Here is a 60,682-nt window from a genome sequence, read left to right as displayed (position 1 = left end):
GAATAAACGGATCTACGAAAAAAGAGAAAACTCCCAGGTTGCGACAAGTGACGCGCTGCATGTGCGCCACTTGTCGTGACCTGGAAAAGTGGGATGTCCTTTGCAAGGAGTACTCCTTAATTAATGATTTCGAGCTTCTCCTGAAGAAGACACATCTAAACCTGAGCGGGGCGTCGGGTCTCTGCTGGACGGCGCCAGAAGCCACGGCAAGAACTGGGCCCTCGACACCGGCGTCTGAGACCGTGACTCGCGCCATGATCTGCAGACAGCGTAGAGGCGGATGAAGTCGGCGGCATCGTGAACGCGGCCAGCAATGTCATGGAGCAGGTCCGGCGCGAGGTCAGGCCAGCGAGACGAGGCCGAGATCGCCGCGTCCTCGTCCATAGCAACCGGCGGTATCGATCTGATGTGTTGCGGATCAGGCAGGTGTTAAACGATCCGCGTGCCATATACTCATTAGGAGTACATAACCAAACCAGGTTTGGCCATCGGACTCGGTCGGACATCCGATATTTTGAAACATTGCTATGATGGCGTTTTTGTTTTCGCATCGAATATCATGGGGTTGATAATTACTCCATAACCTCCACGGCCCATCTAACGCGATCCTATGCCACACGTATACAGTTCAAACTTCAAACGGGTACCTTCTTTGTTGAAAGCCTTCAAACGGGTACTTGATATGATGCAGTATGTCACACAATTATACTACTACCACCATTACGACGTTTGAGCAGTTTAATTAAACTGGCAAAATGTCTTATATTTAGGAATTGAGATAGTAGTTTGTACGGAGAAGCGATCGCACTTGAAGAAGGTTTTACTTCGGTTCTCGACTTCATTGCAAGTGCGGCCCTGAACTTGGACACAGGAGATGCCATAGAGAAGGATTGCACCATCGTCGTACATGATGCCGCGGGGACTCTGTCCTTCCCAGTGCTGCCACGTGAAGGGAGGCATGCTTTCTGTGGCAGCGGCGCCGGTCAGGGGGTCGCGTAAGCTAGGGCAGCGGCGTTCATCTACGGTCAGGTACCGGACGGTGGTGCCGTCAGGGGTGGACACCCAGTTCCTGCAGGGCGGCGTCGACGACGGAGGCGATGCGTCGTAGCTTCTCCGGAAGCAACTAGTTAGCGAGAGCGCTTCTTCAGGAGACTCGCAACGATCAGCGCCACTTGGCGCGCCCTCAGCCATTCGCCACGTGTCGCGCTCTGGACACTTCCTTCGAATTTTGTTTTTTTATTTTTCCGCACGCGTTTTCGGCTTTTTAAACGGTTTTTTCTGGTTTTTTCAACGTTTTGGTTTTTCCCCGGTCTTTCTTAGCATTTCGATAAAAAAATCGCGAAAAACGCATTTTTTTCCTTTCGCGGAAGTCACGGTTTTTCTTCCACGAAAGGAACGGTTGTGCTTTAGCGAGAGTCACGGCCGTGCCTTTCGGAAACGAAAAAAACGCGTTTTTTGTGTTTTTTTTCTTTCGTGAGAGTTACGGTTTTGCTTCCGCGAGAGGCATGGTTGTGCTTACGCTCAAGTCACGGCCGTGCCTCTCGGAAAGGGAAAAAATACGCGTTTTCTATTTTTTTTTCTTTCGCGAGAGTCACGGTTTTGCTTTCGCGAGAGGCACTGTTGTGCTTTCGCGAGAGTCACGCCCGTGCCACTCGAAAACGGAAAAATACGCGTTTTCTGTTTTTTTTCCTTCCACGAGAATCACGATTTTGCTTCCGCGAGAGGCACGGTTGTGATTTCGAAAGAGGCACGGGCGCCTCTTTCGGAAAAGGAAAAAAACTGTGCTCCCGGTTTGTTTTTTCGCCCGGCTTTTTTCGTCCGGTTTTTTCATGAAAAAAAAGTTCGTCAAAATCTATCAACATGGGATCTAATTTTGAAGATCTCGACGCGAGGAATCTAATGGTGAAAACGGTTCGAGATTTGAACGCATGGTTTAAGAGATAAAATGTTTTGAATAAACGGATCTACGAGAAAAGAGAAAACTCCCAGGTTGCGACAAGTGACGCGCTGCATGTGCGCCACTTGTCGTGACCTGGAAAAGTGGGATGTCCTTTGCAAGGAGTACTCCTGAATTAATGATTTCGAGCTTCTCCTGAAGAAGACACATCTAAACCTGAGCGGGGCGTCGGGTCTCTGCTGGACGGCGCCAGAAGCCACGGCAAGAACTGGGCCCTCGACACCGGCGTCTGAGACCGTGACTCGCGCCATGATCTGCAGACAGCGTAGAGGCGGATGAAGTCGGCGGCATCGTGAACGCGGCCAGCAATGTCATGGAGCAGGTCCGGCGCGAGGTCAGGCCAGCGAGACGAGGCCGAGATCGCCGCGTCCTCGTCCATAGCAACCGGCGGTATCGATCTGATGTGTTGCGGATCAGGCAGGTGTTAAACGATCCGCGTGCCATATACTCATTAGGAGTACATAACCAAACCAGGTTTGGCCATCGGACTCGGTCGGACATCCGATATTTTGAAACATTGCTATCATGGCGTTTTTGTTTTCGCATCGAATATCATGGGGTTGATAATTACTCCATAACATCCACGGCCCATCTAACGCGATCCTATGCCACACGTATACAGTTCAAACTTCAAACGGGTAACTTCTTTGTTGAAAGCCTTCAAGCGGGTACTTGATATGATGCAGTATGTCACACAATTATACTACTACCACCATTACGACGTTTGAGCAGTTTAATTAAACTGGCAAAACATCTTATATTTAGGAATTGAGATAGTAGTTTGTACGGAGAAGCGGTCGCACTTGAAGAAAGTTTTACTTCGGTTCTCGACTTCATTGCAAGTGCGGCCCTGAACTTGGACACAGGAGATGCCATAGAGAAGGATTGCACCATCGTCGTACATGATGCCGCGGGGACTCTGTCCTTCCCAGTGCTGCCACGTGAAGGGAGGCATGCTTTCTGTGGCAGCGGCGCCGGTCAGGGGGTCGCGTAGGCTAGGGCAGCGGCGTTCATCTACGGTCAGGTACCGGACGGTGGTGCCGTCAGGGGTGGACACCCAATTCCTGCAGGGCGGCGTCGACGACGGAGGCGATGCGTCGTAGCTTCTCCGGAAGCAACTAGTTAGCGAGAGCGCTTCTTCAGGAGACTCGCAACGATCAGCGCCACTTGGCGCGCCCTCAGCCATTCGCCACGTGTCGCGCTCTGGACGCTTTCTTCGGATTTTGTTTTTTTATTTTTCCGCACGCGTTTTCGGCTTTTTAAACGGTTTTTTCTGGTTTTTTCGACGTTTTGGTTTTTCCCCGGTCTTTCTTAGCTTTTCGATAAAAAAAATCGCAAAAAACGCATTTTTTTCCTTTCGCGGAAGTCACGGTTTTTCTTCCGCGAAAGGAACGGTTGTGCTTTAGCGAGAGTCACGGCCGTGCCTTTCGGAAACGAAAAAAACACGTTTTTTGTGTTTTTTTTCTTTCGTGAGAGTTACGGTTTTGCTTCCGCGAGAGGCATGGTTGTGCTTACGCTCAAGTCACGGCCGTGCCTCTCGGAAAGGGAAAAAATACGCGTTTTCTATTTTTTTTTTCTTTCGCGAGAGTCACGGTTTTGCTTTCGCGAGAGGCACTGTTGTGCTTTCGCGAGAGTCACGGCCGTGCCACTCGAAAACGGAAAAATATGCGTTTTCTGTTTTTTTCCTTCCACGAGAATCACGGTTTTACTTCCGCGAGAGGCACGGTTGTGATTTCGAAAGAGGCACGGGCGCCTCTTTCGGAAAAGGAAAAAAACCGTGCTCCCGGTTCGTTTTTTCGCTCGGCTTTTTTCGTCCGGTTTTTTTCATGAAAAAAAAGTTCGTCAAAATCTATCAACATGGGATCTAATTTTGAAGATCTCGACGCGAGGAAACTAATGGTGAAAACGGTTCGAGATTTGAATGCATGGTTTAAGAGATAAAATCTTTTGAATAAACGGATCTACGAAAAAAGAGAAAACTCCCAGGTTGCGACAAGTGACGCGCTGCATGTGCGCCACTTGTCGTGACCTGAAAAAGTGGGATGTCCTTTGCAAGGAGTACTCCTTAATTAATGATTTCGAGCTTCTCCTGAAGAAGACACATCTAAACCTGAGCGGGGCGTCGGGTCTCTGCTGGACGGCGCCAGAAGCCACGGCAAGAACTGGGCCCTCGACACCGGCGTCTGAGACCGTGACTCGCGCCATGATCTGCAGACAGCGTAGAGGCGGATGAAGTCGGCGGCATCGTGAACGCGGCCAGCAATGTCATGGAGCAGGTCCGGCGCGAGGTCAGGCCAGCGAGACGAGGCCGAGATCGCCGCGTCCTCGTCCATAGCAACCGGCGGTATCGATCTGATGTGTTGCGGATCAGGCAGGTGTTAAACGATCCGTGTGCCATATACTCATTAGGAGTACATAACCAAACCAGGTTTGGCCATCGGACTCGGTCGGACATCCGATATTTTGAAACATTGCTATCATGGCGTTTTTGTTTTCGCATCGAATATCATGGGGTTGATAATTACTCCATAACCTCCACGGCCCATCTAACGCGATCCTATGCCACACGTATACAGTTCAAACTTCAAACGGGTAACTTCTTTGTTGAAAGCCTTCAAACGGGTACTTGATATGATGCAGTATGTCACACAATTATACTACTACCACCATTACGACGTTTGAGCAGTTTAATTAAACTGGCAAAACGTCTTATATTTAGGAATTGAGATAGTAGTTTGTACGGAGAAGCGATCGCACTTGAAGAAAGTTTTACTTCGGTTCTCGACTTCATTGCAAGTGCGGCCCTGAACCTGGACACAGGAGATGCCATAGAGAAGGATTGCACCATCGTCGTACATGATGCCGCGGGGACTCTGTCCTTCCCAGTGCTGCCACGTGAAGGGAGGCATGCTTTCTGTGGCAGCGGCGCCGGTCAGGGGGTCGCGTAGGCTAGGGCAGCGGCGTTCATCTACGGTCAGGTACCAGACGGTGGTGCCGTCAGGGGTGGACACCCAGTTCCTGCAGGGCGGCGTCGACGACGGAGGCGATGCGTCGTAGCTTCTCCGGAAGCAACTAGTTAGCGAGAGCGCTTCTTCAGGAGACTCGCAACGATCAGCGCCACTTGGCGCGCCCTCAGCCATTCGCCACGTGTCGCGCTCTGGACGCTTCCTTAGAATTTTGTTTTTTTATTTTTCCGCACGCGTTTTTGGCTTTTTAAACGGTTTTTTCTGGTTTTTTCGACGTTTTGGTTTTTCCCCGGTCTTTCTTAGCTTTTCGATAAAAAAAATCGCGAAAAACGCATTTTTTTTCCTTTCGCGGAAGTCACGGTTTTTCTTCCGCGAAAGGAACGGTTGTGCTTTAGCGAGAGTCACGGCCGTGCCTTTCGGAAACGAAAAAAACACGTTTTTTGTGTTTTTTTCTTTCGTGAGAGTTACGGTTTTGCTTCCGCGAGAGGCATGGTTGTGCTTATGCTCAAGTCACGGCCGTGCCTCTCGGAAAGGGAAAAAAATACGCGTTTTCTATTTTTTTCTTTCGCGAGAGTCACGGTTTTGCTTTCGCGAGAGGCACTGTTGTGCTTTCGCGAGAGTCACGACCGTGCCACTCGAAAACGGAAAAATACGCGTTTTCTGTTTTTTTTCCTTCCACGAGAATCATGGTTTTGCTTCCGCGAGAGGCACGGTTGTGATTTCGAAAGAGGCACGGGCGCCTCTTTCGGAAAAGGAAAAAAACCGTGCTCCCGGTTCGTTTTTTCGCTCGGCTTTTTTCGTCCGGTTTTTTTCATGAAAAAAAAGTTCGTCAAAATCTATCAACATGGGATCTAATTTTGAATATCTCGACACGAGGAATCTAATGGTGAAAACGGTTCAAGATTTGAATGCATGGTTTAAGAGATAAAATCTTTTGAATAAACGGATCTACGAAAAAAGAGAAAACTCCCAGGTTGCGACAAGTGACGCGCTGCATGTGCGCCACTTGTCGTGACCTGGAAAAGTGGGATGTCCTTTGCAAGGAGTACTCCTTAATTAATGATTTCGAGCTTCTCCTGAAGAAGACACATCTAAACCTGAGCGGGGCGTCGGGTCTCTGCTGGACGGCGCCAGAAGCCACGGCAAGAACTGGGCCCTCGACACCGGCGTCTGAGACCGTGACTCGCGCCATGATCTGCAGACAGCGTAGAGGCGGATGAAGTCGGCCGCATCGTGAACGCGGCCAGCAATGTCATGGAGCAGGTCCGGCGCGAGGTCAGGCCAGCGAGACGAGGCCGAGATCGCCGCGTCCTCGTCCATAGCAACCGGCGGTATCGATCTGATGTGTTGCGGATCAGGCAGGTGTTAAACGATCCGCGTGCCATATACTCATTAGGAGTACATAACCAAACCAGGTTTGGCCATCGGACTCGGTCGGACATCCGATATTTTGAAACATTGCTATCATGGCGTTTTTGTTTTCGCATCGAATATCATGGGGTTGATAATTACTCCATAACCTCCACGGCCCATCTAACGCGATCCTATGCCACACGTATACAGTTCAAACTTCAAACGGGTAACTTCTTTGTTGAAAGCCTTCAAACGGGTACTTGATATGATGCAGTATGTCACACAATTATACTACTACCACCATTACGACGTTTGAGCAGTTTAATTAAACTGGCAAAACGTCTTATATTTAGGAATTGAGATAGTAGTTTGTACGGAGAAGTGATCGCACTTGAAGAAAGTTTTACTTCGGTTCTCGACTTCATTACAAGTGCGGCCCTGAACTTGGACACAGGAGATGCCATAGAGAAGGATTGCACCATCGTCGTACATGATGCCGCGGGGACTCTGTCCTTCCCAGTGCTGCCACGTGAAGGGAGGCATGCTTTCTGTGGCAGCGGCGCCGGTCAGGGGGTCGCGTAGGCTAGGGCAGCGGCGTTCATCTACGGTCAGGTACCGGACGGTGGTGCCGTCAGGGGTGGACACCCAGTTCCTGCAGGGCGGCGTCGACGACGGAGGCGATGCGTCGTAGCTTCTCCGGAAGCAACTAGTTAGCGAGAGCGCTTCTTCAGGAGACTCGCAATGATCAGCGCCACTTGGCGCGCCCTCAGCCATTCGCCACGTGTCGCGCTCTGGACGCTTCCTTCGAATTTTGTTTTTTTATTTTTCCGCACGCGTTTTCGGCTTTTTAAACGGTTTTTTCTGGTTTTTTCGACCTTTTGGTTTTTCCCCGGTCTTTCTTAGCTTTTCGATAAAAAAAATCGCGAAAAACGCATTTTTTTTCCTTTCGCGGAAGTCACGGTTTTTCTTCCGCGAAAGGAACGGTTGTGCTTTAGCGAGAGTCACGGCCGTGCCTTTCGGAAACGAAAAAAACACGTTTTTTGTGTTTTTTTCTTTCGTGAGAGTTACGGTTTTGCTTCCGCGAGAGGCCTGGTTGTGCTTATGCTCAAGTCACGGCCGTGCCTCTCAGAAAGGGAAAAAAATACGCGTTTTCTATTTTTTTTCTTTCGCGAGAGTCACGGTTTTGCTTTCGCGAGAGGCACTGTTGTGCTTTCGCGAGAGTCACGGCCGTGCCACTCTAAAACGGAAAAATACGCGTTTTCTGTTTTTTTTCCTTCCACGAGAATCACGGTTTTGCTTCCGCGAGAGGCACGGTTGTGATTTCGAAAGAGGCACGGGCGCCTCTTTTGGAAAAGGAAAAAAAACCGTGCTCCCGGTTCGTTTTTTCGCCCGGCTTTTTTCGTCCGGTTTTTTTCATGAAAAAAAAGTTCGTCAAAATCTATCAACATGGGATCTAATTTTGAAGATCTCGACGCGAGGAATCTAATGGTGAAAACGGTTCGAGATTTGAACGCATGGTTTAAGAGATAAAATGTTTTGAATAAACGGATCTACGAAAAAAGAGAAAACTCCCAGGTTGCGACAAGTGACGCGCTGCATGTGCGCCACTTGTCGTGACCTGGAAAAGTGGGATGTCCTTTGCAAAGAGTACTCCTTAATTAATGATTTCAAGCTTCTCCTGAAGAAGACACATCTAAACCTGAGCGGGACGTCGGGTCTCTGCTGGACGGCGCCAGAAGCCACGGCAAGAACTGGGCCCTCGACACCGGCGTCTGAGACCGTGACTCGCGCCATGATCTGCAGACAGCGTAGAGGCGGATGAAGTCGGCGGCATCGTGAACGCGGCCAGCAATGTCATGGAGCAGGTCCGGCGCGAGGTCAGGCCAGCGAGACGAGGCCGAGATCGCCGCGTCCTCGTCCATAGCAACCGTCGGTATCGATCTGATGTGTTGCCGATCAGGCAGGTGTTAAACGATCCGCGTGCCATATACTCATTAGGAGTACATAACCAAACCAGGTTTGGCCATCGGACTCGGTCGGACATCCGATATTTTGAAACATTGCTATCATGGAGTTTTTGTTTTCGCATCGAATATCATGGGGTTGATAATTACTCCATAACCTCCACGGCCCATCTAACGCGATCCTATGCCACACGTATACAGTTCAAACTTCAAACGGGTACCTTCTTTGTTGAAAGCCTTCAAACGGGTACTTGATATGATGCAGTATGTCACACAATTATACTACTACCACCATTACGACGTTTGAGCAGTTTAATTAAACTGGCAAAACGTCTTATATTTAGGAATTGAGATAGTAGTTTGTACGGAGAAGCGATCGCACTTGAAGAAAGTTTTACTTCGGTTCTCGACTTCATTGCAAGTGCGGCCCTGAACTTGGACACAGGAGATGCCATAGAGAAGGATTGCACCATCGTCGTACATGATGCCGCGGGGACTCTGTCCTTCCCAGTGCTGCCACGTGAAGGGAGGCATGCTTTCTGTGGCAGCGGCGCCGGTCAGGGGGTCGCGTAGGCTAGGGCAGCGGCGTTCATCTACGGTCAGGTACCGGACGGTGGTGCCGTCAGGGCTGGACACCCAGTTCCTGCAGGGCGGCGTCGACGACGGAGGCGATGCGTCGTAGCTCTCCGGAAGCAACTAGTTAGCGAGAGCGCTTCTTCAGGAGACTCGCAACGATCAGCGCCACTTGGCGCGCCCTCAGCCATTCGCCACGTGTCGCGCTCTGGACGCTTCCTTCGAATTTTGTTTTTTTATTTTTCCGCACGCGTTTTCGGCTTTTTAAACGGTTTTTTCTGGTTTTTTCGACGTTTTGGTTTTTCCCCGGTCTTTCTTAGCTTTTCGATAAAAAAAATCACGAAAAACGCATTTTTTTTCCTTTCGCGGAAGTCACGGTTTTTCTTCCGCGAAAGGAACGGTTGTGCTTCAGCGAGAGTCACGGCCGTGCCTTTCGGAAAAGAAAAAAACACGTTTTTTGTGTTTTTTTCTTTCGTGAGAGTTACGGTTTTGCTTCCGCGAGAGGCATAGTTGTGCTTACGCTCAAGTCACGGCCGTGCCTCTCGGAAAGGGAAAAAAATACGCGTTTTCTATTTTTTTTTCTTTCGCGAGAGTCACGGTTTTGCTTTCGCGAGAGGCACTGTTGTGCTTTCGCGAGAGTCACGGCCGTGCCACTCGAAAACGGAAAAATACGCGTTTTCTGTTTTTTTCCTTCCACGAGAATCACGGTTTTGCTTCCGCGAGAGGCACGGTTGTGATTTCGAAAGAGGCACGGGCGCCTCTTTCGGAATAGGAAAAAAACCGTGCTCCCGGTTCGTTTTTTCGCCCGGCTTTTTTCGTCCGGTTTTTTTCATGAAAAAAAAGTTCGTCAAAATCTATCAACATGGGATCTAATTTTGAAGATCTCGACGCGAGGAATCTAATGGTGAAAACGGTTCGAGATTTGAATGCATGGTTTAAGAGATAAAATGTTTTGAATAAACGGATCTACGAAAAAAGAGAAAACTCCCAGGTTGCGACAAGTGACGCGCTGCATGTGCGCCACTTGTCGTGACCTGGAAAAGTGGGATGTCCTTTGCAAGGAGTACTCCTTAATTAATGATTTCGAGCTTCTCCTGAAGAAGACACATCTAAACCTGAGCGGGGCGTCGGGTCTCTGCTGGACGGCGCCAGAAGCCACGGCAAGAACTGGGCCCTCGACACCGGCGTCTGAGACCGTGACTCGCGCCATGATCTGCAGACAGCGTAGAGGCGGATGAAGTCGGCGGCATCGTGAACGCGTCCAGCAATGTCATGGAGCAGGTCCGGCGCGAGGTCAGGCCAGTGAGACGAGGCCGAGATCGCCGCGTCCTCGTCCATAGCAACCGGCGGTATCGATCTGATGTGTTGCGGATCAGGCAGGTGTTAAACGATCCGCGTGCCATATACTCATTAGGAGTACATAACCAAACCAGGTTTGGCCATCGGACTCGGTCGGACATCCGATATTTTGAAACATTGCTATCATGGCGTTTTTGTTTTCGCATCGAATATCATGGGGTTGATAATTACTCCATAACCTCCACAGCCCATCTAACGCGATCCTATGCCACACGTATACAGTTCAAACTTCAAACGGGTAACTTCTTTGTTGAAAGCCTTCAAACGGGTACTTGATATGATGCAGTATGTCACACAATTATACTACTACCACCATTACGACGTTTGAGCAGTTTAATTAAACTGGCAAAACGTCTTATATTTAGGAATTGAGATAGTAGTTTGTACGGAGAAGCGATCGCACTTGAAGAAAGTTTTACTTCGGTTCTCGACTTCATTGCAAGTGCGGCCCTGAACTTGGACACAGGAGATGCCATAGAGAAGGATCGCACCATCGTCGTACATGATGCCGCGGGGACTCTGTCCTTCCCAGTGCTGCCACGTGAAGGGAGGCATGCTTTCTGTGGCAGCGGCGCCGGTCAGGGGGTCGCGTAGGCTAGGGCAGCGGCGTTCATCTACGGTCAGGTACCGGACGGTGGTGCCGTCAGGGGTGGACACCCAGTTCCTGCAGGGCGGCGTCAACGACGGAGGCGATGCGTCGTAGCTTCTCCGGAAGCAACTAGTTAGCGAGAGCGCTTCTTCAGGAGACTCGCAACGATCAGCGCCACTTGGCGCGCCCTCAGCCATTCGCCACGTGTCGCGCTCTGGACGCTTCCTTCGAATTTTGTTTTTTATTTTTCCGCACGCGTTTTCGGCTTTTTAAACGGTTTTTTCTGGTTTTTTCGACGTTTTGGTTTTTCCCCGGTCTTTCTTAGCTTTTCGATAAAAAAAATCACGAAAAACGCATTTTTTTTCCTTTCGCGGAAGTCACGGTTTTTCTTCCGCGAAAGGAACGGTTGTGCTTCAGCGAGAGTCACGGCCGTGCCTTTCGGAAAAGAAAAAAACACGTTTTTTGTGTTTTTTTCTTTCGTGAGAGTTACGGTTTTGCTTCCGCGAGAGGCATAGTTGTGCTTACGCTCAAGTCACGGCCGTGCCTCTCGGAAAGGGAAAAAAATACGCGTTTTCTATTTTTTTTTCTTTCGCGAGAGTCACGGTTTTGCTTTCGCGAGAGGCACTGTTGTGCTTTCGCGAGAGTCACGGCCGTGCCACTCGAAAACGGAAAAATACGCGTTTTCTGTTTTTTTCCTTCCACGAGAATCACGGTTTTTCTTCCGCGAGAGGCACGGTTGTGATTTCGAAAGAGGCACGGGCGCCTCTTTCGGAATAGGAAAAAAACCGTGCTCCCGGTTCGTTTTTTCGCCCGGCTTTTTTCGTCCGGTTTTTTTCATGAAAAAAAAGTTCGTCAAAATCTATCAACATGGGATCTAATTTTGAAGATCTCGACGCGAGAAATCTAATGGTGAAAACGGTTCGAGATTTGAATGCATGGTTTAAGAGATAAAATGTTTTGAATAAACGGATCTACGAAAAAAGAGAAAACTCCCAGGTTGCGACAAGTGACGCGCTGCATGTGCGCCACTTGTCGTGACCTGGAAAAGTGGGATGTCCTTTGCAAGGAGTACTCCTTAATTAATGATTTCGAGCTTCTCCTGAAGAAGACACATCTAAACCTGAGCGGGGCGTCGGGTCTCTGCTGGACGGCGCCAGAAGCCACGTCAAGAACTGGGCCCTCGACACCGGCGTCTGAGACCGTGACTCGCGCCATGATCTGCAGACAGCGTAGAGGCGGATGAAGTCGGCGGCATCGTGAACGCGGCCAGCAATGTCATGGAGCAGGTCCGGCGCGAGGTCAGGCCAGCGAGACGAGGCCGAGATCGCCGCGTCCTCGTCCATAGCAACCGGCGGTATCGATCTGATGTGTTGCGGATCAGGCAGGTGTTAAACGATCCGCGTGCCATATACTCATTAGGAGTACATAACCAAACCAGGTTTGGCCATCGGACTCGGTCGGACATCCGATATTTTGAAACATTGCTATCATGGCGTTTTTGTTTTCGCATCGAATATCATGGGGTTGATAATTACTCCATAACCTCCACAGCCCATCTAACGCGATCCTATGCCACACGTATACAGTTCAAACTTCAAACGGGTAACTTCTTTGTTGAAAGCCTTCAAACGGGTACTTGATATGATGCAGTATGTCACACAATTATACTACTACCACCATTACGACGTTTGAGCAGTTTAATTAAACTGGCAAAACGTCTTATATTTAGGAATTGAGATAGTAGTTTGTACGGAGAAGCGATCGCACTTGAAGAAAGTTTTACTTCGGTTCTCGACTTCATTGCAAGTGCGGCCCTGAACTTGGACACAGGAGATGCCATAGAGAAGGATCGCACCATCGTCGTACATGATGCCGCGGGGACTCTGTCCTTCCCAGTGCTGCCACGTGAAGGGAGGCATGCTTTCTGTGGCAGCGGCGCCGGTCAGGGGGTCGCGTAGGCTAGGGCAGCTCCGTTCATCTACGGTCAGGTACCGGACGGTGGTGCCGTCAGGGGTGGACATCCAGTTCCTGCAGGGCGGCGTCAACGATGGAGGCGATGCGTCGTAGCTTCTCCGGAAGCAACTAGTTAGCGAGAGCGCTTCTTCAGGAGACTCGCAATGATCAGCGCCACTTGGCGCGCCCTCAGCCATTCGCCACGTGTCGCGCTCTGGACGCTTCCTTCGAATTTTGTTTTTTATTTTTCCGCACGCGTTTTCGGCTTTTTAAACGGTTTTTTCTGGTTTTCTCGACGTTTTGGTTTTTCCCCGGTCTTTCTTAGCTTTTCGATAAAAAAATCGCGAAAAACGCATTTTTTTCCTTTCGCAGAAGTCACGGTTTTTCTTCCGCGAAAGGAACGGTTGTGCTTTAGCGAGAGTCACGGCCGTGCCTTTCGGAAACGAAAAAAACACATTTTTTGTGTTTTTTTTCTTTCGTGAGAGTTACGGTTTTGCTTCCGCGAGAGGCATGGTTGTGCTTACGCTCAAGTCACGGCCGTGCCTCTCGGAAAGGGAAAAAAATACGCGTTTTCTATTTTTTTTTCTTTCGCGAGAGTCACGGTTTTGCTTTCGCGAGAGGCAGTGTTGTGCTTTCGCGAGAGTCACGGCCGTGCCACTCGAAAACGGAAAAATACGCGTTTTCTGTTTTTTTCCTTCCACGAGAATCACGGTTTTACTTCCGCGAGAGGCATGGTTGTGATTTCGAAAGAGGCACGGGCGCCTCTTTCGGAAAAGGAAAAAAACCGTGCTCCCGGTTCGTTTTTTCGCTCGGCTTTTTTCGTCCGGTTTTTTTCATGAAAAAAAAGTTCGTCAAAATCTATCAACATGGGATCTAATTTTGAAGATCTCGACGCGAGGAATCTAATGGTGAAAACGGTTCGAGATTTGAATGCATGGTTTAAGAGATAAAATGTTTTGAATAAACGGATCTACGAAAAAAGAGAAAACTCCCAGGTTGCGACAAGTGACGCGCTGCATGTGCGCCACTTGTCGTGACCTGGAAAAGTGGGATGTCCTTTGCAAGGAGTACTCCTTAATTAATGATTTCGAGCTTCTCCTGAAGAAGACACATCTAAACCTGAGCGGGGCGTCGGGTCTCTGCTGGACGGCGCCAGAAGCCACGGCAAGAACTGGGCCCTCGACACCGGCGTCTGAGACCGTGACTCGCGCCATGATCTGCAGACAGCGTAGAGGCGGATGAAGTCGGCGGCATCGTGAACGCGTCCAGCAATGTCATGGAGCAGGTCCGGCGCGAGGTCAGGCCAGCGAGACGAGGCCGAGATCGCCGCGTCCTCGTCCATAGCAACCGGCGGTATCGATCTGATGTGTTGCGGATCAGGCAGGTGTTAAACGATCCGCGTGCCATATACTCATTAGGAGTACATAACCAAACCAGGTTTGGCCATCGGACTCGGTCGGACATCCGATATTTTGAAACATTGCTATCATGGCGTTTTTGTTTTCGCATCGAATATCATGGGGTTGATAATTACTCCATAACCTCCACGGCCCATCTAACGCGATCCTATGCCACACGTATACAGTTCAAACTTCAAACGGGTAACTTCTTTGTTGAAAGCCTTCAAACGGGTACTTGATATGATGCAGTATGTCACACAATTATACTACTACCACCATTACGACGTTTGAGCAGTTTAATTAAACTGGCAAAACGTCTTATATTTAGGAATTGAGATAGTAGTTTGTACGGAGAAGCGATCGCACTTGAAGAAAGTTTTACTTCGGTTCTCGACTTCATTGCAAGTGCGGCCCTGAACCTGGACACAGGAGATGCCATAGAGAAGGATCGCACCATCGTCGTACATGATGCCGCGGGGACTCTGTCCTTCCCAGTGCTGCCACGTGAAGGGAGGCATGCTTTCTGTGGTAGCGGCGCCAGTCAGGGGGTCGCGTAGGCTAGGGCAGCGGCGTTCATCTACGGTCAGGTACCGGACGGTGGTGCCATCAGGGGTGGACACCCAGTTCCTGCAGGGCGGCGTCGACGACGGAGGCGATGCGTCGTAACTTCTCCGGAAGCAACTAGTTAGCGAGAGCGCTTCTTCAGGAGACTCGCAACGATCAGCGCAACTTGGCGCGCCCTCAGCCATTCGCCACGTGTCGCGCTCTGGACGCTTCCTTCGAATTTTGTTTTTTTATTTTTCCGCACGCGTTTTCGGCTTTTTAAACGGTTTTTTCTGGTTTTTTCGACGTTTTGGTTTTTCCCCGGTCTTTCTTAGCTTTTCGATAAAAAAAATCGCGAAAAACACATTTTTTTTCCTTTCGCGGAAGTCACGGTTTTTCTTCCGCGAAAGGAACGGTTGTGCTTTAGCGAGAGTCAGGGCCGTGCCTTTCGGAAACGAAAAAAACACGTTTTTTGTGTTTTTTTTCTTTCGTGAGAGTTACGGTTTTGCTTCCGCGAGAGGCATGGTTGTGCTTACGCTCAAGTCACGGCCGTGCCTCTCGGAAAGGGAAAAAAATACGCGTTTTCTATTTTTTTTCTTTCGCGAGAGTCACGGTTTTGCTTTCGCGAGAGGCACTGTTGTGCTTTCGCGAGAGTCACGGCCGTGCCACTCGAAAACAGAAAAATACGCGTTTTCTGTTTTTTTTTCCTTCCACGAGAATCACGGTTTTGCTTCCGCGAGAGGCACGGTTGTGATTTCGAAAGAGGCACGGGCGCCTCTTTCGGAAAAGGAAAAAAACCGTGCTCCCGGTTCGTTTTTCCGCCCGGCTTTTTTCGTCCGGTTTTTTTCATGAAAAAAAAGTTCGTCAAAATCTATCAACATGGGATCTAATTTTGAAGATATCTACACGAGGAATCTAATGGTGAAAACGGTTCGAGATTTGAACGCATGGTTTAAGAGATAAAATGTTTTGAATAAACGAATCTACGAAAAAAGAGAAAACTCCCAGGTTGCGACAAGTGACACGCTGCATGTGCGCCACTTGTCGTGACCTGGAAAAGTGGGATGTCCTTTGCAAGGAGTACTCCTTAATTAATGATTTCGAGCTTCTCCTGAAGAAGACACATCTAAACCTGAGCGGGGCGTCGGGTCTCTACTGGACGGCGCCAGAAGCCACGGCAAGAACTGGGCCCTCGACACCGGCGTCTGAGACCGTGACTCGCGCCATGATCTGCAGACAGCGTAGAGGCGGATGAAGTCGGCGGCATCGTGAACGCGGCCAGCAATGTCATGGAGCAGGTCCGGCGCGAGGTCAGGCCAGCGAGACGAGGCCGAGATCGCCGCGTCCTCGTCCATAGCAACCGGCGGTATCGATCTGATGTGTTGCGGATCAGGCAGGTGTTAAACGATCCGCGTGCCATATACTCATTAGGAGTACATAACCAAACCAGGTTTGGCCATCGGACTCGGTCGGACATCCGATATTTTGAAACATTGCTATCATGGCGTTTTTGTTTTCGCATCGAATATCATGGGGTTGATAATTACTCCATAACCTCCACGGCCCATCTAACGCGATCCTATGCCACACGTATACAGTTCAAACTTCAAACGGGTAACTTCTTTGTTGAAAGCCTTCAAACGGGTACTTGATATGATGCAGTATGTCACACAATTATACTACTACCACCATTACGACGTTTGAGCAGTTTAATTAAACTGGCAAAACGTCTTATATTTAGGAATTGAGATAGTAGTTTGTACGGAGAAGCGATCGCACTTGAAGAAAGTTTTACTTCGGTTCTCGACTTCATTGCAAGTGCGGCCCTGAACCTGGACACAGGAGATGCCATAGAGAAGGATCGCACCATCGTCGTACATGATGCCGCGGGGACTCTGTCCTTCCCAGTGCTGCCACGTGAAGGGAGGCATGCTTTCTGTGGTAGCGGCGCCAGTCAGGGGGTCGCGTAGGCTAGGGCAGCGGCGTTCATCTACGGTCAGGTACCGGACGGTGGTGCCATCAGGGGTGGACACCCAGTTCCTGCAGGGCGGCGTCGACGACGGAGGCGATGCGTCGTAACTTCTCCGGAAGCAACTAGTTAGCGAGAGCGCTTCTTCAGGAGACTCGCAACGATCAGCGCAACTTGGCGCGCCCTCAGCCATTCGCCACGTGTCGCGCTCTGGACGCTTCCTTCGAATTTTGTTTTTTTATTTTTCCGCACGCGTTTTCGGCTTTTTAAACGGTTTTTTCTGGTTTTTTCGACGTTTTGGTTTTTCCCCGGTCTTTCTTAGCTTTTCGATAAAAAAAATCGCGAAAAACACATTTTTTTTCCTTTCGCGGAAGTCACGGTTTTTCTTCCGCGAAAGGAACGGTTGTGCTTTAGCGAGAGTCAGGGCCGTGCCTTTCGGAAACGAAAAAAACACGTTTTTTGTGTTTTTTTTCTTTCGTGAGAGTTACGGTTTTGCTTCCGCGAGAGGCATGGTTGTGCTTACGCTCAAGTCACGGCCGTGCCTCTCGGAAAGGGAAAAAAATACGCGTTTTCTATTTTTTTTCTTTCGCGAGAGTCACGGTTTTGCTTTCGCGAGAGGCACTGTTGTGCTTTCGCGAGAGTCACGGCCGTGCCACTCGAAAACGGAAAAATATGCGTTTTCTGTTTTTTTTCCTTCCACGAGAATCACGGTTTTGCTTCCGCCAGAGGCACGGTTGTGATTTCGAAAGAGGCACGGGCGCCTCTTTCGGAAAAGGAAAAAAACCGTGCTCCCGGTTCGTTTTTTCGCCCGGCTTTTTTCGTCCGGTTTTTTTCATGAAAAAAAAGTTCGTCAAAATCTATCAACATGGGATCTAATTTTGAAGATATCGACACGAGGAATCTAATGGTGAAAACGGTTCGAGATTTGAACGCATGGTTTAAGAGATAAAATGTTTTGAATAAACGGATCTACGAAAAAAGAGAAAACTCCCAGGTTGCGACAAGTGACACGCTGCATGTGCGCCACTTGTCGTGACCTGGAAAAGTGGGATGTCCTTTGCAAGGAGTACTCCTTAATTAATAATTTCGAGCTTCTCCTGAAGAAGACACATCTAAACCTGAGCGGGGCGTCGGGTCTCTACTCGACGGCGCCAGAAGCCACGGCAAGAACTGGGCCCTCGACACCGGCGTCTGAGACCGTGACTCGCGCCATGATCTGCAGACAGCGTAGAGGCGGATGAAGTCGGCGGCATCGTAAACGCGGCCAGCAATGTCATGGAGCAGGTCCGGCGCGAGGTCAGGCCAGCGAGACGAGGCCGAGATCGCCGCGTCCTCGTCCATAGCAACCGGCGGTATCGATCTGATGTGTTGCGGATCAGGCAGGTGTTAAACGATCCGCGTGCCATATACTCATTAGGAGTACATAACCAAACCAGGTTTGGCCATCGGACTCGGTCGGACATCCGATATTTTGAAACATTGCTATCATGGCGTTTTTGTTTTCGCATCGAATATCATGGGGTTGATAATTACTCCATAACCTCCACGGCCCATCTAACGCGATCCTATGCCACACGTATACAGTTCAAACTTCAAACGGGTAACTTCTTTGTTGAAAGCCTTCAAACGGGTACTTGATATGATGCAGTATGTCACACAATTATACTACTACCACCATTACGACGTTTGAGCAGTTTAATTAAACTGGCAAAACGTCTTATATTTAGGAATTGAGATAGTAGTTTGTACGGAGAAGCGATCGCACTTGAAGAAAGTTTTTCTTCGGTTCTCGACTTCATTGCAAGTGCGGCCCTGAACCTGGACACAGGAGATGCCATAGAGAAGGATCGCACCATCGTCGTACATGATGCCGCGGGGACTCTGTCCTTCCCAGTGCTGCCACGTGAAGGGAGGCATGCTTTCTGTGGCAGCGGCGCCAGTCAGGGGGTCGCGTAGGCTAGGGCAGCGGCGTTCATCTACGGTCAGGTACCGGACGGTGGTGCCATCAGGGGTGGACACCCAGTTCCTGCAGGGCGGCGTCGACGACGGAGGCGATGCGTCGTAACTTCTCCGGAAGCAACTAGTTAGCGAGAGCGCTTCTTCAGGAGACTCGCAACGATCAGCGCAACTTGGCGCGCCCTCAGCCATTCGCCACGTGTCGCGCTCTGGACGCTTCCTTCGAATTTTGTTTTTTTATTTTTCCGCACGCGTTTTCGGCTTTTTAAACGGTTTTTTCTGGTTTTTTCGATGTTTTGGTTTTTCCCCGGTCTTTCTTAGCTTTTCGATAAAAAAAATCGCGAAAAACACATTTTTTTCCTTTCGCGGAAGTCACGGTTTTTCTTCCGCGAAAGGAACGGTTGTGCTTTCGCGAGAGGCACTGTTGTGCTTTCGCGAGAGTCACAGCCGTGCCACTCGAAAACGGAAAAATACACGTTTTCTATTTTTTTCCTTCCACAAGAATCACGGTTTTGCTTCCGCGAGAGGCACGGTTGTGATTTCGAAAGAGGCACGGGCGCCTCTTTCAGAAAAGGAAAAAAACCGTGCTCCCGGTTCGTTTTTTCGCCCGGCTTTTTTCGTCCGGTTTTTTTCATAAAAAAAAGTTCCTCAAAATCTATCAACATGGGATCTAATTTTGAAGATCTCGACGCGAGGAATCTAATGGTGAAAACGGTTCAAGATTTGAACGCATGGTTTAAGAGATAAAATGTTTTGAATAAACGGATCTACGAAAAAAGAGAAAACTCCCAGGTTGCGACAAGTGACGCGCTGCATGTGCGCCACTTGTCGTGACCTGGAAAAGTGGGATGTCCTTTGCAAGGAGTACTCCTTAATTAATGATTTCGAGCTTCTCCTGAAGAAGACACATCTAAACCTGAGCGGGGCGTCGGGTCTCTGCTGGACGGCGCCAGAAGCCACGGCAAGAACTGGGCCCTCGACACCGGCGTCTGAGACCGTGACTCGCGCCATGATCTGCAGACAGTGTAGAGGCGGATGAAGTCGGCGGCATCGTGAACGCGGCCAGCAATGTCATGGAGCAGGTCCGGCGCGAGGTCAGGCCAGCGAGACGAGGCCGAGATCGCCGCGTCCTCGTCCATAGCAACCGGCGGTATCGATCTGATGTGTTGCGGATCAGGCAGGTGTTAAACGATCCGCGTGCCATATACTCATTAGGAGTACATAACCAAACCAGGTTTGGCCATCGGACTCGGTCGGACATCCGATATTTTGAAACATTGCTATCATGGCGTTTTTGTTTTCGCATCGAATATCATGGGGTTGATAATTACTCCATAACCTCCACGGCCCATCTAACGCGATCCTATGCCACACGTATACAGTTCAAACTTCAAACGGGTACCTTCTTTGTTGAAAGCCTTCAAACGGGTACTTGATATGATGCAGTATGTCACACAATTATACTACTACCACCATTACGACGTTTGAGCAGTTTAATTAAACTGGGAAAACGTCTTATATTTAGGAATTGAGGTAGTAGTTTGTACGGAGAAGCGATCGCACTTGAAGAAAGTTTTACTTCGGTTCTCGACTTCATTGCAAGTGCGGCCCTGAACTTGGACACAGGAGATGCCATAGAGAAGGATTGCACCATCGTCGTACATGATGCCGCGGGGACTCTGTCCTTCCCAGTGCTGCCACGTGAAGGGAGGCATGCTTTCTGTGGCAGCGGCGCCGGTCAGGGGGTCGCGTAGGCTAGGGCAGTGGCGTTCATCTACGGTCAGGTACCGGACGGTGGTGCCGTCAGGGGTGGACACCCAGTTCCTGCAGGGCGGCGTCGACGACGGAGGCGATGCGTCGTAGCTTCTCCGGAAGCAACTAGTTAGCGAGAGCACTTCTTCAGGAGACTCGCAACGATCAGCGCCACTTGGCGCGCCCTCAGCCATTCGCCACGTGTCGCGCTCCGGACGCTTCCTTTGAATTTTGTTTTTTTATTTTTCCGCACGCGTTTTCGGCTTTTTAAACTGTTTTTTCTGGTTTTTTCGACGTTTTGGTTTTTCCCCGGTCTTTCTTAGCTTTTCGATAAAAAAAATCGCGAAAAACACATTTTTTTCCTTTCGTGGAAGTCACGGTTTTTCTTCCGCGAAAGGAACGGTTGTGCTTTAGCGACAGTCACGGCCGTGCCTTTCGGAAACGAAAAAAAACACGTTTTTTGTGTTTTTTTTCTTTTGTGAGAGTTACGGTTTTGCTTCCGCGGGAGGCATGGTTGTGCATACGCTCAAGTCACGGCCGTGCCTCTCGGAAAGGGAAAAAATACGCGTTTTCTATTTTTTTTCTTTCGCGAGAGTCACGGTTTTGCTTTCGCGAGAGGCACTGTTGTGCTTTCGCGAGAGTCACGGCCGTGCCACTCGAAAACGGAAAAATACGTGTTTTTTGTTTTTTTCCTTCCACGAGAATCACGGTTTTGCTTCCACGAGAGGCACGGTTGTGATTTCGAAAGAGGCACGGGCGACTCTTTCGGAAAAGGAAAAAAACCGTGCTCCCGGTTCGTTTTTTCGCCCGGCTTTTTTCGTCCGGTTTTTTCGTGAAAAAAAAGTTGATCAAAATCTATCAACATGGGATCTAATTTTGAAGATCTCGACGCGAGGAATCTAATGGTGAAAACGGTTCGAGATTTGAACGCATGGTTTAAGAGATAAAATGTTTTGAATAAACGGATCTACGAAAAAAGAGAAAACTCCCAGGTTGCGACAAGTGCCGCGCTGCATGTGCGCCACTTGTCGTGACCTGAAAAAGTGGGATGTCCTTTGCAAGGAGTACTCATTAATTAATGATTTCGAGCTTCTCCTGAAGAAGACACATCTAAACCTGAGCGGGGCGTCGGGTCTCTGCTGGACGGCGCCAGAAGCCACGGCAAGAACTGGGCCCTCGACACCGGCGTCTGAGACCGTGACTCGCGCCATGATCTGCAGACAGCGTAGAGGCGGATGAAGTCGGCGGCATCGTGAACGCGGCCAGCAATGTCATGGAGCAGGTCCGGCGCGAGGTCAGGCCAGCTAGACGAGGCCGAGATCGCCGCGTCCTCGTCCATAGCAACCGGCGGTATCGATCTGATGTGTTGCGGATCAGGCAGGTGTTAAACGATCCGCGTGCCATATACTCATTAGGAGTACATAACCAAACCAGGTTTGGCCATCGGACACGGTCGGACATCCGATATTTTGAAACATTGCTATCATGGCGTTTTTGTTTTCGCATCGAATATCATGGGGTTGATAATTACTCCATAACCTCCACGGCCCATCTAACGCGATCCTATGCCACACGTATACTGCTCAAACTTCAAACGGGTACCTTCTTTGTTGAAAGCCTTCAAACGGGTACTTGATATGATGCAGTATGTCACACAATTATACTACTACCACGATTACGACGTTTGAGCAGTTTAATTAAACTGGCAAAACGTCTTATATTTAGGAATTGAGGTAGTAGTTTGTACGGAGAAGCGATCGCACTTGAAGAAAGTTTTACTTCGGTTCTCGACTTCATTGCAAGTGCGGCCCTGAACTTGGACACAGGAGATGCCATAGAGAAGGATTGCACCATCGTCGTACATGATGCCGCGGGGACTCTGTCCTTCCCAGTGCTGCCACGTGAAGGGAGGCATGCTTTCTGTGGCAGCGGCGCCGGTCAGGGGGTCGCGTAGGCTAGGGCAGCGGCGTTCATCTACGGTCAGGTACCGGACGGTGGTGCCGTCAGGGGTGGACACCCAGTTCCTGCAGGGCGGCGTCGACGACGGAGGCGATGCGTGGTAGCTTCTCCGGAAGCAACTAGTTAGCGAGAGTGCTTCTTCAGGAGACTCGCAACAATCAGCGCCACTTGGCGCGCTCTCAGCCATTCGCCACGTGTCGCGCTCTGGACGCTTCCTTTGAATTTTGTTTTTTTTATTTTTCCGCACGCGTTTTCGGCTTTTTAAACGGTTTTTTCTGGTTTTTTCGACGTTTTGGTTTTCCCCCGGTCTTTCTTAGCTTTTAGATAAAAAAACCGCGAAAAAACGTGTTTTTTTCCTTTCGCGAAAGTCACGGTTTTTCTTTCGCGAGAGGCACGGTTATGCTTTAGCGAGAGTCACGGCCGTGCCTTTCGAAAACGAAAAAAAGAAAGAGGGGAATTGCCATCGTCCACCTCCGCCGTTGAGGCAGCATCCAAGAAAGAGGGGAATTGCCTTCATACCAAGAACTAGAGGAACACCTTTGCGTACAAGGATACTTTTTGAGCCGATGAAACAGACCACCTCGAGCGATGAGACCGTGACTTTGTGGCGCGCCGGCCGGGGTTCTTACCCATGTCCGCTAGATCCCAGTTTAGGGTTTACCTGATATCAAGCCCGGCAAGAAGACCGATCAACCTGCTCCCCATCACCACCCGTTAGAGCGCGAACGAGATGGAGCAAGAGCATACACAAATTATTTTGATGCCGCGCCGTCTCCACCATTGATGCAACACTTCTGAAAACAAACTATGTATATTCTACACCTCTACCGGACAGAGCCTGCCGGGGTCCCCGCCCGCTCCCGTCGATAAAGAGGCAGACGGAGAAGGACGAGGACCCAGAGTTGCCGGCGGTGTTGCTGTGTTGAGGACAGACCTTTACTTGTGGGAATGTGTGACAATCTCTACTCCTAATGGAGGAGTCCGTACGTTGTTTCGTTTGTTGGCTCACCCCCCACACATCAAACCAAGGAAAAAAAAACCACGCTATCGTAATCAAATCCGATTTTTTTATCTCCACTGAAAAACGGTAGGCATCATCCCAGGGAGAAAAAACCCACGCTTTCCTAATCAGATCAATATATACTTCCACGCTTTTCCTATAATCAAATCAAATCTGATTCGTTTCATTTGTTTCGTTCGCCTCCCCTTCGTCCGTCCATGTAGCGATAAAAGGAAACAAACTCAAAAAAACCCGAGAAACAATATTTGGCAGTGATTACATCCTAGAACAGCAGGCACAAGATATGGAAGCAATCACGTCCTAACAACCCCGCAAAAAAGCAATAATCAGCCTGATTTACTTCCTAAAATAGCAGACACAAGGTATGGACAAGAATCACCTATTATCATAGAGTATATCATTGCCAAAGAAACAGGATAATCTCCTCAAATATCTCCGTCATATTGAGACTGTTATTTAAGTACGTACTATTTGTTACGGGCTTGGTCATTCAAGGACACTCCTGGATCAAGCGCTCCCCATCAAGCACAGCACAATGACAGATCATTGGGAGATCACATGAGGTCACCTGTTGTGGCAATCACGAGTTTATTGTCACCTACGCCCGTTGTGGTCTATCTTCACCTGGAGGACACATGTGCTTACAATCAACCAACTGTGCAGTCTCGCTTTCATTGCCTCGAGTGAGTTCAACTTTGACACCGGCTCTGCTATTCCCTTTTTGTCAAAGCAATCTAATTCGATGGTTCCATGGTGTTGTTCCCCCGTGATCTTCATAGTCCTAATACATGCAAGTGAATTATAAGCTTAGGTGATGGCATTATTCATTTATATTTTTCACAAAATACAATGCATACCACTACGAAAATAGCCTCGTAGTTTCTGCAATTCATGGTCAGATAGCTCTTATATCAAGTAATGGAAGCAATAACATTTGCTTATAAGATGTCACATGATAAGGGACAAGGAGTTGTCTACTTTCTAACAAACTGTGTATGTTTTGATTGGCAATCTGTATCCGAGCATGAAATAATCTTGACAGTTGTTAGGTATGTTCCTATGTGAAACACCCACATAGCAATGGATACAATGCTTCCCATAGCCAAGAGAGCATGTGGAAACATCAAACGGTATCACCCCTTCACACTGACATATTTTTATTTGTAGTATAGTTATCGGTATATCTAGATTTATTAAATCCAACTATGCGCTGCGTATATTGATTCAAATCCAGACCTCGCAGCTAAGCAGAAGACCCCGTATGCTAAATCCATCGCCATGCCTCGCCCAGATGCACATCTCTTATGAATCACCATGTTATGTTACTGAGGTTTCCATATGCTAAATCCATCGCCATGCCTCGCCCAGATGCACACACTATTGGTTTCAGATCGTAGCCCCGTTCTCCAGTTGATCTTTCTCCACCTCTGATACAGTCAGCCCAATGCCACACCGCTCAAGATTAACCGCACACAGACACCTACCGAAATGGGTTACAGTAAGTTGATTTATTTACTCATGTTTACCATTTATCATTACCATCATCATGTTTATCTGCATCCATTATTTCCAAAACACAACATGTTTACTATTCCAAAGCACTGAATATTTGAGCCACGATGAAGAAACTGGAAGATAATATCCGGCTGGAAACCAATAGTACAAGAAGGAATGAATCATACCCATATAGAGAGCATTGATCGGCATGCTCGACGACCACTCCATGGCCTTTGCGCTGCACGACTGTCGCTCCTCTCCACTCCATGTGCGTTTCCCTTTGGACGGCGGAAGAGCAGCCTCCATCACCCAGCGACCGCACAGCGTCCGTCTCCTGGCCACCGTCTCCAAACAGACCCCGTCTCCCGGCCACCGCGCCATCACCGTATCGTGTGCAGCCTCCGTTTGCCGGCCACCGCGTCGTCACCGTATCGCGTGCAGCCTCCGTTTGCCGGCCACCGCACCTACCATTAATGGGCGGCAGCCCACACATTCAGGGACGGCTGCCCGCGCATCCTCAACGAGCGGGGCGTGCAGAGCTCCGAGGAGCCGGCCGCAACGTCACATCGACCCAAACGTCGAGCGTGCCGACCACGCCGGCATGTAAATCGTCGCCGATGCCGACCACTATCTCCTTCCTTCCATGAAAAGCGGCGGGATTGGGAGGACGTTCTGCGTAGGGTTTCCATTAGAACTTTTTGTGCTCATCCGACGACCGATCTGGGTCGTCCAGAAGGTCGAACATTGTGCACCGTGGGGTAACAGCGGCGGCGGGCCGAAGTTTGGCCAAATTGAATGGATGGCGGCCCACGTTATTTTAGCCCTTGGAACTTTTTTTGCGTGAGGTCTTACGGCTGGGACAAATGTTAGGCTGTGTGTTTTCTCTTGTTGAACTGGGCATTTTCGCCTATTCTTGTTTGTTTGCTAATTTAGTCTTTCAATGTTGGCTTACACTAATATGGAAATAATGTTTACATTATCTGAAAATATTAACAGCAAGAAATTTGTATTGCCATATGCTATTAATTTTGTGGCAATTACTATGTATCATTTTAATATATCAGAGATTAAAATCATTATTGATGTCACTGTACCAGAATTAATTTGGTACAACTGTGACTTATCTGAGATTAAAATGTAAATCATTTTTACAGTCTGCTATGAATTGTTTCAATTATAAAATTAATGATGTTGGGGTATATTAATAGCAAGTGCATTTCACTATTGTTGAAGGCTTTTTAAAATAGCATACTGCCAATGATATGGAATGATTGTATAATGTGGTGCTTACTTATATTTTCAAAATAAGAGAAACATTTTTTCACACAATCTTCCTTGCAGATGAAGTCTCCGGCATGATCCAGTGAACATACTCCCTTCAAAGACACGTCAAACTCTATGAACACGAGTAATATTTATTGATCAAATGATGTGTAAGTGTACTACATTCTGATGGGTGTCATCGATATTATACTAATGGAGGGAACCTATAGATGTGAAAGAACGTAAGCGGCACCATGCTACAGAACGATACACGCAAATGGATAATTTGTTTGCCAGTTCAAAACAAAGAAACGATAGTTTCCTACTAGGCTCAACTTCGCCATGACATTGAACGCCGATATTTACTTGCCCGAGCCAGTGTTTTCTCATGGGCAGTTGTGTGTTGCACTATCTACATCCATCGCTAGACAAAATGTCAGGATTCTTGCCATCCTGGATTTTGGTAATAAGAAAAAGAACTCAGATGCAAAAAAAAGTTCAAATTGCAGCAAAAACAAGAGATCCGATCGTCATGTTGGTACGTACATGAAGAACATCATCTATAGAGAGATCCTTAATTACATCATAAGGGAGAAATTGGCACTTATACTACTTTCTCTTTTTTTTATTATGTACAACTATGTTTTTAGAATAAAAATAGATAATTGTATGTTTTTTTAATTTTGAGAGATGTATTTTGTGGTCACCTCCGTCATGGGGGGCCATTTGTGTTTAATATGCAACTTCATGTGTTATTGAGAGAAACCGAATCAGTTGTGATATCAAATAATTGTGCAATCATTTATCTTTTTTAGAATCTAAAGCTTTTTTTATAATCATTAAAATGAGATTATTCAGTGATATGTCCATGATTTATACATGTACCATTGCCCGTGGCAACGCACGGGCATTTTACTAGTAACGTAATAGTGTCCGTGATCACAACAAAACAATCAAGTCGTTACCTTTGCTGAAAATGACAACAACCCTTGTGAAGAAAGCAAGAAAACAGGGATGAAGATGTGATGTTGGTCCGTACAATATATCCAACTGAAGATCTAAACATGCTTTTAGGATATAGCAGAAAATAAAGTGAGTGACATTCTATTGAATCTTTGCTACCGTGGGCACCTTTCGTCGCAGATACTTCCTCTGTAAACTAATCTAAGATCGTTGAGATTACTACTTAAGTGGTAAATAAATCTTATACTATTAGTTTACACGGGGAGTACTTGAAAACTCCAAAATGCAACAGGATTCCATTGCACGATCTCTAGTTTCTGCTCCATGCACTTGCGATCTACAAATCCTCTTTATTTCTCAACTGATATATAGAAACCATCAAATGGAAGCAAACATCTGCAGCTCTCTGACATCTATTGTCATATTCAGATCACATTGAGAGGGAGGTCACATACCAACAACTTTTTTAAAAGGGAACAAGCACCATTATTTTAGAACGGGATTGTTAAATCTCAGTCAACTGGGACTTAACCAAGTCTAAGCCAATTCTATATTTGTGAGATCTTATGTGAAGATCCGTGAAAAAAATATTTCCAGTTTTGCCTTTCTTCTTTTTATATGTTTTCTCACTTAACTTTAAGTAATAAGGTTCAACAAAGTCTTCAAGTCTGCGAACAAAAAGCTGGGCTAGCTCACACAGAGCATCAACGCCAAAACAGAAGAAAATAACAAGCCACAACCGGCTGGCAAAAGAACATATAGGTAAACTAATCGCCTATCCTATTACATGACCGCCATCCAAACCGGTTGAATATATCCCGCGCTACCATCTCCCACCGGACAGATCCAGTAACCAAACGCTCCCTGGCCACCGTCGGAGTGAGTGAGGACCACATACGGATCAGCACAGTAGTCCGGAATAAAACCTGCAAAAAATGAATAGTTGTTGTTCTGTTAAATGCCAAATCATTTCTGCAGTTCCAAATTGCCCATAACAACGCACAAACTCCTACACGAATGTGTCTAGCTGTTTCGGGCTCTATCCCAGCAAGCCACGTCCCAAATAACGTGTTGACCGAAGTCGGAGGAGTAATGTTAAAGGCAATTTGCACCGAGCCCCACAACCCTCGTGCCAACGGGCAGTCAAAGAAGAGGTGCTTGATAGTCTCTTCCCGATCACAGAAACTACACCTAGTAGAACCTGTCCAGTTACGCTTAACTAGATTGTCCTTTGTTAAAATTACTTGTTTATGAACAAACCACATAAACACTTTAATCTTCAAAGGGACCTTAACTTTCCAAACCTCTTTGGAACTAGGAATCACACTAGAGTTAATAATATCGATATACATCGATTTTACTGTGAACTCCCCAGATCTAAAGCTTCCACCACAACTGATCGGGCTGAGGGGTTAACTGAACCTCCATCAGTCTACGAACCAAGTGAAGCTATGCTTCCCATCGATCACCCACAAGCACCCTCCTAAACTGAATGTTGAGTGGAATGGACTGCAAAACCGTGGCAACAAGAGCCTCACGACGCTGAACAATACGATAAAGGGACGGATACTGGGTCGCCAATGGCGCGTCGCCAAGCCACGTATCTTCCCAGAATCGAGTGTTGATACCATTACCGACAATAAACCTGGTTCTGTTAAAGAAGGTAGCTTTGATTATCATAAGCCCCTTCCAGAACGGTGAATCATTTGGTCTGACATTGACCTGGGATAGGGTCTTGGAATGCAGATATTTACTGCGTAAAATCTGCACCCATGTTGCCTCCGTCTCAAGTGACAACTTATATAGCCATTTACTAAGCAGACATCTGTTCTTGACCTCAAGATTTTCAATACCAAGGCCCCCCTGGTCCTTTGGTCGACAGATAATATCCCATTTGGCCAGCCGGTATTTTCTCTTAAGTTCATCACTCTGCCAAAAGAATCTGGATCGATAGAAATCCAGCCGTTTCCTAACCCCAACTGGGACCTCAAAGAAGGATAAGAGGAACATAGGTAAACTCGTGAGCACCGAGTTAATAAGAATCAATCGGCCTCCATACGACATGAGTTTTCCTTTCCAGCAACTCAGTTTGTTCTCAAACCGATCCTCTATGCACTTCCACTCGCTGTTTGTTAGCTTACGATGGTGAATGGGAATACCTAGATACGTAAAAGATAAAGCTCTCACTTTACAACCAAACAATTGTCTATATGCCTCTTGTTCGTCTTTGGCTCTACCAAAGCAGAACAACTCGCTTTTATGGAAATTAATCTTAAACCCCGTCAATTATTCAAATAAGCATAACACTAACTTCATGTTTCTCTCTTTAGCCAAATCATGTTCCATGAAGAGGATAGTATCATCGGCGTATTGCAGGATGGACACACCACCGTCGACCAGATGAGGCACCAAGCCACCCACCTGACTGGCTTCTTTCGCCCTCCCAATCAGGAGTGCCAACATGTCAACCACTATATTGAAAAGTATCGGGGACATCGGATCGCCTTGCCTCAGACCCTTATGCGTTTGGAAATAATGGCATATATAGTCATTCACTTTGATTCCAACACTCCCTTTTTGCGTGAATGCTTCCACCTGGCGTCGCCAAGCTTCATCAAAGCCCTTCATGCGTAAGGCTTGTTGAAGGAACAGCCATTTGACTTTATCATATGCCTTCTCGAAATCCACTTTGAAAATAACTCCATCACGTTTTTTCGTGTGCATCTCATGGAGCGTTTCATGAAGGACCACAACCCCTTCCAGGATGTTCCCGTCCGGCATGAAAGCCGTCTGAGTAGGCTGCACCACTGCGTGCGCAATCTGTGTTAGCCTAATCGTCCCAACCTTGGTAAAAATTTTGAAACTGACATTGCTCGATTCTTACGGCCTCTGTTTTCTTAGGGAGCAGTGTTATTGTTCCAAAATTTAGTTGGAAAAGTTGCAAATGTCCCCAGAACAGATCATGGAACATCGGCAACAGGCCCCCTTTAATAATATGCCAGCACTTCTTATAAAACTCTGCCGGAAAGCCATCCGGACCGGGTGCCTTATTATTTTTCATCTGGGATACCGCCTCAAAAACCTCATTTTCCGAAAAAGGGGCGATTAATATATCGTTCTCCTCAGCCGTAAGTTGAGGTACATCTTCGACTCTAGACTCATCCAGAGACACACAGTTCTCCTCTGGTGGTCCAAACAATCGTTTGTAATATTCAGTAATGTAAAGCTTCAAATTTTCCTGCCTGATAATCGTACCCTCATCTTGTTCTAGCTGGAATATTCTCTTCTTCCTATGTTTCCCATTGGCAATCATGTGGAAGAATTGAGTGTTCGCGTCCCCCTGGACCACTCTTCGAACCTTGGCCCGCAGAGCCCACTTCAATTCTTCTTCACGAAGGAGTTCTTTGAGCCTCATCTCAGCATCAAGTTTGGTATGAAGCTCGGTGGAAGGCAACACCGTGGTTTCTGCTTTTACATCTAAAGACTGAATAAGGGCAAGGAGCCGTTCCTTTTCAACCTTATAGACCCCACTGAGATGTTTAGCCCACCCATGTAGGAAACTTCTCAGATGCCTAATCTTATTCTGCCAGCGCTCAAGCGCATTCCTACCGCATGCATCCTTGGCCCACTCTCTGGCTACGAGCTCCAGGAACCCTTCTCTTTCGAACCACGCAAGCTCGAACGAGAACAAATTCTTGTTGCCCGAGTAGGTAGCCCCACCAGAGTCAAGAAAAAGAGGTGTGTGATCAGAGATCCAGTGAGAGAGAGCCTGGACTGTTACCAAGGGAAACTTTTGTTCCCATTCGACACTTGCGAGTACCCGATCCAACTTCTCAAACATTGGATTTGGCATGGCATTAGCCCAAGTGAACTTCCTACCTGAAAGCTCAATCTCTCTCAGATCCAAGCTTTCAATGATAGTGTTGAACATGAACAACCATCTCCCGTCAAAATTATCGTTGTTCTTCTCATCACGTCTCCTAATAATGTTAAAGTCTCCCCCAACGAGAATGGGGAGCTGCTCAGAACCACAAACTCTAACTAGGTCGGTCAAGAAATCCCGTTTGAATTCTGCCTGCGCGGCACCATACACCGCCACCAGAGCCCAATCAAAACCGTCAACCTTTGACCGCACCCTGAACTTCACCGCAAAATCTCCCATGACCACACTTCGAACTTCGAGAGAATCGCATCGAACACCAAGTAAGATCCCTCCCGATATCCCTCTCGGTGGCAGACAATGCCAGTCAAACTCAATACCCCCCCGAAAGAGTGTTGAGAAATTGTGGTGAAAAATTCGATCTACCCGTTTCCGACAACGCAATAAAATCGAGTCGATGTTCGATGGATGCATCTGCAAGAAACCTTCTTTTAGCCAAGTCCCTAAGACCTCTGCTATTCCAAAAGATTCCTCTCATATCTCGTCGTGGAATTTTTAAGCCGTGCGAATCCTAGCACTCCTACGCACTGCGGACGTTGGGTAAATCTTGCGCTTCCATTTGTGCTTAGGGCTGGTCCTCGCGCCTGCCCGGTCCTCTCTCCCCGTTTCAGGGGGTCTAGCAACTTCCATCTCGACACTCTCATCCTCCTCCTCCGGCTCCGGGAGGGGAGGCGCGAGATCGGCACAAAAATCATCAAGCACCCGGACTCCCAAAGCATCAATCTCGGAATCATTCATGGGTTTGACGGCAGCTAAGTTTCGAATCATATCTAAAGCCCTCTCGGCTTCTAGATCGAGCAAATCATTGATGGAATTAGAAATTTCACCCTTGTTACTACCTAGTGAAATTCCTAGTTGGTTTGCATTATCAACAATCTCATCGTTCGAAAAATGCAAGATGGAATTAGAAGTATTAACTGACATACCCGTAGTGACCTGAATGTCACGAAGCTTGGCCGCCCTCACGGCGCACCGCTGCTGCATGTCGTCCACCTCCGGATGGCCCTGAAGACGACAGCTCAACCGTCAGCCCTCAGCCGCCTGGTCCGGAATCCCGCCGAACCGGATAACCTCCTCCCGAGTGAAGTTGCCAGGGGACTGACCTCCTGTCATCCCCCGAACACTCAACTGGTCTCCATGACCGGGTGAGGGCGCCGAGTCATCTGATGGGGAACAAGGGTCACCTGCCCCCGCTCCCCATCCACCCAAGACTGTAGGCCAGGAGTGGTCGCCGGCGCCATCTGCGGGGCGGTCCCCCAAGGCACGGAAGATGGAGAGGACCACGAGGCCACCCACCCCAAGCCCCCTCCAAAGACTGGGCCTGCGTCCTGCAACATCGGCCCAGCGATAGGAGAGGAGGGCGCCGAGGCCACCTGCCCCGCCCCCCCTCCCGACGGTGATCCCTCTCTCACGGTAGCACCGACCAGAGCACAAGGAGAAGGGGGCGCCGAGGCCACCTGCCTCGACCCCCTCCAGAAGGTGACCCCTCCGTGATGGTAGCACACACCGGAACGAGAGGAGAAGGGGGCGCCGAGGCCACCTGCCTCGACCCCCCTGCACAGCTCGGAGCCACCACCTGCAGGTCTGTCGTCTCACCAAAAACCGAGGGGGGCGAGAACACTATCTCCAAACCCTCCTCCTCGCAAGAGCCCTCCACACCCAGACCCTCAAAGTCCAACGCGGGTAAAGAGTGCTCAAAATCCGCCAAAGACTCCATTCGCTCGCTCCAAAGCCTCGGAGGTGCAGTAGCAGGCTCAATAGATCCAAATCTCAGAGTGGTCGACGGCAGTGAAGAAGGTGGCGCCGTCCCACCTCCGGTCGTCTGAGCAACAGACCCCGGTCCCTCGGACATCTCTCGTCCAGGATCAGCAGTCGGAGTCTCCTTAACCCCCGCACCCTCATCATCCTCGTGCATATCAACATGAGTGGCAGCAGGTGCCTCAGCAAACAGGTTGTCATCCTCAAACTCAATCTGAAGGTTGTAAACCTGCCCTTGATACGCCCACTTAACCACATCAGGCACAAACTCGATGTCCAAAATACCGACCAGTAAGTGAGCAACCCCATGAGCTCTAGTAAATGCCATATCCACTCTCTCAGGCTTTCTGACCATGATGCCTAAACTAGCAACGAACCTAGTATCTTGCAAAGGTTTGGAAGGAGCTCCCGAAAAATGTAACCAAGCCTAGGTAAGCGGTTTACCCCGAGGCTCAATCAACTTCCACTCGTGAAACTCAAGGATGCCCTCAGTACCTGGCACTTTGCACATCCCGAAACTTAACAGCCTCTATAAATCCTCCACTGACGGGAACTCAACCCGGAACAAGTTTGCCTCTAGACTGACAAGCTCCCAGTGGAAATCCCCTCGGGCCAGCTCCCGGACCCGCTGCACAATCTGGGACTCAGAGACTTCTCCTTTAGTCACTTTAACAACCCCAGTTGTCATACTCCGAACCTCATCAGGAACCTCCCTCTCTGTCGGAGACTCAAAAAACGTGAGCTCAGCACAGTATACTCCATACATCATAAGAGTCGCTATCTGCTCCCTCAAAAGCGGACAAATCCCTGACTCATGGGCAGGCTTGCCACACGTATCGAGTAAAACGGCCACACACTCAGCAATAAAATGGCCCTTATCGCCACAGCGGTAACATCACATTCTTTCTTTCTTGCGCGCATACCTGGCCACCCTGTCCAGCTCAGCCCTGTCAGAACCCTCCACCGACATAGACCCAGTCTCACCATTAGCAGGAACCACCACGTCAGCCAGTGCCGTCACCACCTCCATAGCCTGGCAAGACAACCCAGGCTCCTCAGTAGCCTCGCCAACAGCTGTCTGGTCCACAACAACATGATGCTGTCGTGGGCAATATCGGCCACCCTGGCCACCTCGGCCTCCACGGTTACCACGGAAACCACCGCGGTTACGATGAGCCAGTCCAGACGCCCCTTCGACGAAGCCGCCCGTTGGCCCCATGAAGGGCTTCTCGGCCGAGCCATCGCTCTGCCAGGCGTACCCTTGATACGTCTCCAACGTATCTATAATTTTTGATTGCTCCATGCTACTTTATCTACTGTTTTGAACTATATTGGGCTTTATTTTCCACTTTTATATTATTTTTGGGACTAACCTATTAACCGGAGGCCCAGCCCAGAATTGCTGTTTTTGCCTATTTCAGTATTTCGGGGAAACAGAATATCAAACGGAGTCCAAACGGAATGAAACCTTCGGGAACGTGATCTTCTCACCGAACGTGATCCCGGAGCCAAAAACCTAATTCCACCGCCGCAACTTCCTGTATCCACGAGATCCCATCTTGGGGCCTGTTACGGAGCTCTGCCGGAGGGGGCAATCCTTCTCCGGTGGCCATCTTCATCATCCCGGTGCTCTCCGTGACGAGGAGGGAGTAGTTCTCCCTCGGGGCTGAGGGTATGTACGAGTAGCTATGTGTTTGATCTCTCTCTCTCTCTCGTGTTCTTGAGATGATACGATCTTGATGTATCGCGAGCTTTGCTATTATAGTTGGATCTTATGTTTCTCCTCCCCCTCTTCTCTCTTGTAATAAATTGAGTTTCCCCTTTGGAGTTATCTCATCGGATTGAGTCTTCAAAGATTTGAGAACACTTGATGTATGTCTTGCCGTGGATATCTGTGGTGACAATGGGATATCACATGATTCACTTGATGTATGTTTTGGTGACCAACATGCGGGTTCCGCCCATGAACCTATGCATAGGGGTTGGCACACGTTTTCGTCGTGATTCTCCGATAGGAACTTTGGGGCACTCTTTCAGGTCCTTTGTGTTGGTTGAATAGATGAATCTGAGATTGTGTGATGCATATCGTATAATCATGCCCACGGATACTTGAGGTGACATTGGAGTATCTAGGTGACATTAGGGTTTTGGTTGATTTGTGTCTTAAGGTGTTATTCTAGTACGAACTCTAGGGCTTTTTGTGACAATTATAGGAATAGCCCAATGGATTGATTGGAAAGAATAACTTTGAGTTGGTTTCGTACCCTACCATAATCTCTTCGTTTGTTCTCCGCTATTAGTGACTTTGGAGTGACTCTTTGTTGCATGTTGAGGGATAGTTATGTGATCCAATTATGATATTATTGTTGAGAGGACTTGCACTAGCGAAAGTATGAACCCTAGGCCTTGTTTCAACGCATTGCAATACCGTTTACGCTCACTTTTATCATTAGTTATCTTGCTGTTTTTATATTTTCAGATTACAAATACCTTTATCTACCATCCATATACCACTTGTATCACCATCTCTTCGCCGAACTAGTGCACCTATACAATTTACCATTGTATTGGGTGTGTTGGGGACACAAGAGACTCTTTGTTTTTTGGTTGTAGGGTTGCTTGAGAGAGACCATCTTCATCCTACGCCTCCTACGGATTGATAAACCTTAGGTCATCCACTTGAGGGAAATTTGCTACTGTCCTACAAACCTCTGCACTTGGAGGCCCAACAACGTCTACAAGAAGAAGGTTGTGTAGTAGACATCAAGCTCTTTTCTGGCGCTGTTGCCGGGGAGGTGAGTGCTTGAAGGTATATCTTTAGATCTTGCAATCGAGTCTTTTAGTTTCTTGTTTTATCACTAGTTTAGTTTATAAAAGAAAACTACATAAAAAATGCAATTGAGTTTGTCTCATACGCTTCACCTTTTTAATATCTTTCGTGAGTATGATGGAAAGGATAATTGTGCTCAAGTGCTAGAAGAAGAAATCTATAAAATGTTTGGCACTAATTATTTGAATGATGAGCATGATTGCAATGTTGTTAGTATGAATTCCTTGAATATCCATGATGCTAATGATATGCAAAGCCACAAGCTTGGGGAAGCTATTTTTGATGAAGATGATATTTTTTGTCCCCTAAGTTTTGATGAGAAAATTTATTATGATGAAAGCATGCCTCCTATCTATGATGATTATTGTGATGACACGTATGCTTTAAAGAATAATGATAACCATGAAACTTGTCATCTTGATCTTAATTTTCAATCACATGATAGTTATTTTGTTGAGTTTGCTCCCACTATCATTCTTGAGAAGAATTTTGCTTATGTGGAGAGTAATAAATTTTCTATGCTTGTAGATCATGAAAAGAATGCTTTAGGTGCTGGTTATATTGTTGAATTCATTCATGATGCTACTAAAAATTATTATGAAGGAGGAATATATGCTTGTAGGAATTGCAATAATATCAAGTTTACTCTCTATGTGCTTAAATTTTCGAAGTTATGCTTGTTTTGCCCTCCTATGCTAGTTGATTATTGTTCCCATAAGTTGTTTTCTCACAAAATCCCTATGCATAGGAAGTGGGTTAGACTTAAATGTGCTATTCATATTCTTCATGATGGTCTCTTTATGTTTCAATTCTTATCTTTTATGTGAGCATCATTGAAATCATCATGCCTAGCTAGGGGCGTTAAACGATAGCGCTTGTTGGGAGGCAACCCAATTTTATTTTGTGTTTTTTGTTTTTGGTTCTGTTTAGGAATAAATAATCCATCTAGATTCTGTTTAGATGTGGTTTTATCTTTTAATTAGTGTTTGTGCCAAGTTAAACTTATTAGATCTTTTTGGAAGATAGTTATTTGATCTTGCTGTAATTTCCAGAATCTTTGCGCTCAGTGCCCGAATTGTCAAAAATCACCAAACTTGATAAAATAGTGATTCCAATTGCTGCTGATCAATAAACAAATTTCCCAGGTCGTCTAATTTTGGTAGAATTTTTTGGGTTCCATAAGTTTGCGTTAGTAACAGATTACTACAGACTGTTCTATTTTTGACAGATTCTGTTTTGCGTGTGTTGTTTGCTTATTTTGATGAATCTATGGCTAGTAAAATCGTTTATAAACCATAGAGAAGTTGGAATACAGTAGGTTTAACACCAATACAAATAAAGAACAAGTTCACTACAGTACCTTAAAGTAGTCTTTTGTTTTCTTTCTCTAACGGAGCTCACGAGATTTCTATTGAGTTTTGTGTTGTGAAGTTTTTAAGTTTTGGGTGAATTCTTTTGATGGATTATGGAACAAGGAGTGGCAAGAGCCTAAGATTGGGGATGCCCATGGCACCCCCAAGATAATCCAAGGACACCAAAAAGTCAAAGCTTGGGGATGCCCCGGAAGGCATCCCCTCTTTCGTCCACTTCCATCGGTAATTTACTTGGAGCTATATTTTTATTCACCACATGATATGTGTTTTGCTTGGAGCGTCTTATATTATTTGTGTCTTTGCTTGTTAGTCTACCACAATCATCCTTGCTGTACACACCTTTTGAGAGAGCCATGTATGAATTGAAATTTGTTAGAATACTCTATGTGCTTCACTTATATCTTTTTGAGCGTGATGATTTTTGCTCTAGTGCTTCACTTAGATATTTTAGAGCACGGTGGTGGTTTGTTTTAAAGAAACTTGATCTCTCATGCTTCACTTAGATTATTTTGAGAGTCGTTAATAGCATGGTAATTTTCTTAATGTTAATATACTTGGTATTCAAGATATGTGAAACTTTCATTTTAGTGGGTTGAATACTAAGATAAGTTTGATGCTTGGTAATTGTTTTGAAATATGGAGGTGATAATATCATAGTCGTGCTAGTTGAGTAGTTGTGAATTTGAGAAATACTTGTGTTGAAGTTAGCAAGTCCCGTAGCATGCACGTATGGTTAAAATTGTGTACCAAATTTGAAGCATGAAGTGTACCTGGCTTGTGCATCCTTATGAGTGGCGGTCGGGGACGAGCGATGGTCTTTTCCTACCAATCCATCCCCCTAGGAGCATGCGCATAGTACTTGATTTTTGATGACTTCTAAATTTTTGCAATAAGTATATGAGTTCTTTTGACTAATGTTGAGTCCATGGATTATACGCACTTTTACCTTTCCGCCATTTGCTAGCCTCTTCGGTACCGTGCATTGCCCTTTCTCACATTGAGAGTTGGTGCAAACTTCGCCGGTGCATCCAAATCCCGTGATATGATACGCTCTTTCACACATAAACCTCCCTATATCTTCCTCAAAACAGCCACCATACCTACCTATCATGGCATTTCCATAGCCATTCCGAGATATATTGCCATGCAACTTCCATCATCATCATCATCATCATCATGACATGCTTTACTTTTGTCATATTGCCATTGCATGATCTTGTAGTTGACATCGTATTTGTGGCAAAGCCACCATGCATTATTTTCATACATGTCACTCTTGATTCATTGCACCATCCCGGTATACCGCCGGAGGCATTCATATAGAGTAATATCTTGTTCTAGTATCGAGTTGTAATCATTATGTTGTAATCAATAGAAGTGTGATGATCATCATTATTAGAGCATTGCCCAATCAAAAAAAAAGAGAAAGGCCAAAAATAAAAAAAGAAAGGCCCAAAAAAAGAGAGAAAATAAAAAGGGCAATGCTACTATCTCTTTTTTTCACACTTGTGCTTCAAAGTAGCACCTTGTTCTTCATGTAGTGAGTCTCATGTATTGTGCTTCAAAGTAGCACCATGATTTTCGTATAGTGAGTCTCATAAGTTGTCTTGTTCATACTAGTGGGAATTTTTCATTATAGAACTTGGCTTGTATATTGCAACGATGGTCTTCCTCAAAATGCCCTAGGTCTTCATGAGCAAGCAAGTTGGATGCACACCCACTAGTTTTCTTTTGTTGAGCATTCTTAGCTCTAGTGCATCCGTTGCATGGCAATCCCTACTCCTTGCATTAACATCAATTGATGGGCATCTCCATAGCTCATTGATTAGCCTTGTTGATGTGAGACTTTCTCCTTTTTTGTCTTCTCCACACAATCCCCATCATCATATTTTATACCACCCATAGTGCTATGTCCATGGCTCGCGCTCATGTATTGCGTGAAGGTTGAAAAAGTTTGAGATTATTTGAGTATGAAACAATTGCTTGGCTTGTCATCGGGGGTATAGAAGTTGGGAACATCTTTGTGTGACGAAAATGAAGCATAGCCTAACTATATGATTTTGTAGGGATGAACTTCCTTTGGCCATGTTATTTTGAGATGACATAATTGTTTGATTAGTATGCTTGAAGTATTATCATTTTTTATGTCAATATGAACTTTTGTCTTGAACCTTTCGGATCTGAATATTCATACCATGATTAAGAAGATTTACATTGAAATTATGCCAAAGTATCACTCCGCATCAAAAATTCTCTTTTTATCATTTACCTACTCGAGGATGAGCAGGAATTAAGCTTGGGGATGCCTGATACGTCTCCAACGTATCTATAATTTTTGATTGCTCCATGCCACTTTATCTACTGTTTTGGACTATATTGGGCTTTATTTTCCACTTTTATATTATTTTTGGGACTAACCTATTAACCGGAGGCCCAGCCCAGAAATGCTGTTTTTTGTCTATTTCAGTATTTCGAGGAAACAGAATATCAAACGGAGTCCAAACGGAATGAAACCTTCGGGAACGTGATCTTCTCACTGAACGTGATCCCGGAGCCAAAAACCTAATTCCACCACCGCAACTTCCTGTATCCACGAGATCCCATCTTGGGGCCTGTTACGGAGCTCTGCCGGAGGGGGCAATCCTTCTCCGGTGGCCATCTTCATCATCCCGGTGCTCTCCATGACGAGGAGGGAGTAGTTCTCCCTCGGGGCTGAGGGTATGTACCAGTAGCTATGTGTTTGATCTCTCTCTCTCTCTCGTGTTCTTGAGATGATACGATCTTGATGTATCGTGAGCTTTGCTATTATAGTTGGATCTTATATTTCTCCTCCCCCTCTTCTCTCTTTTTAATAAATTGAGTTTCCCCTTTGGAGTTATCTCACCGGATTGAGTCTTCAAAGATTTGAGAACACTTGATGTATGTCTTGCCGTGGATGTCTGTGGTGACAATGGGATATCACGTGATTCACTTGATGTATGTTTTGGTGACCAACTTGCGGGTTCCGCCCATGAACCTATGCATAGGGGTTGGCACACGTTTTCATCGTGATTCTCCGGTAGGAACTTTGGGGCACTCTTTCAGGTCCTTTGTGTTGGTTGAATAGATGAATCTAAGATTGTGTGATGCATATCGTAAAATCATGCCCACGGATACTTGAGGTGACATTGGAGTATCTAGGTGACATTAGGGTTTTGGTTGATTTGTGTCTTAAGGTGTTATTCTAGTACGAACTCTAGGGCTGTTTGTGACAATTATAGGAATAGCCCAACGGATTGATTGGAAAGAATAACTTTGAGGTGGTTTCGTACCCTACCATAATCTCTTCGTTTGTTCTCCGCTATTAGTGACTTTGGAGTGACTCTTTGTTGCATGTTGAGGGATAGTTATGTGATCCAATTATGATATTATTGTTGAGAGGACTTGCACTAGCGAAAGTATGAACCCTAGGCCTTGTTTCAACGCATTGCAATACCGTTTACGCTCACTTTTATCATTAGTTATCTTGCTGTTTTTATATTTTCAGATTACAAATACCTTTATCTACCATCCATATACCACTTGTATCACCATCTCTTCACCGAACTAGTGCACCTATACAATTTACCATTGTATTGGGTGTGTTGGGGACACAAGAGACTCTTTGTTATTTGGTTGTAGGGTTGCTTGAGAGAGACCATCTTCATCCTACGCCTCCTACGGATTGATAAACCTTAGGTCATCCACTTGAGGGAAATTTGCTACTGTCCTACAAACCTCTGCACTTGGAGGCCCAACAACGTCTACAAGAAGAAGGTTGTGTAGTAGACATCAACCCTCGACCACCACCCGTGGACGAGGATCCCCGGTGCAGACCCTCTCCATACATGTTATGCCCATCATCACCCCACTAACCATGAGGCGTTGATGAACCTCCCCCACTAGCCGAAACCTGCGGCAACTGGGCCTGCTTCAACACCGGTGCCGCCGAGTTCCGCGTCTGCCTTGCCACGAAATGTGGCGGTCTGGCCCTGGACTGAAACGCCACCGGTCGTAGCTGGCCACTAGAGGCTGGAGGCGGCGGCCTTGGAGTCAGGACGCCCCGGCCCGCGACGGCAGCAGTGCTCGGAACCGGCGGGCGGGGGCCACCCCTTCCGGTAGCAGGCAACGTCACAGTCGCCGGTGTGGGGGTCCGCGCACCCACAAAGCAAGACCCGCGGCCGCCCGCGGTCGACCCGAGTGCGCCTCCTGGTGGCGGCGGCCTAGGGTCACCGGTGTCCGGCGCCGCCCGGCCGATCCCAGCAGCCGAGGGGACGACACCACGGCCAGCCCCGAGCGGCCCTCCAGCGCCACTGCGCCCCGTTCCTGGTGGCACAACACCGCCGCCGCGGCCACCTCCTGCCGGCAGCACTAGCCCTCCACGACCCACTCCACCCGAGGCGCCATTCATGCCAGGGGGCACCCCTCGACCGGCCATGATGCGAAGGGAGGGGATGCGCCTAACACGCCCCGCACCCTGATCAGCAAAGCTTGGCCGGCGCAGACCACCAGAAACCCTAGAACGCTCGAAGCGAAACCTCCCAGGAGGAACGTCGATCGTGCATGGGGGTGTAGATGGGATCATCGAACGTGGCTGGTTACACTGGGCCTCATACCCGGTTAACACAAGCCCAACATCGCCCGGGCCCGGTTCACTCAGAACCGGCCCACCCCCTGGCCATCCGAGATCGCAGCCCAGGAGCGCGTTCAAACGCGCCTCCCGCATGCGAGCGATCCCAACCGGCCGCTCCGCCGGCGACGGCGCCATAGCCGCCGTCGGCCGTCGGGAATCGGCAACAGAACGGACCGATCTCTTCTTCCTCTTAACTTGAGTCCACGAATCCGGCCGAATCAAATCAAAAAGGGTGAGATTTGGAAGACTAACCTTTGGAAGGGGTCCCTTCCAAGGCCTGACAGCCGTCGCCGCCGTTCGCCGGTGCACGACGCGCCTCACCATCTCCTTCTTCTCGCCCGCGTGCAGCCCAATCCGCGCCGGATCGTCCACCGGCAAAATCCTGTCCACCGTTGAGGCCACCTCATACTCATCATAGCGTGAATTGAAAAACTCACAAAAAAGATCAGATGGAGTTGGCGTTGGCGGAGATGACGCCGGATCCTCCCCGTCCTCGTCCGCCTCCTCGTCTTCAGATCCGGCAAGCACCCAAAACCGGCCACCAGCCCTCGGTCGAGCCACTGCCCCCAAGGGCCGAGACCCGGCGCTCGCCGCGCGGCGACCCGCGGAGTCGCCCGCCGAGTCGCCCCCCCTATCGCCCGACATCCCTTGTGTCGCAGGCTTCGCCGGGCACTCCTCCTTCGCTTCGGGCTCGTCCACGAGCGTCACCTCATCATCCTCATCAGCCAATACCCAAAAGCGCCCCCCGAACCGCGGCTTCGAGGGCTTTGGATCCTCCGTGAGATTGATCAAGTCAATGTGATAAAGTATCTCCGGTTCCTCCTGCACACGCGAATGAACGGTAATATCAAAAATATCAATGAGCAACCGCGTACCTTCGTTAATCTTCTCATCAGCTTTGAGGTAATCCCCTCCGAGAATGTCACCATCCAGACCACGCACCACCGTCCACCTCGATGGGTAGTACGTGTAGAGAACTCCCTCGGATCTACGCCCGACAGCCCGGGCATGTTGGAAGAAAATTTTCCATTTGGCCGGATGAAGAAACCCCCCGATCTTCGCCGCAGTCTGCGGAGCCGGCGATCCGCCGGCCTCTGGTGACCGCCCCGACAGCGGCGACTCCTCCCGAGCAGGCCGCGGCGGCGCCGTTCGCCCCGCCGGCGGCGGATCAGGTGGGGGCGGTAGGAGCGGAAGGATCGCCGCCCCGTCGCCCATGTCCGAGTGAGTTTTCTCACTTAACTGAGACTTGGACTAAGATCAAGCCACACCCTTTTTATAAACATATTACAAACACAGATGCTCATATTACAAAACTCACCCTTATAAACATACACACACATCCTACACCTATGAGCATTTACAAAAGATTAAGCCAGCAAATCTTGAGATTGACAAAGTCACCCACCAACACCCTAAATCAAGGGCAAAGTGTTTTGATGTGAATCATGTTATTACTTCTTGGAGTAGTAACTAGAACCTGATGAATTGGAGCAATGGTGGGCTGGGGTATGAGCCACGTGCACTTTTCCTCGTCCCATCCTTGGGGTAACCACTCGATGAACTCTGTCATGTTGTCGATGAGGTTGTACTTAAACACACCACACCACTCATGGGGCTGGCGGTGGCCCTGGTCATCGCAGTACAAGAAGTAGGCGAACCCGCTGCTCACGCCAAGCCGCGACGCGTCCATGCTGAAACTGTTGGGCCACCCCAGGAAAAACAAGCGATCGTTCAAGGTCTTGCCATCCTTCCTCGCCCACTGTAGCTTCTTCGACCCCTCGGTAACCTCCTCAAGCACATGCATGGACATCCACAGTGCGCGAACCAGGCGGCAGACACCCTTTCCATCGCCGTCCTGGTACGGGCAATCCATCTTGATGTGCACCGATGCCCAGAGAAGCTCGCCGCGAGACTCGAGCACATAGGTGTACTCGCAGAAATAGCCGTCACACTTGCGCGGTGTCCAGAGTGGCGTGGGGACCAGCACATCATCCTTGTTCGTTGCTGCTGTGGATGGTGTCATCACCACGAGCCAGAGGTTGTTGTACATTGTCACAGTGATCTTGCCGGCATGATACATGGCATAGAACTCGCCATGGCAGGGCGTTTCCAAAGTCCTCTGGACAAACGTCCACTCATCGTTGCCGGGATGCAGGAGCGACGCCCTGAACTCGGTCGTGTAGAGGTCGCTACTGCTGCATTTGCTGTATTTGCTGTATAGAAGTAGGGTACCGTCATTGTGGATGATGCCACTAGGGTTCTTCCCCAACCGGTCGATGTGTGGGGAGAGAGGCGGGTAGGCGACGACCCCTCCGGCGACAGGTTCGTGAAGAGTCGGGCTCAGGGGAGAAACCGTGAAATAGCGGATGTTGGTGCTGTCGGCGCTTGTCACCCCGTTCATCATGGTGGCAGATATTGGCGGCGGCACGCGGTAGCTTCGGCCGAAGAAGACGGATCTAAGCTTGAGAGACTCATCACCAGGCTTGCTTGGCGCGCGGAGCCATGGCAGGAACTGATAATCAGTCGCTGTCGGCTCGTGTGAGCTGCGCCATGGCTTGCAGACCGCGTGGAAGCGGACGAAGTCGGCGGATTCGTGCAGGCGGCAAGAGATCTCACGAAGCAGTTCCGGCGGAAGGCCCATTGACGACGACGTCCCGTGCATGATGGCAGGTCCGTCGGAGATGGAGGTGGATGTTGGGCCTCGTTGTGAGAGATTAACTGCGCGAAGTGGACGATGAGGTGGACTACCTTCCGACGTGCACGATGAAGCAAGAGATGGCTGGGAGCCTGGGACTGGGATACGTACGTAGACACCATGGCGACACGCTTGATTTAATCCATTGATATACTAGTGTGCCTCGTTATGTTTATTGCGTTGACTGATTGACCTCACTGGATTTATTACAGGGGCAAAGCAGGGCAAATATAAAACTAGACGGCGATTAATTTGTCTACTACTCGGATAGGACACAATACGTGATGGAACCGAGCACAAGACGTGCTTAATTCTAGGGAAGCATATAAGTCGGCCAGCCGAACTGGTGTCGGTCGTCTGTGTGAGAAATATACATATATTAGGTAGTCTAGACTAGAATTTGTAATTTGTCTCCTATTTTATCTTCAGACATGGCGTCTTGTCCTTCAAGTCTCGTACTCACTATATACTTGCCATCGAGGCTCAATAATACATCCATCATATTCCGCAACAATCCCTCTCTCTCCCTTTTAATATGATATCAGGCTTACCTCCATGACCGCCGCCGGGGGTCGTGTTGCCCGTACCTAGGGTCCGTCCGCCGGTCGTGTTGGCCAGCTGTCCTAAAGAGTCTTTTTCCCGAGCTCTTGATCTAGGTTTCTTTTTGGTTTTCCAATCTAAGCTTGATCGGTTTGCGTCGCCCGTCGCCGCTGTCGAGCCCCGTCGCGCGTCTCTACTCCAACACCGACATGACCGGCATGCCTCTCCTCCGACCCTACGGGCACGCGCGCCGAGGCGGCCCGTCAGGGCTAGCCGGCGTCCGCGCGTCGGGCCGTCGCCGCCCTGCTCCGACAATATATGCCACCATCTCTCTTCTATCTATATATACAACAAGTAATTTTTCATTCGCGTGCGCGGTGCGTGTGCGACTTGGACTTGGGGCATGGGCGAGAGGCCATGCTTTCGTTCCATGCGATGAGTTTGGGCATGCCCGTGTGCATGGGTGGTCTGCTTCTTCTCCTTAATTTTGTTGTTGCAGGATCGGAGGAGCATAGACAAAGGGGTTTCAGTTTATTGATCTCTCCTACTAATAGCTAGGTAGAGCCTCCTTTCCAGCGTGAGCCGACCCAGGCGTCGCCGGACCAGCAGCCCTAGCACCTCTTGGAGGAGGAGTAGGTCACACATGAACCCAACCCAGTCCAATTCTGGTCTGAAGAGGCCAGTTTTGTCATTGATTCACATATATAGATGGGTACAGTATAGTATAGGTGGCGTTGGTGCAGTCGCGGTTGAAGAGGGCGGACGAGAAGCTCGCGCATCCATTGGTTCGTTTGGTGTTCGTCAGATTCCAATCGGGTGTTTGGTTTGGTTTGGGTCGGACGTCCTTTTTCTTTCTCTTTCTCTTTCTCTTTTTGATTTGATTTGATTGATGATGAGATGCTTTGCTGTTCGGAGGTTCGCGATCGAGTGCGGACAAAAACGAGCTACCGGGCCGGCTGATACGCAACAAACCAGAAAGAAATCCTTCCTTGTTTCCTTTCCATACGCGCGCGTCTGATCTGCCGCCGGATCTGCACCGAAGGTCCTCTCCATGAACGTCTACTCGATGTTGCCAGGGCACCCAAGGGCGGCCCTGAACTTGGTCGCGTCCCTGACCGACCCTACACAAGAGATGCCATGGAGAAGATTTGCACCATCGTCGTACGTCATGCCGCGGGGGCTCTGCTCTTTCCTGCGCTGCCAGGTGAAGGGAGGCGGATGACGCCGTTCGGAACCGTCAGTCACGCCATGAGCTGCAGATGGCATAGAGGAGGATGAGATCGTCGGCATCGTGCAGGTGGCCAGCAAGGCATGGAGCAGGTCCGGCGCAAGGTCAGCCCAGCGAGACGTATCCGAGGTCGCTTTGTCAGCAGCCGGCGGGATCGATCACGAAGGAATCGATGTGTTTGCGCGGTGGTCTTCCAGATTAGCAACTTTAGTCGACCATTCAGCGTGATGGGATTGATGTGTTCTGGCCATGTATACTAGTAACTCTCTCGTCCAAACTACAGAAGCAAAAATTTCATGACAGTGACAGAAGTTCGCTGGACGACATAACTCTCTCGTCCAAACTACAGAACTTTATTTTAGTGAGGACGGATAGTGGACAAAGCATTACAGGTCGTGCAGAGTATGCGCGAGCGGCGCCTGACGCTCGCGTTCCGGCCTTCCGATTCCTCACCGGCGTCGTCCTCCAAACCGGGGTGCTCGAGCGGATCTCGCTTCTCATGCCTCGGATCGGCGTCCAGTTCGTCCGATGAGGAGGATAACACGCCGGCCATCGGGATCAGGATGGCGTTGGATGTGCTTGACGACGGTGCAACAAATAAAGAGTGGACTCCGGTGATTCGTCGGAGAAAGAAGACGGAGGCCTGAAAGAGTAGATGACAATGGATTTGTTCCGTGCATCTGGAGCGATGCCGGCTGCAGTTTATATATACGGGCAAACTTGCCGATCAAGAGAAGATTACATCAGGTTGTTACAATCTCAACTATACGCACACGTCCATGCTTATCTATACAACAAAGGGAGGTACACATCCGGTCAGGTAGTTAGGATCTCTACAATATCGCTAACACCCCCCGTCAAGCACAACCCGATAGGTTGAGATTGTGACATAGCGTGCGAAGCTGCTGAACCCCAACTGGTTTCGTCAGGCCATCCGCTAGCTGATCCTGTGTTGAGATGAACCGTATCTCCAGGGTCTTGCGTGCCACTCTCTCGCGAACGAAGTGGAAGTCCACCTCAATATGTTTTGTGCGAGCATGGAAGACGGGATTGGCAGCTAGGTATGTAGCACCAAGATTGTCGCACCATAACGTTGGGGCTCGCGATTGATATACGCCAAGCTCCCCCAACAACGATTGCAACCAAATGATCTCCGCTGTCGCATTTGCCAACGCCTTGTACTCAGCTTCGGTGCTCGACCGTGAAACAGTCTGTTGCTTCCTCGAACTCCATGTAACAAGGTTGGAACCGAGAAACACCAGGAAGCCACTTGTGGACCGCCTGTCATCAACTGAACCTGCCCAGTCTGCGTCAGAAAATGCGCTGATGTGTGTGGAGGCTGAATGTCGAATATGTAGGCCGACCCCAGACGTGTTCTTCACATATCTCAAGATGCGTTTTACCGCTGACCAGTGTTGATCAGTTGGTGTCTGAAGAAATTGGCACACCTTGTTGACAGCGAAAGCAATATCTGGGCGTGTAAGAGTTAGGTACTGGAGCGCACCTACAACACTTCTATACCTTGTCGCATCAGCTGCTGATAACTCGGTTCCTTCTCCCCTTGATAGCTTCTCTGTATTTGACATTGGCGTCGTAACTGGCTTGCAATCAGTCATGCCTACTCGAGCCAACAGATCATTGGCGTACTTGGTCTGCAGCAGCACGGCTCCATCTCTCTTCCTCTTAACTTCAACACCGAGGAAGTAATGAAGATCTCCAAGATCCTTGATAGCAAACTCCTGTTGCAGATTTCTCACAAGTTCTGGAACAGCCCGTGGAGATGAGCTTGCTATGATTATATCATCCACATAAATTAGCATGTAGATGTGTACTCCCCCTTTGTTGTAGATGAAGAGAGAGGTGTCTGCTTTGGATGGTACAAACTCCAATTCCTGAAGTTTGGTGCTGAGCCTTGAATACCATGCCCTCGGAGACTGCTTTAAGCCATATAGGGATTTATCAAGTTTACAAACATGTCGCGGAAGCTGCGGATTGACATACCCAGGTGGTTGTCGCATATACACATCCTCCTCAAGAATGCCATGAAGAAACGCATTCTGGACGTCCAACTGATTGAGACTCCACCCTTTCGAGATGGCAAGTGACAAGATGAGACGAACAGTTGCAGATTTTACCACCGGACTGAACGTATCCTCGTAGTCGATGCCGTATCTCTGCTTAAATCCCTTGGCGACCAAGCGAGCTTTGTACCTCTCTATTGACCCATCAGCCTTCCTCTTCAACTTAAACACCCACTTGCAATCAATGAGATTACGTCCAGGCTGTGGGGGTACTAAGTGCCACGTTTGATTTTTGATCAATGCTTGATACCCTTCATCCATAGCTTTGTGCCAGTTCGGATCATCAAAGGCTTTAGTATGATCAACCGGCTCAGTTGTGGCTAGTGATGCCTGATGTCTCCGATACGGGTTATACCGTACTTTCCCTTCGATGTACCGAGATGGAACACAGACGAGACGTCGAAGATTATGTCCCTGTTCTCCAGCAGCCATTGGTTCTGGGTTTGCTTCAGCAAGTCGAGGAGCTTGCCGCGGTCTGTCGCTGCCGCCACCGCCGCCGTCGTCGCCGCCGCCGTCACCGCCGCCACCGCCGCTGCTGGATCTGCGTGGCGGCTCAGTACGCCTGGTGACCCGGCGATGCGGCCCAGTGGACGGTGCCATATGTTCTGGCGAGGCCGCCTCCATTGCAGAACTGCCAGGTAGTGCAGGAGATAGCCAAGCTTGCGCGGAGTCGCGCGTTGGTGTGGGCGAGGTGGTAGCAGCCGATTCGCTGCATGGTGCTCCGGTGCATGGTGCTCCGCCCGGTTGCAGCGGATTGGCCTGCATGGGAGGCGGTGTCAGAGTGCTTGCCGCCTCATGCACGTCCTCATGCTCATCATCATCATGCGCCATTGGAGCTGTGTTTTCCTGCACACCAGAAACTGAAGAAAAGAGCGGCGCGAACGCCGGATCAGTCTGCTCAACAGTTTGCGGAATTGGTATAATACGACCTTGACACAATGGCTGCCCCCCTGTCTCCACACTCCTGGAACCGTAAAAATCAGAAGAAGATGGGAGGGATGGAGACCCTAGGATGTCAAGGAGTGGAGGAGCATCGCTGGACGGCTGAATTTCAGAGAATGGAAAAAGTTGTTCGTCAAAGACAACGTCTCGCGAAACATAGACACGTCCAGAGGAAATATGCAAGCACTTGTAGCCTTTATGCATGCTACTGTACCCCAAGAAAACACACCGCTTAGATCGGAACTGTAATTTGTGATTGTTGTAGGGACGGAGACATGGCCAGCATGCACATCCAAACATTTTGAGGAACGAATAATCAGGAGAGACCCCAAACAACTTGGTGAGAGGAGTAGCAAACTGAATAGTTTTACTAGGAAGTCGATTGATCAAAAAACATGCTGTTTGGAAGGCAACATCCCAAAAACGGAGTGGCATGGAAGCTTGGGCCAGAAGGGTGAGGCCAACATCGACGACATGACGATGCTTACGTTCAGCCGAGCCGTTCTGTTGGTGTGCGTGGGGGCATGAAACGGTGTGAGAGATGCCAATCTTGGTGAAAAACGAATTCAATTTCTCGTATTCGCCGCCCCAATCCGATTGGACACGAATAATTTTCTTATTAAAGAGGCGTTCAACATGTGCTTGGAACTGAAGAAAGACACGCTCCACATCGGATTTATGTTTCAAACAATAAAGCCAAGTAAATTTGCTGAAATCATCGATAAAACTGACATAAAACTTGAACCCTCCGGATGAAAGACACGCAGGTCCCCATACATCGGAGAAAATTTGTTCAAGCGGAGAAGATGACACACGGCTAGACTTAGGGTAAGGGAGCTGATGGCTCTTGCCCTGTTGGCACGCATCACATATGGTGCTTTTATTGGACTTTCTTGTAGACGGAAGATGATGACTTCTAAGAACTTGATCAACGACTAAAGACGCCGGATGCCCAAGCCGGCGATGCCACCTCTCTCGGCTGGGAACGGAAGCGAGGAAGGCATGCTTCTGGATGGCTTTATTGCTGGGAACAGGGTACAACCCCCTCTCACTGGGTCCTTGATGAAGAACCTTCCTCGTAGCCCGATCCTTGATAACAAAATAGTAAGGGTGAATTTCAAGAAAAATATTGTTGTCACAAGCGAGTCTATGACCAAAAAGAAGATTTTGGCTAGCATCTGGGACGTGCAAGACATTTTTCAACCGAAGATTACGGTGGGGAGTATGAATGAGGGATTGACCGATGTGAGCAATGGTCATACCTGATCCGCTAGCTGTGTGCACCTGATCCTTGCCGGTGTAGGGCTCGCGGATGTTCAACTTGTCGAGGTCCGCCGTGATGTGCTCCGTGGCTCCGGTGTCCAAGTACCACACGGGGTCGACGTTCTGCGACGTGGAGATGTGGGCGGCGCGAGGTTCTTCCATATGGTAGTTCTGATTGAAGCGGTTGTAGCAGTTTAGCGCCTCGTGCCCCACCTTGCTGCAGATTTGGCACCGCACCTTGGGCGGGCCAGAGTTGTTGAAGCCGCCACCGCCCGGGCCGGGGTAGCCGCCGCCGCCACCGCCGCTGCTGCGGGAGTTGCTGCCGTTGTTGGAGCTGCGTGACTGCTGCTGCTTCTTGCCTTGGTTGTTGTAGCCACGGCTGCCACCGTTGCCGTTGCCATTGCCGCCGCCCCCGTTGCTGCCGTTGCCGCGGTACTGACCGCGGTTTCCACCACCGCCATGGCTAGCGCTGTTGGCAGAGATGTTGTAGCCGCCTCCACTGCCTTCCTGGCGGAGCTCGAAGTCGAGCATGTGTGCGAAGAGGTCGTCGACGGTGACATCCCCCGCCTGAGTGGTGACCGACGTAACGAGCGGATCATAGGAATTGTCCAGCCCTGTGAGCAGATACGTGACGAGGTCGTCGTCTCCGACGGGGCGGCCGGCGGAGGCGAGCATGTCGGAGAGAGTCTTGACGCGGCCAAAATACTCCGTCACCGTCAGGTCCTTCTTCTGGATGGTGGCCAACTGCTTACGCAGCTGCGTGATCCTCGCCTTGGAGTGCGAGGTAAACATCCGCTCCAGCGTCGCCCAGACGGTGGCCGGTGAGGTGTGCAGCGCCACCCTCGCTAGCACTTCAGGAGCGAGTGTCGACAGGAGGCCCGAGAGAACGAGCGCCTCCTGTGCAGCCCAGACGCCATGGGCTGGGTTATCAACCAGCTCGGCGTTGGCTTCAGATGATGCCGGCACACGCCTGGGGGGAGCAACCGAAGACCCGTCGACGAAGCCAAACAGATGATGGCCTCGCAAGATCGGAACGATCTGGGCCCTCCATAGCAGGTACATGGCGCCGGCGAGCTTGACGGTGACCAGCTGGGCGAAGTTGGGGACGGATACAGAGGGCGATGCCATGGCGCCGGCGAAGGTGGAAGTGATGGCGCCGGACGTCTGCCCAAGGAGCGCACCAGTGGTGGATGAGTTGGTGGAAGGGGAAGTCATGGTGTTGGACGTCTCAAGGTTTCAGAGAAGGAGGCTCTGTTACCATGAAAGAGTAGATGACAATGGATTTGTTCCGTGCATCTGGAGCGATGCCGGCTGCAGTTTATATATACGGGCAAACTTGCCGATCAAGAGAAGATTACATCAGGTTGTTACAATCTCAACTATACGCACACGTCCATGCTTATCTATACAACAAAGGGAGGTACACATCCGGTCAGGTAGTTAGGATCTCTACAGTATCGCTAACAAGGCCGAGATCATGCAGGATTTCTGGACGGATGCTGGTTTTCCTACACCGGCGTCACGTTTCTGGGAGAAGAGATCAAGTACGTCGCCGGTGGTCTCCTCGGAACATGCAGGTACGGAGGTGTTGTCTTGCAGGGTGCAGGTAGATGCCATGGACGAGGGGAGGAACGGTCAACCCGGGAATCCGCCAGCAGTGGAATCTGGGACGTCCGTGCCGCCACGCCGGAGTTCTCCTTCGCCACCGACCGGGTTGAGGATGTCCCGTCCTCCACGTATGGGCGCATGGAGAGGGCCGCTGCCGCCGAGACGAATAACACCACCGCCTGTGTTGGGCCAGTTCATGACTGCGGCCAAGCATGTGCCCGCAGGGGGCCGTGGTGGTTCCTCAACCCCGGGATCGTCGCCGCGATCAATGGAACTTTCCGATCCGCGATCAACGGCGATTCAAATCGTTGCTGCTTCGGATGCTGGGCCTACGTCACATGAGTTTTCATGGGCCTGCCTACGTCCACGTATGAAGGCCCTATGGCTGGGCTACCCTAACTCTTCATCGTCTACGCTTCACAACTCTACGCTACCACCGTCGACCTCGGTTTCGTCTGCTTCCCACGAGCCGCCACCGACTGTGATCGCATCGTCACCTCCCGCTCGACCATCGACGCTAGCTTCTGCCGCCGGCAGCGTCCGCTCCTTTGCGGCTGTTGCGGCGCCGCCTGCCCTGCCGCGCCCGATGGCGGGCCCTCCACAGCGGGACAATTCGTCCATGGGTGGTCCACATGCTCACGCTCTGACGTACGTGGGGGACGCTGCTGGTTCTGCTCGGCCTCCAACCACGGCGTTCGTCGCCGGCACTCCGGTTCTTCAACAACATCATCTACGGGGCCCGGCACCCTCGTATACGTATGGAGGACCCCAGTTCTCGGTACAAGGTCAGGGCGCACACGACCTGTCAAACCGCGGGGTTGCTGCCAGCGGTGGACCGGCACCTCCGTACGGGCAGTATATTGCCGGAGCAACTCCCCTTCCTTAGTTTCAGTCGGGAGGGGTTCCGGCTCCACAGCAGCAGGTGGCCTTCGCTGTGGGTCAACAAGGTATTACTCAGAAACGGAAGACAAAGAAGAAGCCGCACTCACAACAGTCACAGGTCATAGGAAATTTGCAGCAGGGATACCATTATCAGCAGCAGCACCAGGTGAATGTTCAGCAGCAGTTTCCGAACCAGTTTGTTATGCCACAACAGTTGCAACCACAACAAGGGCCATATCAGCAATTCGGGACGCAGCAACAGATAACGCAAGTTCCACAGCAGCCGCTAGCACCGCATGGGCACGGCCAAGTTGCTCCCGGTGATGTATCCACGACCATGGCTGAGCAGGGGGGTCCTTCCATAAACAAGGGCAAAGCAAAGAAAGGGGTTCGTTGTTGGAAGTGTGCAGTAGATACACATGCTGCAAAAGATTGCAAGGTTCAACATTACTGTTACATTTGCGACAAGATTGCTCATCCAACGTTGCAGTGCCATATTCTGAAACTACCTAAACCCAATGCTTTTGTTTCGGGGTTAGGAGCTGAAGAGACATATTTTGCTCAATTGCCTGATTGTGTTGTGAAGGATCATTTGGCACCGGCTCACTCTCCCATTGCTTCTGTCCAGGTTAGCGGTATTATGGTACCTGCTTCTGTTGTTGAGAGCCAGATTGCAAGGAGATGTCCGACACAGACACAATGGAAGTGGGAGGCTATACCACATGGGGAGAATGCATATCTTGTTAGCTTCCCCTCTTTTGAGGATTTGGACAGGGTTGATGGTATTCAAATGAATGTGCCATCGGTTAATGCTTAGATTACTATTTCTGCATGGAAGTCTCAGGAGATCCTGCACAAATTGGAACTCAAGCAACTTTGGCTCCATGTATAGGGTGTTCCGCACACTGTTCGTCACTTTTGGGGCGTGTGGGCAGTAGGCTCTCTAATGGGAAAAACTGTTGATGTTGATCTCATCAGTTTGCGACGACGTGGGGTGGTACGCATTTTAGTGGCCATGACAAATACTCAGATTCTGTCGAAGGAGAAAGATGATGTTGGGCCTTTTATTTCCACGGATGTGGTTGTTAAACTCAAAGGTTATGCAATCACTTTCAGAAGGGAACCATCAGACTATGTTCCGGATCCGGACTTTGTTCCGTTTATTTGGAAACGTAAGAGAGATGATGCTGCTGATGACAATACTGGAAAGGAGAAGGACGATGAGATGGATACATCAGAGCAGACCCGTTTTTCCTCCAACCCCGCGCCATCCAGTTCTGCCCCTACTTATGATGTTCACATGACACAAGTTAGTGGATATGATCAGGTTGGTGCTCCTTCGTCAGCGGCGCCTGGTACTGAACATGCAATGATAGCGGTTACCCCGTTTAACCCGAACCCACAGACTCCTCGAGGCATTCAGCTACTGGCGGAACTGAGAGCTAATTCTTCTTTACACGGCTATCTTGAACGATCGCCGGAAATGCAGCAATACGGGGCCCCGTCGAAGTCCGTCCATATGCCGGTGCAGATGAATGATTGGGCACTTGTGCAAAGTAATGACAAAATATTGATGCAATCAGATCAGTCACACATGCATGCACTAGTACGGGATACACAACAGTCCAAACAAATCCAACATGCACCCGCCCATCACATGCATGCACCATACGGAGTGTCAAACCAGCCTGTCGTGCTCCTGGGCAACACTCAGGAATGCCCTGGCCAGCCGACACTAGCACAGGTGGTCGACGTGTCATGTGGCAATGTTGGACCGGACCTCGAAGGCTGCACCCCCAATCCGACCGCTCCTGTTTACGAGCCGGCGGAACCGGTCGGGGCAGTTTCTCCGCCGATGACGGATGGTGCTACTTCACGGGCTACGACGACATCATCCATCATGTCTCCGACGCTCGCTGGTGGGGAGGGGGTTTCTACACCACCGCCAACCCCTCCGCCAACTGCGCTGGCTGCTCACGGGCTTGAACCAGTTGGACGGCCTTTAGATGTGCAGCCGCGTGCTGCTTCGTCGATGGTCTCGTCGTTCGAGCCGGCGGTGCATACTGTCGGGGAGGGGGTTGCTACTACACCATCATCCCCTCCTTCGGCAGCAGAGCCGGCGCCATGGCCTCCGCTGGCAGTGACACCTACACGCCGAAGTATTCGCCTTATGGCTGCTGACGACGGTTCTATGGACACGGATGAGGACTTTTTGGCCAAGGCTATGCGGCGCAAAGCAGCGCAAAACCTCGACAACCAAGGTATTACGTCATCACCCAAATCCTTTTTAGCTTTTTCCAATGTTGCGATTGCATCTAAGTTGAATAGTGTGGGTGTTAGTCTAGGAAAGAATGAGAAGGATATTTCTATTTCGACTAAAGCTTTAAAACATTTGGAATATGACCGACTAAAAGTCACTCCACGTGTTTCTAGCAAGTCTTATGTCTCCCATACTGATGAGGAGGAGCTGCATGCCACATCAGATGGTCAGCTACTCTCTCACTTAGTAGGAGCGGTTTCAGACGTGGGCCTAGATGAACCCGGGCTTAGCTCACTAATTGAGCTCACAGCAACCTGGCGTAAATCAAAGACCGCATGTTCGAAAAAAGATAGTAAGTCCCACAAGAGGGCGAAATGTTCGAAATCTCCTATTGTTTCCTCATGAATGGAATGTCTTTTAATAGCAGAGGTCTTCGTGACTTGGCTAAACATTTATTCATTGCGGAATGTAATAGGGAATACAATTTAGATTTCTTGGCTATCTCTGAAACAGGGAAACGTGATTTCTCAATAAGTCTACTAAACCGTCTGTCTGGCGGGATAGACTTTACTTGGGTTTCTCGACCGCCTAGAGGTCGTTCTGGGGGCATTTTACTTGGCGTAAATACAGGGACTATGGATGTTTTGGCTAGTTCGGATGGTGAGTTTCACAAAACTCCATATTCGCAACAAGGCCGACAACTTCACATGGACCCTCGTTGCCGTGTATGGGGCAGCCCAAGACGAGTTCAAGGCTGATTTTCTCCGTGAATTGGTTAATCTGGCAAAAGATAATCCCTACCCCATTCTTATAGGTGGGGATTTTAATTTGCTTTGATTCCCAAATGAGAAAAGCTGCGGTAGGTTTGATAATCATTGGCCTTTCCTTTTCAATGCTGTCATCGACAGTCTAGATCTGCGAGAGGTTTCCATGATTGGAAGACAATTCACTTGGGCGAACAGTCTTCCGGAACCGACATATGAGAAACTAGATCGCGTTTTAATGGATACCGACTGGGAATCTAAATTTCCCATGGTGTCTGTTCGTGCTCTACCTCGTATTGAGGCTATATCAGACCACGCACCCATTCTCCTAACTACTGGTTTGCCACGACAACAACATAGACGCAAGTTCAAATTTGAACTTGGGTGGTTGCTTCGGGATGGCTTCCATGATATGGTCAAGGAGGTGTGGGAGAAACCAGTGGCCGGGCATACCCCAATTCACAGATGGAATAACAAAATGCGTGCATTACGCAAATTCCTTGGTGGTTGGGCTAGGCATACGGTGGGTATCCTCAAAAAGGAGAAGCTTCGTCTTTCATCTATCATTGATGAGTAGAAGCTTTGGTAGAGGTTAGACCTTTATCTGAGCATGAGATCGAGATCAAGAGTCATTCGAATGCACAGATAGCTAGCATGCTGCGTGAAGAGGAACTCAAATGGTACCAGCATTCCAACTCTCAATTTATCCTGAAAGGTGATTCGAATACTAGATATTTCCATGGAGTCGCCAATGGCAGACACCGGAAGAAAATTATTCATTCCCTACAACAGGAAGAGGGCACGATTGAGGGGCATGAGCAACTTAAAACCTACATCACTAATTATTATAAAAATTTGTTCGGAGCCCCAGAGGAAGGAAACTTCTTGATGGATGAGTCCCGAACAGATGACATCCCCCAGGTCTCTGATGAGGAAAATGGACTTCTAACAGCCCCGTACACCGAGGAGGAAGTTAGAAATGCAGTTTTCTTAATGGAGCACAACAAAGCCCCGGGTCCGGATGGTTTTCCCGCTGAGTTCTATCAGAACTTCTGGGAAGTCATCAAACCGGATCTCCTACTTTTGTTTAGACCTACATGCTGGCCAACTAGAATTGTTTCGCTTAAACTTCGGTGAGATTATTTTATTACCAAAGGTTAATGAGGCTGAAAGGATACAATAATATAGACCTATTTGCCTCCTTAATGTTAGTTTTAAAATATTTACGAAGGTTGCGACGATCAGGCTAAATAAGGTTGCTGAACACGTGGTTCGTCCTTCACAGACTGCTTTTATGCAAGGGAGACACATCCTAGATGGAGTTGTTATCCTTCATGAAACAATCCATGAATTACATCGGAAAAAGTTGAATGGGGTGGTACTCAAATTAGACTTTAAAAAAGCTTATGACAAAGTCAAATGGCCATTTCTTCAACAGACTCTCAGAATGAAAGGATTTTCTGCAGAGTGGCGCGCTATGATTCATAGCTTCGTTTCTGGAGGTAGTGTTGCCATTAAGGTCAATGATGACATTGGACACTATTTCCAAACGAAAAAGGGGTTGCGACAAGGTGACTCCATATCGCCCATGCTATTCAATATAGTGGCGGATATGCTAGCGGTCATGATTGAGCGTGCCAAGGTTGATGGCCAAATTGATGGGGTAGTAAATCATCTAGTTGATGGTGGTCTCTCTATACTTCAATATGCCGACGATACGATTCTCTTCATGGATCATGACCTCGAGAAAGCGAGAAATCTGAAATTAATTTTATCCACATTCGAGCAACTCTCAGGTCTTAAGATCAATTTTCACAAAAGTGAATTGTTTTGTTTTGGCGAGGCTCAAGACGACTCCCACCTATACGCCGAACTATTCGGATGCGGGTTGGGCCAGTTTCCGATCACATATTTGGGGATACCGATACATTATCGGCGACTCACAAATGTTGAATGGAAACACGTCGAGGAGAGACTGCAAAAAAGACTTAGCAGTTGGAAAGGTAAACTGCTGTCTCTGGGTGGAAGATTGGTCCTCATAAATTCAGTACTAAGTAACATGTCACTATATATGATTTCCTTCTTCCAATTGTCGAAAGGAGTTTTACATAGATTGGATTATTTCCGATCAAGATTCTTTTGGCAATGAGATAGCGAGAAAAAGAAATATCGACTGGCTAAATGGAGTGTGGTTTGCCGTCCCAAAGACCAAGGCGGGTTGGGCATTCATGACCTTGAGGTTAAGAATAGGGCCCTCCTCGGCAAATGGTTGTTTAAATTAATGACGGGAGATGGTGTATGGCAAACCCTCCTGAGAAGGAAATATGTGGGTTCCAAGGCGGTATCTCAAGTATACTGGAAGCCTGGGGATTCTCACTTTTGGGCAGGTCTGATGGCTACGAAGAAATATTTCTTCTCCTATGGATCCTTCTCAATTAAGGACGACTCGGAAATTAGATTCTGGGAGGACAAGTGGCTGGGAAATGCCACACTCCGAGAACAATATCCGGCTCTATACAACATTGTGCGTCATAAGGGTGATACTATCGCCACGGTAATGGAATCATTTCCGCCAAATGTGACGTTCAGAAGAGATTTAATTGGACCCAGACTTCAATCCTGGTATATCCTGCTCCAGCGTTTGTCCACGGTGCATTTGTCACATGGGTCTGATGTATTTCGATGGAACCTACATGGAAATGGACAATTCTCAGTGGAATCTATGTACAGAGCGTTAATCCAGTCTGATGTGCCAGTTGATAATAATAAGAAGATCTGAAAGATGAAGATACCTCTAAAGAATAAAATCTTTGCATGGTATCTTCGTCGCGGAGTCATTCTTACTAAAGATAACCTTATTAAGAGAAATTGGCATGGAAGCCCGCAATGTGTCTTTTGTCATCATGATGAGACAATAAAACATTTATTCTTCCAATGCAAATTGGCTCGTTCTATATGGTCAGTCATCCAGATAGCTTCTGGCTTGTATCCTCCTTGTAGTGTTGCTAATGTATTTGGCAACTGGTTACACGGGATAGATTACAGGTTCAGAACTATACTTAGGGAGCGCTTGCCGTTATTTGGTCGCTTTGGCTATGTAGAAATGATAAGGTGTTTAACGATAAAAGTACTTCTCTGATGCAGGTTATCTACAGGTGTACCGGGACTCTTCGTTTATGGTCCTCTCTACAACGTATGAAGAATCAAGGCCTGTTTACGGAGGTGTGTACACGATTGGAGGATACGGTGAGGGATACTTTTACCCAACATGTGTGGCAGCATGATCTTAGGATTGGCCCACCTCCGCTTTAGGCGTTATACATACTCTGTTTCTTTGTATTTCGCCTTCTTAATTTTCGTTTGTGTGAGAGAACTTGTTTGGCTGTGTGCATCATAGTTATGCAGAGGCCGGATGTAATGCTTAAACCTTTTAAGTAATAAAGCACCCCTTTTCGGAAAAATACTAGTACATAATTAAACGCGGCTAGAGAGACCAGGTTTTGCCATGAGATTCAGGCAATGGTTCTATCGGCGGATTGCTCTTGCATTACCTTTAGCTACCTGTGCTCCTGGATTCTGCCGGAACACTACGGGAATCCTTCGGGCGATTCGGATTCCATCTTCAGGCATCAATCTTGTTTTCAATTCCCCTCGCCGTGCATTGGGAAGGATCTGAAGCGGGCGTTCACAAGTACAGCCTCTAGTCTGGACTGTTGTTACTCTCCAACCATGAAGCGACGCTGTCAAGAAAAATTTAGGAGGTCTTGCTCCCATCTATTTGGGGATGAATTGCTGCTCTGTTAATCGTTTTGCTTGCCTGCGTGCAGCATTTTTTATGGTGTTTGGTCGAAGATTAGTCTAGTTGAGCACATCTTTGTAGATCTTTTCTTTCGATAAAGGGCGATTTTATTAACTCAAAATATAGCATCAAATGGATACAAAGCATTATGAGCAACACCCGGTCTCTGCATAATTAGGATACACACAGCCAAACACCGAAAGCCCGACAACCATAAAAAAACAAAAACCGACAAATCAGCAATACTAGAGTCATATAGATCGACACTGTGCCGATGTCGAAAGGTGAGATGGACCGATCCGGGGGTTATGCTGCCACCCATGTTGGGTAAAAAACCCCGTAGCCACCTGCTCCAACCGCGTACACACCGCCTTGAACAACGGTTGGACCTCCGCTCGTTGTAGCATAGACCACATACGAAGCGAGTCGGTACAATGGAAAATAGCCTGCAAAGGAGAAGCATTTTTGTCATTAAAAACAAAATCATTTCTACATAGCCAAAGCGACCATAGTAAGGCATACGCTCCCATCCTTAATAGTGTTTTGAACCTATTTGAAATACCGTTCAACCAATGACCAAAAATATTGGCAACACTTGTGGGTGGACATAAACTTGATGCTATTTGGATGACTGACCAGATAGAACGTGCAAAGTTGCATTGGAAAAAGAGGTGTCTGATTGTCTCATCATGAGTACAAAAAGAACACTTCTTACTCCCTTCCAATTGCGATGTGCGAGGTTGTCTTTGGTTAGAACAACTCCCCTACGAAGATATCACATGAAGAGTTTAACTTTTAGTGGTATCTTCGACCTCCAAATTTTCTTATTATTACTCCCAGTACCTCAGAATGCGTGAGCGCACAATACATAGAGTCTACGGTGAAAGACCATGATGTAGTAAGGTTCCAGCGAAACACATCCCGGCCTTCTGTCAGGCTAATCGCATCCAGACGGGACAAAAGATTATGCCATGACATAATTCAGGGGCCAGTCAAATCCCGCCTGAACGAAATATTCGAGGGGGGGGGGG

The 60,682-nt window shown here is 48.6% G+C and overlaps 1 protein-coding gene across 1 annotated transcript; it reads right to left on the bottom strand.

Annotated features, from left to right (window-relative positions):
- Positions 1-43,006: 43,006 nt before the first annotated feature.
- Positions 43,007-44,251, bottom strand: LOC119348371. The gene has a single exon (XM_037616535.1). It carries the CDS (start codon positions 44,249-44,251, stop codon positions 43,007-43,009), a length of 1,245 nt encoding a protein of 414 aa, XP_037472432.1.
- Between the last annotated feature and the right edge of the window lie 16,431 nt (positions 44,252-60,682).

This window comes from Triticum dicoccoides, unplaced genomic scaffold (genome assembly GCF_002162155.2).
Source record: "Triticum dicoccoides isolate Atlit2015 ecotype Zavitan unplaced genomic scaffold, WEW_v2.0 scaffold90374, whole genome shotgun sequence".
NCBI lineage: Eukaryota > Viridiplantae > Streptophyta > Magnoliopsida > Poales > Poaceae > Triticum > Triticum dicoccoides.
Note: the sequence above shows the minus strand (reverse complement) of the source record. Positions and strands in the feature narration are given on the sequence as shown.

Excerpts from the sequence above, each read along its gene's own strand:
- LOC119348371 (XM_037616535.1), bottom strand. The coding sequence starts at position 44,251 with ATGCACGGGACGTCGTCGTCAATGGGCCTTCCGCCGGAACTGCTTCGT.